General features: G+C 43.7%; 1 protein-coding gene and 1 long non-coding RNA gene across 17 annotated transcripts in view; one reads left to right on the top strand and one right to left on the bottom strand.

Moving 5' to 3' along the window:
- TENM4 (teneurin transmembrane protein 4) overlaps positions 1 to 13,015 on the top strand; it is a 1,547,070-nt gene extending 1,534,055 nt beyond the window's left edge. For all 16 annotated transcript variants that reach the window (XM_085592903.1, XM_085592878.1, XM_085592882.1 and 13 more), the window contains one exon: positions 6,322 to 13,015. In XM_085592903.1, coding sequence (XP_085449029.1) covers positions 6,322 to 7,080 — 759 coding nt within the window. In that variant the 3' untranslated portion in view covers positions 7,081 to 13,015. The remainder of the gene's footprint in view (positions 1 to 6,321) is intronic.
- A 27,650-nt stretch (positions 13,016 to 40,665) lies between these two features.
- LOC146768637 (uncharacterized) lies at positions 40,666 to 48,325 on the bottom strand. The gene is made up of 2 exons (XR_014958637.1): positions 45,452 to 48,325; positions 40,666 to 44,547 (listed from the first exon to the last, which is right to left on the bottom strand). It is a non-coding gene; the product is annotated as an uncharacterized LOC146768637 (long non-coding RNA).
- Positions 48,326 to 72,089: the final 23,764 nt, after the last annotated feature.

The raw sequence follows: 72,089 nt of genomic DNA, 5'->3' as shown, positions 1-72,089 counted from the left end.
TTGTTATGTGACATAGATAATAACTCTCACAGAACCACCACAGAAGTTATTATTATTATTATTGATAGTATTATATTATTATTTTATCATTAGTTCATTGTGCATATTATAGTGTGTAATATATATATAACTCTTTAATGTATATTATAATATCATTATTTGACTTATTGAATAGCCAAGTAACTTGAGTGACAGCTTGCAGTGATGATGACCTTTGTTCCTACAGGGAGATGAGCTGGAAATAAAATCAGGGAGAACCCTCCCTTCTCTCCACCCATTTTAGGTGAATCTGCCTGAATGAATAATAAGAACATAAGGAAATCTCCGTGTCCCTCACAGGTTTTTAAAGCCAGAAGCTGCAGTGAGGGCTGTGCAGGGACCTGCTCATTAAGTGGGCTTTATACAGCTATCATGCTTCCAGATGAGTCCCTTTGCACTCAGATGTTGAAAGTGGAATTGAACCACTGCAGACTGTTTCATATTCTTCCCATGTGTTATGACAGCAACAAAACATGAACATTATTATGTCAGTCCACAGTTGTAAGATTGTGCTGTGATAGCAAGTGGCTATTAAATGCTGTAGAGCAGGATTCCCTTGCTTTTTGTCACACTCAGCATATTGTAGGCACATATTTGCATATAACCAAATTCATTCACATATGATACCTGAACAAATGATCCATCTTTTCCTACACCTATCCATGCATCCAACACTGATATTTCCATAAAGTTCTGTTCACTCCCAACCCTTCCAGGCATCAATACACACCCCCAGACACAGTCCAGTCCTCCTTCCCACTGGTTGTCTCTGTATTTATTGATGAAGCATGAGGAAGAAAATAGAAACTTTTGAAAATTTTACATAGGAAATGACAAAATTAAACCAAGGTAAATGGAAGGACAGGAAACATTTTCAGTTAATAAGACTGATCAAATTGTAAAATGGTGTTGCAGAGCATATGTAGTAAGCTCTAGATCTTTTGTCATTTAAAAGTAGCTTGGACAAGGCATTGATCACTGAATGATGTACCACAACTTTCTCATCTCCATGTCGTCTGATCCCTAATTTCTCTTGGTCACATATCTCCTTGTGATAGACAAAAGTGTATTTGAGCTACTCCACTGGCTTTGCTGATCAAAGTTGGCCCAGCAGATTGAGTCTGTTCTTTTATGAGAGAGGTACACCTAACAGGAGCACAATAACAAAGCAACTAATACCCAAAAATGGCTGCTTCATCTCTCTTCAGAGTGCATAACCAGAGGGCCCTAGCATCTCCTTCCAAAACATTTTTGGTACTCGTCTTGCTGGTCTGGAAGACAGGAGAGATAATTCTGACTTTGAGCAGGCACAACCTCAAAAACAACCAGCATGTCATAAGCCTTGCACTAACCCCCTAAAGCTCTGAAGTGACATTTAAAATCCAATACTTCATTGTGCAGTGCTTCCCCCCCTCCTCCCCACGACTGTGAGGCTGTCACTAAATTGTTTGTTGAACAAGTTCAGTGTTATTGGCCACTGGGGGACTCTGGGTGACCTCTGGCATATTGTGCAACTGCAGCACCTGAATCCAATTTCTCTTCTAGTTTTTTGTTGGGTTTTTTTTTCTTCCCTTCCTATTTTGTCTTGTTGAGCTGTCAGGTAATTGTCGGAGCCAGAACAACTCTATTTCCAGAGAGGGGTGTTTTGGAGTCAGCACTTGTATCATTATCTACATGCTGTTATAACTACCATTCTCTCCATCCCATGGGCACTGTCTCCAGGAAGGGTCCTGTTTTCTGCAGTGCCTGTTACAGGTTTTGCTGGAGAAGTAGTTTTTTGGCATCCCCTCTGGAGCAGCCGTTTGGAGGCAAGAGTTGCTCTGGGATGCTTAGCCAGGAAGTGAGCTATAGGGCTGTGCTTTCTGGCAGAGTTTCTTCCAAGGACAATCTATTTGAGAGACTGGCCAGTGTTCATCGTTCAGGGAAGGCATCCTGACATTGCAGGTGCTTTGTCCTGGGCTTGTACTGTCACACTGTCTGCATATCTGTCCATCAGCCCCCAGTTATATTTTACAAATTTAGTGGTCAGTTTTCAAATGATCTAATGCAGGGAAAGGAGTTGAAGTTTAAAAGACATTAGGCTCTTGAGGCTTTATGAAATTATATGAGAAATCTGTAACGTGATGAGCAAGAGGAGGAGGCAAATCCTCTTACTTCTCCACACTTGAGATCTGCTTAATGAACTCAACCTCGTTATCCCCCTACAGTCATGTACAGTGGTTGGGTGGAGGAGAGACCTGCCCTGAGTTAGTGCTCCTGTTTGGTGCATTCCAGAGCACTGGCCTTGCTGGCCCTTGGCTCACCTCTGCTGCCATGTCACCTCTCAGACAACCAAGAGCCTGCAGTGCAGCCGTGCTGGTGGACACATCCAAACAGAGACTTATCTCCAGGTGGTGGCCACATGGAATATAGGGAGGAGGCTGATGGCTGAACAATGGTTTTGTTAACAGAGAGCTACAGGGTAAATAAAAACGGGGCTTATAAAAAAGAGGGAGAGGAACTTTTTATACTTTATAGGTCAAAGGGGGACAGTTTTAAATTAAAACAGTAGAGGTATAGATTAGATGTTAGGAAGAAATTCTGTACCCAGGGATCAGTGAGGCAGTGGCACAGGTTGCCCAGACAAGATTTGGATACCCCATCCCTGAAATTTTTCAAGGCCAGGTTGGATGGGGCTTTGGGCAGCTTGGTCTAGTGGGGACATCCTGGGCCATGGTGGAGGGATTAGAAAAAGATCATCTTTTAGGTCCCTTACAGACCAAGCCTCTCTATGATTCTGTGATAAATAGGAAAGAGTTAAAAATGAATCATATATCAGAGAAATCATAACTTCCAAACCTTTTGGAAAAAGTAGCTTTTTGCATTGTAAGCCATATGGTGGTAAGAGAAACACCTATCTGTCCATAATGGCACAAGGATAGAAAGCAACTTGGAAACATGTTCACGTATTTCACATCTTGGATCCTTGATGGGAAATTAAAGCTTTCAGTCTCACACTGGAAGGCGGTATTTAAAAACAACAGATGATAGGATCTGGCGATGGTATTTCAAATCCTCAAGAGGTGACGGCAAAATGCAAGAGGCTATTCAGAGATCCTGGTAATGTGCTGCTCTCCTGAGCTTTGTGCAGCAGAGAACAAATGATGAAGGTCGTTCTCTTCTCTCCAAAGGGTTGTTACTAGATAAAGTGAAATGTCACCTAAGGACATCTGATTAGAAAAGACTGTGAAGAAAAACAAACCCAGCATATTTGTCACTCACGTCGAGCAACAAATATTGAAATAAAATAGCAATGAATTCTCTTCTTTCTTCTGTAAAACTGGTTTATAGATGCCTTGGTTTACAGTTGCTAAAAGCAGCAGCAATTTTTAGATAATAGCACATGCCACTGCAGCTTTGGATGGAAATTTTCTGTTTCTTCTCCTTTCCAGTTCATTGAAATGAGTTCTAAGATTGAACAGAAATGGTAATTTCAAAGTCAGAGATACACTGCCTCTTTGAAATACATGTAATCTGTTTGCCTCCACCCTCTTTATATTCACACCACAGCATACATGCTGGCTGTGCTCTGGTTTGTTTGAATTTGTTGGTTGGAGGTTTTTTTCTCTTGGATGTGTTTGCTTTTCCTTTTAACAGAATGCTGTTCCCAAATACAATCTTTTATCAACGAAATGCACTCACAACGTCATTTCACAGTCATCCTGGGCTTGTTTTCAAGGTAACAGAGACGCATTTAGTTTTTAAATAGTTGATAGCTAATAGTTAAGTTTGAGCAACCTGGTCTAGTGGAAGGTCTCCCTGCCTGTGGCAGAAGGTTTGGAACTAGATGATCTTTAAGGTTCCTTCCAGCTCAAACCAGTCTGTGATTCTGAGTGATGGTGAATGTTCAGTGTTACAGCTTTGCACATCTCATTTCCTACTTCCCTGTGTGAAAAAAGGTGGGGAGAACCCAGAAGTAACCAGTCCTCAATAGAATAATCTTTTTTGATTGTGCTTTTGTTCTTGATTATGACACCTGAAGGTAGGTCTCTGCCTCTGAATTTTGATATTACGGTGGTGTCCAGATCCACTGGTTTGTTGGGGCAACCTAATTTGGAGGCATCCATAGCAGACCTTTACCTATTATTTGCTCATAATTAAAAACATACTAGAGTTCCTGCAGCTCATCAAGAATAAGGTTATGAAGACAAAATTGAAGGGGAACGGGGGCAATTTCTGATAGGAATTACTCATCCATGCCCAGTACTGCCTGACCTCCCCGAGCTCCCTTCCCCAAGGTGATAATCAGTAGATGGTGTAATTCATTCCAGGGAGTCTTTATCACTCACCTGCTGGTAAACAAGGTGATGTATATATAGATGGTGATACATAAGTGATCACAGGACATAGCAGTGTAGCACAGAAGACCTGATTTACATCCTTGAGTGAGCAGTGATTTGGTATGAGTGCTGAGAGATGCATTTTCCCATCACTGGTAAATGTTACTGAGGCAAGCTGGAACTATGAAGTGGTTAAGGGATCACCTAGAGTCAACCCCTATGAGATACACCTGAGAAGAACTCTCCATTTAAACTTCTTTGAAGAGGAAGTAGCTAATTACCAAGGCTGTGCAGTGTGCACTTGCTTAGAACCATGTTTCATGGAGCCTAGAAGCCTAATTGTTCCATGTCCATTATCACTGACATCTACATTAATTATGTCCATTTTTTTTCATAATTAGAGCACTTGTGCAATTGGCAGAGAAGCTGGGCTCAGCTCCCTGTCAGTCTGTTAATTATATTGCTCTCTAGGGGATGTGTGAGATGCCCCACAGGCGGGATAGAGAAAACCAGAAAGAGCTCCTTTTACATAGGAAACTGGTTCCTGCTCCACCTGCTATGCTGTCAATCAAAAAGGGGAAAGGAGAAGGTACACCAGCCTCCTCAGCACTTTGAACAAAAGTAATTTCTGGGAATTTTAATGTTCTACAACCTAAAATGGGCTTTTGAAATTGTATTCCTCTATTCCCTTATAGTTTTCCCTTTTAACAGTCAAAATTGCCCATAGCTTCTGAGTAAGTTGCAATGCTCAATCTTTTTTTTTTTTTTTAATACTTTATGACTTTTCCCTGGAAATGGCCACCATGGAAATGAGGGTTTATTTCACTTCCCTTGTCATGTTACAAGTCTTGTGTGAGAGGTCCACACTGAAATGCCTGCATCATCTGAATTGTCTTCTTGCACCCAGAATGTGAATCTCTAGTTCATGGACAGTTTAAGGCAATATCCTTTGTGAGTGTTTCATTTCCTCAAAATAATTGGAATGGAGTAAACTTTGTAGCCTATTTTTAATCTTGGGTGTCATTACATTATTGAACTGAGCCGCTGGCAGTGCCAGAGGAGTTTTGTCATAGAATCCTCTTCTTTTGTGAAATTTTTCAAATTTCAAATAATTGTTTGTGAACAAGAGTCTGTAAGAAGCCAGTGCTGCCATGAATTGATGGGAGCATTTCCAGAACATTTTACAGTAATGATGAGCTGCTGACTCGCTGTGTGCTTGCTCCATTATACCCTAACAGCAAAAGTGACTTTGTATTGCAGCAGACTGCAAATTATCTGGGCTGTTGTCTCTCAGTTTTGCTTCAATGTAAGCTAAAACTTGAGCATCAGGTGTGGTTGGCCTTAACTCTGGGAGCCTGGCAAATTGTAGAGAGTTTCCAGGAAATAAGTTTTGGATTTAATGCCTTCCTTGAGTTTTGAGCAACCTGCTTTGGCCAGGCTGAAATGGAATACAGAGAGGTTATGGCCACTCTGAGGATCATACAGGTCATGCAGGGCCTTTGAAGGCAGCACAAAGAGTTGCAACATGGAGTTATAAAATAGAAGAAACTTTTACAAATACTTCCACACTTCACAGAAAATCTGAAAGCATTTGGTAAAGCATCATGGCCACAAATTGTTTCCTATATGCAGAAGAACACTGAAACACAACCTAATTATGTGTCTAAGCTCAACCCCCATACCACTGAGGCAAAAAAAAAATTTCTACCTCTACATCCTTCAATCTATGAAATTAAATATAGTTCAGTTTACAGAAACAATGAACATTAGGAGGGGACAACATGTCTCTTCCATGATAAGGAATTAAAATTTTGAAAATATGTGATTAAGGGGGAAAAAATAATGAAACTCCTCATTACATGTTTCCAGTATGCTCTTTGGCTCTCCAGCATCCTAATAGTGCTTTCGGGTCATCAGGTTTCTCCTTCTCATATATTGTTCTCTTCTTTCTCTCCCTGCTCAGTCCATTTTGGGGGTCCAGTGTGAAGTGCAGAAGCAGCTGAAGGCCTTTGTCACCCTGGAGCGATTCGAACAAATCTACAGCTCCAGCATCGCTGGGTGCCGGCACGTCAAGAAGAACAAGAACTTTGCTTCTGGAGGCTCCATCTTTGGCAAGGGCGTCAAGTTCGCCATGAAGGATGGGCGTGTGGCCACTGACATCATCAGCGTGGCCAACGAGGATGGGCGGAGGATCGCAGCCATCCTGAACAACGCCCACTACCTGGAGAACTTACACTTCACCATCGACGGGGTGGACACACACTATTTCATTAAGCAGGGGCCGTCGGAGGGAGACCTGTCCATCCTGGGCCTCAGTGGCGGGCGGAGGACCCTGGAGAACGGCGTGAATGTGACAGTGTCCCAGATCAACACAGTGCTGAGTGGGAGGACTAGACGCTACACGGACATCCAGCTCCAGTACGGTGCACTGTGTCTAAACACGCGCTACGGGACCACCTTGGACGAGGAGAAGGCACGCGTCCTGGAGCTGGCCCGACAGCGCGCCGTCACCCAAGCTTGGTCCCGGGAACAGCAGAGACTGCGGGATGGGGAGGAGGGTATTCGCTCATGGACAGAAGGGGAGAAGCAACAAGTGCTAAACACAGGCCGGGTACAGGGCTACGATGGCTATTTTGTGATCTCAGTGGAGCAGTACCCCGAACTCTCAGACAGCGCCAACAACATCCACTTCATGAGACAGAGCGAAATGGGCAGAAGGTGACAGAGAGGGTCAATGCGGTGACTTCTTGCCAAAGACAGCTACTCTTTTGTGGCCACTTACCTGACTGTGTTGTACTCAATCCTTTTTCTAAACTGAACAAGTTGGAGGGGAGGAAAATAGAAAGAGAAGGAATAATACAGTTGCACTGTAACTCATGCAACATACTTTTTTCCTGCTTTAATTTGGCCTTCATGCATTTTTTGCAATGAACAGAAGGTATATTTTGCCGTAGAGCGATCACAGTGAAATTTACTGTCACTTGTCCTTTTTTTTGTTTGTTTGTTTTGGGTTTTTTTGTTTCTTTTCCCCTCTCTTTGTGAGGAATTTGAAGTGGGGAGTCGTCGACGTACGTCCTTCGGTGTAAGTGCGAAATGGGTGTCTGTGCTAACTTGTGTCATCCTAACCCTTTCTGATTTGGAGCAGGGGCATAGCCTTCCACCTGGAACAGGAGGAGCCCATGGCGTGCCAGAGAGCTCCTCCCAGAAAGAAAGGAGATGGAAGACAACGCTGATTCTGATACTCTGAAAGTGACCGTCCAAATCATGTGCCTCAAAAGGGACCTTACAAGTAGTTTTCACGTTTCCCTTGGGACATAAAGTGTTTCTTTGGGGGCTCCTGCTGAGCAGAAGTAGATTATAGAGGCAAAGGAGCTGATTATATTACCTTACAAGATGATTCTCTTCCTTCCTGAACTGGAATAAAAAAGAAAAAAAATCGGTCTTTTTTAATTATGAGAGTAGATACTTTTGGGGTTTTTTTTGTGTGTGCACAAATCCTGGTTTTAGTTAAATAACCTAGCAAAAGCCAAGAAAAGGGACTCCTGCTCTATTGAGAAAAGCTAAAATAAATCCTCTCTCATACATAGAGCTGTTCTATAGGTGGATTTAATGCACCCATGTTGTACATTTGCTAATGGCATAACTTCATTAAATGTATAGTGTTTCAGTACATGAGGCTACGTGTTTAACAGTCCACTGTGCTGTATCTGATAAAACCAGTTAATTTTTAGGAAGCTGATTTGAATTTAAAAGTAGTTATAGTATCCCAGTGACATACCACTGAAAATTAGAGCCAAACCCTGCTTTTCCTGATTCTGGAGCTTGTATTTATTGGCTGGGAAATGCAGTTTGGAGTAGCATGCTGGCAAGTCGTTTATGACTATGGCAGATAAATGTCTCCTGGGGACTTTGGCAGCAGGGATTTTAAAATGTTTAATAAGTAGCAACAGCTTGTGCGTGGTGGGACAAGAAGGAGGATATTGAAATCAACCCTCTCACTGTTTCTTACACAAGCTCAAATTTAATGGAGAGCCCACTTGACTGTTAGCAGTGATGAGGGGGAGGTTGAATGGAAATGCCCACTACAGAGAGGACCAAGTGCTTTAATAAGAAATTGCTGACAAAGTTGCTCAGCATGGTAATGTAATTTTTATTCACATAACCTGTGTGCTCTGGTATTTGCAAGAGTCCTTGAAATTCAAGGGAGCAAGGAGATGAGCTCAGCATCCTCTTTCCTGCCTGAAACAGTCCTGTGCTGTTCCTGCAGGCAGAAGTGTTACCCCACCTCTCAATGGAGCTCTGGCTGGAGGTGGCCAACCCTGGTCGTTGATAGGTGTCTCTGTCACACTGATACCTGCATGTGTCCTGACTCTAAGAGCTCTCTTGTGTCTCTCTGGGAACAGCTCAGTCTGATTTATTTTTTTTTGTTTGTTTGATTCCATCCACTTTGGCTTTTCCCAGTTCCGCAGAGAGATAACCCAAGACGTGCAAGACCATGCCAAGGCTGTTTTCTTACTCGGAGTCCTACAGTGCACCTGTGTACTCAAAGGCAGCTCTGCTGCACTCATGCCACCAACCACTGCCATCCTCCAGCACTGACTGACACCCCTCTGCAGGATCTCACCCCCAGATACAGCGGGGGTGTGTGTTGGCCATGCAGTCCTTGAGCAGCGAAACATTGGCAGCCCCGGTGCTCTCACGGTTTTTCTGTAGATGCCAGCTGCCAGCTCCGTCTGCCTTGCCTGTCTGTTCCCAGGTGCTTGCCAGGAGGAAGGTGATGGGATGGAAATTCCCCTAACAGACTGTTCCTCCTCCAGTTCTGAATCCCTAATACCTTTGGCTGCGTGGCCATGACCAACAGTATGGGTTTGATTTTCTGGTCATCTCTCCTACTTGCAGCAAGGGTGATGATGCTGGTGATGTGTCCCAGCGCTGTGCTCTGAACCACCCTTTGCAGCACACAACCTTTATTACTTTGGCAGGAGTGAACCACAGGCAGCTGGAAAGGGTATCCAGTTCTGGCAGAGGATAGAGAAGACATGTTGGCCAGACCTGCTCCAGGCTTTGGCAAGGGAGCAGTTGCTTTGGCAGCTGCCTGCCAGGGATGGTTAAAAGGCCATGGCATTGCCACATGTATGGCTGGTATGAAGCCTGGGTTGCCCTGAGGATGCACAGGTGGGGGTCAGGGGCAGTGTTAGCCAAACCAGCAGTAACCACCTACTCAAAGGAAGCAGCACCTTCTTGCCAGTGCTGTCCAGCTCCCTGCTTCCCCCTCTCCAAGTCACACCAGGGACAAATCCCTCTTAAAACCTCAAACTTGTGATGGCTGTGAATGTTTCAAGCAGCACGAATGGAATGAAATGAGACCTGCAGGAGGCAGGGTCAAAAGGTATGAACCCTTGGTAAAAGACCCACAGAGCAGAGAGAGCTCATTGTGCCTCCCATTTACACTGCCCCATTCCAAGCAGCTCCAAAGAAAAGTGGTGCTTCTGTATCCATCTGCATCCATGTGTTACAATGCTAAGAGGTGCAGTGCAAGAATAAATGGGCCATTTTTCCACGGAGTCAAGAAAAGGGATTAGAGTGTAAAATATTCCTACTGGAACCCTGCCAGCCTGAGATGGCACCTCCAGAGCCTTACACAGACTCTTCAGGTTATTACATGAGCTAATGACTTTGAGGAGTTCACCCGTTTTTCAAGAGTCTCCCAGTCCCTCCATGCTTGTCCAGCATGCCCAGAGCCAGGAGCCCAGAGCTCTGTGCCATGGCCAAGGCATTTTTCTGCATCCTCAAGCAGCACTGGGATGTGACTGTGCCTGTCTGCCTGCCAAGTCCATGACGGTCTTCTCCTGGGCCTGCACCCAGTATGGAAACTATGGACATTTTGTCAAAAAGGGAGAAAAAATATATATGTAAAAGTATATATATGTATATGTTGCTCCTTTCTATCAAAGCAAATTTTTAAAGGGATAGCTGTCTAATACTGGGGACAAGCCTGTCCAAAGACAGCTACTACATTCCTGAATCCTCAGCCTCTGTGAAAGCTTTCCACCTCACCTAGATGGCAAAACAATGTTTTCAGTCCTGAAGCACTAAATTTACCCATTCATTAGTGAAAAATGTTTTTCTACAGGATCTCAAGTGCATTTCCTCTTTACTGATGGTCGTATAGCTCCTTCCTAGCCTTTTTGTTGTCCCGTTTTCCTCCCCATGGGACCATAATGGCTGCCTGACCCTTCTTGTGTGCAGGCGTGAAGTAGTTTATTGCTTCCATAAGAATGGAAGGCCCTTGGTGCAAATCCCACAGCACTAACCCCTATCATAAGATCAGAGACTTGTTTGGGCTGGAAAGAACCTTAAAGATCATCCAGTTCCAACCCCCTGTCATGGGCAGGAACACCTTTCACTAGACCAAGTTGCTCAAAACCCCATCCAAGCTGGGGTTTGAACACTTGAACACTTCCAGGGATGGAATATGCACAGTTTCTCTGGGCAACCTGTGCCAGTGCCTCACCACCCTCACAGGAAAAAATTTCTTCCCAATATCTAATCTATTCTTTCTGTTTGAAACCATAGCCTATTGTCCTCCATGCCCTTGTCAAAGTCCCTCTTCAGTTCTCTTGTAGCCCCTTAGGCACTGGAATGGTCTCTAGGGGCTTCCCAGAGTCTTCTCCAGGCTGAGCAACCCCAACTCTCTCAATCTGTCTCTATAGCAGAGGTGCTCCAGCCCTCTGAGCATCTTAGTGGCCTCTTCTGCACTTGCTCCAACAGCTCAACATCGTTCTTGTGTTGGGGCCCCAGAGCTGGATGCAGCACTCCAGGTGAGATCTGGTTAGGGCAGAGCAAGGGGGCAGAATCTCCTCCCTAGCCCTGCTGGTGATCCAGCCCAGGCTTTCTGAGCTGTGAGTGCTCATGGATGGGTCATGTTGAGCTTCTCACCCAACAACACCTCCAGATTTTTCTCCCTAGGTATGCACTCCACCCATTCTCTGTCCAGCCTGTATTTGTGCTTGGGATTGCCCCAGCTGAACTTCATCTGGCTCACTCTGGCCCACCACTCAGGCTTGTCAAGGTCTCTGTGGGCGGCACCCCTTGCCTCCAGCATGTCGACAGTTGGTCTAGATGCTGTTTCAAAGGCCTATTGAAAGACATGGCAGACCATCTCCTGGGGAAATTTTCACTGTGCTTTAAGTCTCACGTGCGTTAAGATTTGATTTTGAGAAGTCATTTTCTTTATTGACTCCCAAAACGAGGACTCAGCTCTCACCAAAAAGAGTTCCCCATCAAAATAGAGAGGTGTAGCTTCACTTACTTTCAACTCTGGTCTTGTCTCTAGTCCAAAGAGTGGTGAGAAGGATCCTGACCAAATCTCATAGCTCAGAGGAGAAAATCCAGTGTTTTGGAGCAGAGGCTGCATCTCTCAGTGAGAGCAGTCAGGAGCAACAGCTCAAGTCTTCAGTTGCTGGAGCTGGTACTGAAACATGCTCCACTTGAAGGGACAACAGTGATGGGACCTACTTGGTGTGGCATCCAAACATAAGCAGTGCCATGAGGAGACTCTGCAGCTGAAAAACATCCTGTGAACCCAGCCTGGGGGGAGAGGAGCAAGACTAATTAGGCATCACAAGAAATGCCACATTTGTTTCCTCTGAGATCTTTATTTTATTTTTTCCCTTTCAACTGGAGATTGGCACTTGGAAAAATCATTAAGCAGTGGTGACCGGAGGGAGTCACGCAGCTCATCATATCTTTGTCATCACAGCTATTGATCAGAGCCGCAGTGAAAATGGGCCAACAATGCTAAACAACACCAGGCAAGAGCTGATGAGATGAAGGTCATTAAGAGCTTGGTGCTTGATTCAGGTTTAGAAGACACAGATGACTGGGAGCAATCCCTGAGACACCATTTGGCTGTAACTTAGGAACAGTGAGGGATTTCTGTAATATATCTGTAGTTGCTTTATTGAGCATAGGGACTGGCATGAAATTCTGCTCAGTCTATTATACAGACAGTGTAACCAGAATAAATCAAAATTGTTCAAAAAAAAAAAAATCTAATAAAGTACTTTTTCAGCTGTGACTTGTAAGTGTCACCATGATGGATGGCAACGCAATCCATTATGCAAAGACAAGGCTCTTAACATGAAATTTTAGAATTCAATTTTACAATTTACAGAGAGGGCCCCCCTCATATTTACGGCACAGCAGTCTGTTTTGATTCAATCTCGGCATAATTGAAAACAGGGCCAGGGATCATGGTTAGTCCTGTGGCTGCTTTTTAAAAGGGAAGGAGAAATGACAGCCTATAACATTAATAATGGAGCTGGGGAGATCGCTTTGCTTGTTAAATTTTACTCACTTTATCTCCTTGCCTTGGTGGCACTGCCAAACCTGGTGAAGATGAACACTGTGCCTCCATGCCAGGGATGCATTTGATGGGACGAAATCTGGCTGCCATGTGGCCAGCAGCATCGTCCATCCCATGGTGAGCATGGCCTGGGGCATTTTTGCTCCTGTTGTTACAGTCCTCCACAGGACAAGCTAGTTTTTCAGTACCTCTTTTTATTATAAACACTCATTTTATTACGATCACTAAATAGTCCCCGTTACACCAAAGAATTTTCATGAGTTTTGTAAAAATAAAAAAATAACCCAAAGCCTTCTTGTGTTTGCTTTTTTTTTATTTTTTGTTTGTTTGTTTTGATTCTTTTTTTCATCGCTTGAATATATTTAAGTAAAATTAGTTGTGACTGTAGAGCAAACTTCAAACAGACACCTCAGGGGCATGGAGGGCCCTGTCCAGGACCCCCCTTCTTGCTCCTGGATGAAGGGCCATTGCATGTCCTGGGGGCCATATCCTGTGGCAGTTTTCCATCCTCTACCACCCTGATCAAAAACAACTCAGCCCACCCTAGGGAAACCTTTTGTGTTTCTTTCATACTCTCCTTTAATTACCATAAAACTTTGTGTTCCTGACCAAGTGTTACATAGCTCAGCTGTTAACTCCCATTCCAGAGGTCAATGCTTTCTGGGGAGCATAGAAAATGACAAATGAAAATTAACTAAATATATATATATATATATACATATATATATATAATTTTTTTCCTTAGAGATGGAAACTGTTCAAGCAAAAAATAAAAATAAAACTTTCAAAAAAGAAAAATAAAGTGTTTGGACAGTTCATAGATATTGTTGAAATAACCAATCAAAGAATCACACTTTTCTATTAAAAAGTAAAACGTTTATTTTGTGAGAGGACTTCTAATGCAGCTCCAGCCGAGACGAGGACTTTGTATCAAAGCTGCATCTGTAAGCCCAGCACTGAAGACTCTTGTCATTACCCTGTGTAATAATTTTCCTGAAGTCTGGAACTAATTTTTTGAGAAATTTTTTTTTCTCAATACTTTGTGTTTCTAATACTGTATTCTTGACTGTGTAAATACAAACAGGCTGTAAATAAGTGCAGATGTAGATACCTTCTAGAAAAAGAAAAGCAAACAGACAGAAATGACCATGTGTAGCCTTCAGTGACAAATAAAAGAATATTTTGTGTTTAAATAGTGGTTTTTTTTTTCAGTGAAAATGTTGAATTTCTTCACCCCACCTGTTTACATGGGAGATGCACCTGGCAAAAGAGTTGACCAAAATGTCCCCCCACTCCTCAAATTTGCACTTAAAGGTGTATTTCCCATCTGTACATAGGGAATGGGATTGCAGGTGGCCCAAGGCTTTGCCAATCCAGGAGGTGATGCTTGGGATTCAGAGCCTCTCCCTCTACTGCAGGAGCCCCCATTCCAGTAGAAAGGTAAGCTAACTGAGAAACTACACTATGAACTCCAAAAAAAATGCTTAACAAATCAAGATAGCATTAGGTTTAGTGATACGTCCAACAGAAACCTGTGCACCTGATCCTCATTCATGCAGAGGGAGAAGCTGCTCTAGCACGTTCCACAATGACCCAGGGAAACCCTCTTGTGATTCTTGATACCACCTGGCCCAGCCCCACTTGCAGCTTGCTCTGATGCTTCAGGAAAAAATCCAGAATAACTTCAGGAAACAGGAGCCAAAAACATGTGTTTTCAAAAAATGTGTGTTGAGGGAATTATCCTTGTGTGCTCCTTGGGGATAACCTAATGGGAAAATGAAGCACAGGACTGAGTAGTGATCACTGAAGGAGGAGCAGGGAGTTGCTATCCGGTTTCACTGCCTGAACATTGTTCTGCTCTCCAAAACCAGGTGAAATTGGGTCTTTTAAAGTCCAGTTCTGTGTGGAATCCCTCTCCTCTGGAGGTAGATGACTGTGATATGGGAAATAAATAGCATTTCTCTTTCTCCCTTGACACCAGGCAGAGCCACAGGAGCCACTTGAGGCCTCTTTGCATGCAGGTCTTGAGTGAAGTGAGAGGAGTCCAGCTGCTGGTGGATATTGATGCCTGCAATGTGTCCCTAAGGTTCCTACCCTTACTTGGCCCTTCTTTGTGGAATGTTATCTTCTCCACCAACGTGTGTTTTCTTTTGGGGCCCAGTTCCACAGCCTTCATTTTCCAGCGACCAGATCTGGTCCAGCTCCTTGAGCCATCCTGCAAAGCAAACATCCCCATGACACCAACCAAGTTCCCCTTTTGCTCTCTCTGCTACACTGAGCAGGATGGACCCCTGCAGCCTCATGGCACAAAGTCCACTTTCCAGCTGCTGGATAGTTTTCGTTTTTCCATCCTCTGGCATGTTTGGTCACCTTACCTTCAGCAAGACAGCTTCACTTACCTTGTGCACAAGGCAGGGTCTCCTCCTATGATCATCAGAGATTTTTATCTTCAAGGTAGTGTTGGCTTCTTTTTGCCCTAGAAAGTGGCTACTGAGTAATTACACAGCAACCCTGACATCCTCCCCTGAGCCTCTGGTTTCGCACGGGTCTGGTCTGGTCTCTTTTCTCCAAACCAGAAGCCTTAGTTTGCATCAGGCTGTTAGTCATGTGCCTATTCCTAAGCTGTGCTTAGCCAGGGAATTCAGATCCCCCTGCGACGGTGACCTGCCACCCCCAGTACCCGCCATCCCTCACTTCCTGTGCCACCTGCGGTTTATCATCAAAAAAGGCCCTGCCTTAAATCATTGATAATTGTATTGAAATGCACTGGACCAAGGACTAATCCCCAAGGGTAGCCAAGGAAACAGCAACATTTCAAGTTTTCGGTGAACAAGGTTTGTCTCTGCCTCATGTGGCTGTGCCAGATAAGACCAATGTTTTAATCAAAATATTGTGAGTAGTAAATCAAGTGCTTTTGGGACAGCCACCCTGCCATGCCAGTCTGATAGACCAGGGCAGACTTATCACATCATGTCTTTAATAGGGGCCATAGCCTGAGGACTCTGGCTTATCTTTCAGAACACTACAAGGAGTCTCTCCGTGCTTTCAAGGTGGGAGCACAGAAAAAAATTGTCCTGCATTCCCACAGGGAAGCAACTAAAGCCTCAACCACGGGCCACATCTCATATATAGTTGAAAAGTACTAAAACCAAAGAATGGTGATTATATTTGTCTGGGAGAAATGAACACAGGTAGAACACAAGCAATATGCCTTCAGATTGGCCATCCCTCCAGCAGTAAGTGCTCCAGCCTCATGACCCTTCTCAGGGCCAAAACTGTGCTGCTGGCTGGCTGGCACAGCACATCACACTTCACATCACACAGCTCACCTGAGTGTGTGTCCCTCCAGGACTGCTCAGCTCTGCAGGTGTGTGTTGTGAGATGCTGCGTGTGCCCATGCAGCAATGAGACAGCACGGGCAGGTAAGTCCGGGTTGCAGCACTCTCCCTTCCCTGCCCTGCACAGCATGGACAGGGCACTGCTGCAGCCCCACACTGGGCCAAGGCCAGGGCTGCAATCCAGTGCTCCAAATGCTTTTGGCCCTCCTCCACAAAGGTGTCGATTCGAGATGCAGAAAAGCTGAGCTGCTTCTGAGAGCAGGGACAGAGACTCTTCAGCAAAGAGATTGGGTTTAAAAAATTACCTGGTCGTTAATTCATCCCTTTGAAACAACTGAGCTCTGCCTTTGCCAAATCATGACAGTTCCAGTTTGAAACAGTCATTTTTAGGTGGTGATCCTTTGCAGAGAATTTTCCAGGGCAAAGGAGCTTCTTTGAATACAGCCTGCTGAAACAACAACAGTCCAGGCAAGAGAACCTCATGAATTATTGTGAGTTGGATGCTTTAAAACCATTTCTTGAGTTCTTTCTGAAAAACAACTCCAATCACCAACCCACTACATAAACCACGAACTTCAACACCTCCTTCTCCTCCAGGATAGTGTTTGCAAAACGACAAGCCTTCCTAAGCCCAGCCAGCACATCCTTGTCAGGATTTACTCAGAGAAGGATGGGAAGGAATATAGGAACAGAGTAAGCACCACATCCTTACTGTTAACAGTACAGCAGGCTTGGGCTTAAAACCAGCTCATCTCCCAGTCTCTGAATTAAATGAAATAGAACCACAGGCAAAACACAGCTCTGAGCTTGGACTTCAACCTACTGCATTACTCAGTCTGCTTGAGCATATCCAAGCCTCTCTCTCATGGAACACTGGGGTTTTTTATCCCAAAGCCCAGAAAACATTTTCTTAGCCCAGGGTTTCTCAGGCTGGAGCCAGTGGGCAGATAATTGCTGCAAGTTTATTCAGCAGAGCCACACCACCAGCGAGATGCTGCAAACCAGTGAGACCACAAGGTGGTTTTGATTTCTGCCTTCAAGAGCAAGAGATGAGAGGGCTCTGCTAATTCATTGCTATGCTGTTATTTTCCATCTAGAAGACATTCATTTCCTCCAGGAGTTTTATGAAGCCAGACCTCGTCATAGAATCACAGCATCTTTTAGGCTGGAAAAGCCCTCTAAGACCATTGAGTCCAACCATTAATTGCCAAGTCCACCACTAAACCATGTCCCCAAGTGCCACACCTTCACATCTTTTGAATCCTTTCAGGGATGGTGACTCCACCACTTCCCTGGGCAGCTGGTTTCATTGCCTGACAAGCCTTTTGATGAAGAATTTTTGGTCAACTGCCTTGCAGCAATGAAGCTTTTGGGCCATTTCAGGAGTGGTGTTCATATTCCTCAAGCTCTGGTGGTGGCTCAGGAAAAGGAGCCATCAGCCAGCCAGCAGCAGCAAGGAGGAAAGTTCCAGAAGCAAGGTGGATAAGGAGGATCACGAAGAAAAATCCAGTGTTGCACTGGACACGTGTGGAATGTTATCTGGAGGTCCTCAGCATGCCTGGGTTTTTGTCAAGGAGCCTGAAATGGCAGCTGTAAGAAGTTAGAGTGTTCTGTCTGTCATTTTGCATGTGCTGCATTTGATCTAGGACTCTCTTCTGTACATTCTTGCTTGGGTCAGCTCTGCATCAGGGCAAATAGTTGGGGCAAGAGGATTCTGTGGCTGGTGTTGCTCTGCCTCTCCTCCAGACCCTCCCCAGTGCTCACTTGCCTCTGGATGTCACACCAGAAAAACCCACCTCCAGTCTTTGATAAGGCAGCACCAAGGGAGGTGTCCTGCATGCCCATGGCCTTGGGAAGCTTAGGGTTCCACACCTACACAGCACACAGGCACACCGAAGCATGCTGCTCACAGCCTGCAGCTGAACTGGGGCTGTATATTCACACAGAGATATCTGTGCAAGTAGAAATAAGTGCAGCCTTTTCAGAGGAGCAGCCTCAAAATAGATTTTTATGTATTTATATGCATCTAGCAGATTCACCATCCCTTCCTGTGCTCCCTGCCTTTGTCACAAAGACACACTCCCATCCCTGCTCTCCTCCCTGCAGGTGCACTTTGAGCAAGCAAAGCACCGTGTGATTGCTCCATGCCCTACATCCCCAGGTCTTGTCATCTGGCAGCTTTTCTAAACATGGCTTTCTTCCTCTCAGCAATTCTGTGGGGACCTTGAGAAATGAGTGCAGCAAACATGCCCTGTCACTTCAAAGTTGGAGGGCTGACGACTCTTGAAATGCACTTCCCTACTTGTCTTTTTTTTTCTTTCCTACATTCTCCTCACATGTCTAACAACGCCATCTGAGCTGGCACAAGCTCTGGCTCTGGCCTTGAACCTCTGCAAGAGAGTGATCTGGGTCCAAGGATGTTTTCAATGTTTTCTGTGATCAAGCAGGGAAAGGCGGAGACCTCTGTGAAAACCCTTGGGAAGACATAAAAAAGCAGTCCTATTTTTACACATTTCAACTTAGAGATGGCCAAATTCTTCCTCCTAAATTTAATTTTCTAGCTCAAACATGAAGAAGAACCCACTGCCACACACTCCTGTACAAACAACAAGGAACAAGTAATTGAGGTCTTAGGTGGGCTGGTTGTGTTTTCTGGCCATCTCCCTGTCCATGGGACCAGCATCCTCAGGAAAGTGGATGAACTGGCTCTACGGTAAAATAAATTCAGCTGAATTTCATGGAGAAAACCCAACCCAACCTTTTGAACTCAGCCTTTTCCTCTTCATCATTTATTTTCCACTTCTGGAATAAGAAATTAAATGCTCACCAGCATCCTGTCAGGAAATATGCTGTGAGGAACTCAGGTCCTAAACCAGTCAACAGGATTAAATTGCAAAGACAAAAACGTCTTTCAGAAAGGTCCTCATTTAGGAATGGGCTGGGACTGCAATGAGCATCAGAGCCCCACTTGTACTTGCTCAGACACTTGTATCTCACTTCTTCCTTTTGCTTTCTCCAGCTCTGGCTACTGCCTACTTCCTTCCCCTCATCCCAGTGTCTGTGACCTTCCAGAGCCCCATTAACCCTAATTTTACACTCATCTGTGGATTCCCAAAGACAAGAGCCCACAAAACAGCATGCTAACCCCGTATTTGAAACTATTTGTTTCCTTTCTTTCCTTACAAGACCTCCTCCCTTGTGTGTTCAGACATCATTCCTGCTTGTTTTCCTTCTTTTTGCACTCTGCAGTGGATTTATGGCTCCCTGGGCACACAGGGACTGGAGTCCAGCTGTGACATTAGCGGGCTGGTCAGGCTACACGGCCTTAGAGTCACAACCAGCACTTGACTTCACCACAGCAGCTGCACCTGAAACACCCCCAGGAAAGCTGGGCTGCAGCACAGCCCGTGCTGCTCTTAGGCAGCTCCTCTGCCAGCTGCCATCCAAATCCCTGGACTGATGAAATGTTAATGGCTGGTAATTTCCAAGGCTTACAGCAGAAGAAAGAGGCTGGACTAGGCAACCTCCTGTGTCTAGGCTGATGAGCTGAATTTTAGCCTCCTGTTTTCAGTGCTTTCCTGGTGCAGTTTCTGCTCTGCAACAGCGGAGAAGGAATGAGGTCAGGTAGAATTGGAAGGGAGAGTTTAGACCTTTTGGCCAAATTATGATAAAAAGCTCACACAAAACCTTTAGCTCTGTGCAGAATGATTTGGGTATGTTTTAAAAATTTTTATTCTTTTATCACAAGCCAATCTTTGTAAAAGGCTGTTATACAATCAGGATTTCTTTCAATATCACTTAAATATGTAAAAACACTCACTTTCATTAATCCATAAAAGAAAAAAATCATATTTTGATAATCCTAGAGTTTTCCTGGAAATTCTTACTGGATCTATTCAAACATAACTCAAACTCACAAAGCATTTTGGTTGTCCTACATGTCACTTTGACAAACATGTTCATGCTCCAAACACTGTGGTTGTTACCTGTCAGCTTGTGAGTAAGGGTGATAAAATAAGAGGTTTAAAGCAATCATTTCCCCTTTAACATCTTCTTCTCTTAAAAGAAAATCTTAAGGTGTTTATAAGCCTAACTTTCGATATTTGCTCTGCCAATGGATCAAACTGCTCTGGTAATAAAAAGGAAATAAAATCAAAATTTATGACAGCTATGGATAAATCTCCTTTTTTGAAAATAATTTAAATATAAAAAAATAACATAGCTGAAGCCTGCAGAAAATGTCCAGTACTCCAATTACTGGAGATAAATTCTACATAGCCGGTATTTTTTTTTTTTTATACGAGTTTATTTTGACATGATCTATGCATTTTCAGCTGCTGGAAAGGAGAAAAAAAAAATAATTCCCAAGGCTATTCAAGATAAGCCATAGTTTCCTATCTCTTTTGACTGAAAATACCAATGAAACTTCTTCCAGTTATTCCCCATCTTCCTCTGGTCTCTTCTTATTAGTCTTATCATTTTAGTGCCTTCTTTGATATATAATCCCTTTATGTTGCACAATGATAAATCAAAATAAAGTGCACCGCTGAATGATTTTATTGTTATTAAAAGGTCAGCGGTAAGAGGGTCGCATCCTATCATATCCTAGAGAATTAATGGGAGGTGCATTAAAAAAAAGAAGGCACCATGCTTCTTGAATATGTTTAAAAGCTACAGCATCCCTACAGCTGGGCTGTGTGATGGAGCTTGCAACACATCGTGGCCCAGGCTGCAAAGGCTGCAAGAAACACGTCCCTGTCCTTTGGAGGGGGCTGCAAATGTCATCCCTGGCTAATGGGAACGCTGAATTAGTAACGAGGTCTGCTCGTGTAAAAGGTGATGTTTCCAACAACCTCCCAAGTGATCAGGGCCCATTATGCACAACCAGAGTCTGCTTTATCCCCAGCACAGCACCCTGCTGCCTTGGCAGCCAGGAGATGCTGGGGATGCCTCGGGAAGGGCTGTTTTGGAACATTTAAACCTTCTTTAGAAGGTTTATCATCTCCTCTCTCACACGGCAATGACATCTGGAAGATGCATTTATTTAGCATTTATTAAGGACCTGTCAATAAGCTCTTCCCAAAAGTGTATTTAAAATACATCACTGCGCCTTTTCCCATCACTTGCATGAATGCAACAGTCAGATCCTGCAAGAGCTTAGCATGATGTGCAGGAGAACATCTCCCAGAGTATCAGATTTTATTCCTCTCTGTATTTCAGGAGCAGCAATCTGAGCACTGCCAGGTGAGGGCAGGAGGTGTCCAGCAGCATCTGAAGACAAAAAAAGGGAAGGTAAGGAAATGCATAAGAGGCAACATAGAAGGGAATATGAAAAATGTGTGGTTCCTGACAACCTAAGAAAAAAAAGTTGATGAAAAACTCCCTCATAGTGGGGATTGGGAAAAAAAAAAAAAAAAAAAAAAAAAAAGGGGTTGGATTTCCCCCCATGCAGTTGCAACCTGCTCATTTTGGAAAAATTAAAAAAAAAAGCAATGAAAAATTAAACTGATCATGATTGTACATTTTCAGTTTTTTACCCAGGTCGTTTAAAAATATATATATTTTTCTTCTTGTTTGGCTGGAAGAACTGACCAGAAATCAATAGCCAGACAGAAACACTGACAGAATTAACTGCTAAAGCACAGGCAGCAACAAGCACGTCAAAATCCCCAAATCCCTGAGTGCACCGGGGAGCGTGGCATAGGCTCAGACCTCCTGTCCTACCAATTTTGGCAGCAAGTGGTCATCGACCAGCCCTGCCTCTCCCCCTGCTCTGCCTGATTTAAGGAGCAAACCAGCTGCCAGGTGTGCACACATCCAGCACATCTCCTGCCTAGGACCAGCCTCCAGAAACTGCCCAATTTTCAGTGACTTTGCCTCATTCTCCTGTCCTCTGCCTCCAGATGTGGTGCACAGAGCTTCAGGAGTTCAGTTTTGTGCAGAGGGGTCCACGCTGGGCTCGGAAGGGCGGGGATGTCGCCTGGGAGCAAAGCAAGCAGAGGCAGAAGGGATTATCAGGGAGGTGGCAGATGCCTGGTCCCCACCGGCCGTGTATTAGCAAAACACACGGGCTGTTTGCACAACACAAACACATCGCATGGTGTTTGCTCAAAAGTGGCTTGGGTGAGCTATTAACACTTCATTAATACGTGATGAAAGGCAAATTTAGAGAGCTCCCCAAAGTGGCTGAGATCTCCGAGGGGCCCATAAATGAAATGATAATGTAATGTAAATAAGGCTGCGGAATACAAAGATTGGGAATTAGCGGGTGATCTAACAGAAGCAGCTGGATATTACCAGAAATGCATTCTCATCTTCCCTCCACTTTCCCCACTTTCACACAAAGGGGATACTACAAGATTATAAAATGCAAGAACAAAATTTCCATCTCCAGAAAAAAAAAAAAAAAAGAGTTGAAATATAAAAAATACAGGTTTATATATATACAGCAAATACGCATTTGCCTTTAGTGTTTTTTTTTCCTTTCCCCACCTCCCCCCACCCCCTCCACCCTGCCCTGCTCTCTGGCTATTCATGTAAAAAAAGCAAGGACAGAAAATACAGCAGTATGCAGAAGACATAGTCCTAACATTTCAAAAATTAGATTTGATGTGTTTCTTTGGACTATTTTGAAACAGCATCAGTCCTTATCTCACTAAATATTTTACAGCTGTGCCACCTGAAATCCCTAGAGGAGTGCCTGAGTTGCTCATTAACCCACTCAGACAGAATTAGCTTGGGTGATATTGTCTGACTTTGGCCAATGACACCAAACACATTTTAGGCACAGAGTGGATAGCAAGGAGAGAAGTCCATTAACATTAATGTCTTTCTAACCATTAAAGAGGCCATTAGTATTTGTGCTTATTTTTAGTATATTCAAAAAGTACTGAGTGAATACACTTTCAGCCTCATAAATGCATCTCTGCCCATTTTTAGGTATGCATTTTGCATCAGGATTATGTTCCAGTCTTGAGGTCACTGTGCCACCAGCCATCCAGGAGAACAGATAGATTTTCATGCACACTTAAAGCCAACACTGTCAGTGATCCTTTTCAGACCTGTTACTTATAGTAGAAGCAGCTTCTCCTCCAGCACAAGTGATCAAAAGAGGTGTCCATCCTGTCCACCATCAGGCTCCAAAGTATTGCTATCCATCCCACTAAATGTGATATTCTCCCATCACAGTCAATCCACAGCAATAGGGCTGTGATCCATCTCATCCCAAGACAGATGGCTACATTAGGGCAGGTGCTTCACGCTCCAGAATTCACTGTTTCCCTTCACTGGCCATGCAGGAGGTGAAGCTGAGCTCAGAGGGTGGTTGCCTTTGGCTGCCATGAGTCTTTCCCTCACCAACACCTCCTTGGCCACGTGCACTTATCCCACCCAAGGGAACAGACTGGGAACGTGGCCTCAGAAGATGCCTGCATGGAAAGGAAAAGCTTGAGATATTCTTCAGCAGTACATCTATTCCCTAAAAACAGTTTTTTAGCAAGTAGCTGGGAGAGATTTTCTTGGAGGCTCTGTGATGAGTCAAGGAAGCATGGAAAGTTACGTGTCTTTTGGGGAAAAGAAATTCCTGGCTTTCCAAGGGGATATTAATTACTACCAGATGGTTACGAGACTAGGAAAAACAGACAGTTCACAAAGCCCATAAAATAGAAGGACTCCTACATCAGACTGCCCATTATATCAAAATATGAGTTATTCCTCCTTTTGTGAATGGAATCCACCAGCACTGAACTGCTCAGGCCAAGACAAGAAGGTTTCTATCCCTGCCCCAGCCAAGCCCCTGGCTGCTACTCATGTGAGCCTTCTGTGGTCAGGTCAGTGGGCCCATTTTTCTCACCACCATGCTCCTGGAAGCAATTTTTCATAGAAATGCAATGTGAAGTATGTTTTTCATTGCTGCTGGCCCTTTACACTCTCATTCTACATCCCTCTGTGTGTTGGCTAATATGAGAAGGGTAGATACTGCCCATTTCCAAACCTGGGATGAAAATCTAGGCATTTTTTTCATCTTTCCATGAGCCAGTTTGGTTAGCCTTATTATTGCTATTGGCACATGGATCAACAGTCATCAATAGCCAAATGCACAGCACTTGCCACAGCTTCTCTGAGTGGCAGGTCCTAACAACAACAGCCTGCTACTTATTAAGTCAAATACATCCAGTTTTATATCAATTGACAGATGTCTGGTTATTTGGCACAAAAACAGAAATTGAATTCCCACGGATGCACAATTATTTTGAAATACATGTTATTCAGAAATCTAGTTGCCTTCACAAAAAATGCAAACATCTACTTCCATGATGAACAGCAGCTCTTCGCATCCTCGGCTGAATTAAAGTAATTTATTTCCCTGTCTCTGAGGGAAAAAAGAGAAAAATAAAAGGTCCAGAATCACGTCCAAAGCTTAGCAAGGCCAATTGCTGACTAGCAAACATCTGTCCTGTACCCGTGCAAACCCCACCAGGGAAGTGCAGTCTTCCCAAGTTCTGGGAAGGAGGACAGCAGTGCTGCTGGATTCCCAGCTGGAAGCGATCCACGCTGTACACATGGCTTGGATGCAGAGAGCTGCAGGAATGCCACTGCAGTTTAACGCCAACCAGCGGCTCATGTTTTCATCCATTTTCTCTACACACACTGTAGGGTTCATAAGTCTCCACTTTGTATCCAGAATATTCCTGGGAAACAGATTGCTTATGACAAGTATTTCTTTTTTATTATTTTATTTTTTTTAAACGTAGGGTGTTGGGTTTTTTTTAATACAACATGCTTCCATTGTATTATATATTGCAGAAGACAAATTTCCCAGCTGGTAATTTCCAATCATTTATAACACTGTCGTGAGACTCCATATTTTTATGTCATGCCATATATCTGAAATGCATTGGAAAATATAAAATTATATGAAAGTGATAATAAATACATCTCAACAGACAGACACACACATGAGAAAAAATTCTGATTTTCTTCTCTGCCATATTATGTCTTTATGTATCCTCCACGTATCACTCTCCAAGGCTTTTACTGGGAGTTTACCACTAGGAAACCAGCAAAAGTGAACAGCCAAACAGCATCCATTTAATTGCAGAAGCTGTTGTCTCTTAGGCTCAGAAAATCTCAGGTTTTCTTCATGTAATGAGTCATAAGAAAAAAACCCTCTATGTCCATTACTTGACACTGTCCATGGCAGAGCAACAGACCAAACCAGCCCTGGTTAGAGGGGCAGCAGGTGGGAGAATTGGAGCACCAGGCAGCACTGGCAGCTGGGGTGAATTAACCATGCCCTCGCAGATGGCATTTGTGACCCTCTGCTGAGCCTGCAGTCAAAGCTATGTGTCTTCTGATGGCTATCTCGGTCTGGAAAATGGACAGCATTAGAAGCCCACATCTACCAGCTCTTAGAAACACACTGCAAGCAGAACTGGATACACAGGAGGCCCCACCTGTGAGGAACAGAGAAGAAAGGGAGAGGCGTCTTGCTGAGAGCTGTTTATAGCACACATACGTGCAAAGCTTTGTAGCATCCATCCCTCCTGTTATCTCCTAGCCCTTCCCTGACAGTAAGGAATACAACCTCAAGGTAAGGGAAGTTTTAATATTCTCATAGGAAACTGAAACACTGAGATCTCAAATAACTGGCCAAGATCATGTAGGAAATACGTGTCAGATCATGTCAACTGAAAAAAAATATTTGCAGTTTCACACTGGCTATAAAGCCTTCCCCCCGTTTAAAATGAGAGGGTTTGATGAGAGATTAGTACCACCTGGTCTCCCTGGGAGAGGCAGTGCAGCCCCAGGACATATCACTGCATCTTCAGCTCAAAGGGGCACTTGCTTGTAGCAGAGGTGGTTTGGATATAGAAGGGAGTGGGTGACTCCATGTACCAGACCCCTGAAAGTGATCCTCACCTTTGCTTCAGGATGTTTACATTGTGAAATGGCCACAGACAGGTATTGCCAACAAAAGAGCATCACAGAAATGTGCCCCAGCCATTGGACTCAACAGTAACTATGAGCCCAGGGGGTCCCCCACTGCAAATCAGGGCACTGCCACCCAGGTGGGAATCAGGGCATTCCACAGACCAAGCTTTACTCTTAAACATGTTGTTGCCATTGGGAAAGGCACCAGGACAGCTGGACACAAGCCCAGTGTGACCAGTCACAGAGTCAAGCAGCTGCCCAGGACCAGTGGCACTGCATTCACAGCAGCACACACTGGTGTCACCACAGGGTACCAGCTGCTGACCCACATCCAGCCCTTGTTTCTTCCACCTGCTGCCCCCACACCCCTGAAAATGTCCTAGCTGGGTTTTCTTTCACCCACTTTTTTTTTTTAATTTTCTCTTTTTTTTGTGGGGAGATGCTGCAAAGCATTCACAGCAGGCATCACTAATCTCTGCTTGGAGTGGGAAATATTTCCAGATGCTCTTGGAAGCACCTTTCATTCACAGCATGCTTTTTGTTACAGTTAAACAGAAAGAAAAGCATCTCCCTTCCATGAGTGTTCTTGTGGGATGGAAAAACTATTCAGAATTCAGGGTGGGAAGAAAATCTAACAGAGTTCACTGTTTTCTTGGATTTTACTCTCTTCCAGATGCTCAAATTCCTCTTCCATCAGTTGTCACTGCCTATTCCTCTCCTGTTACCATAGGGGGAAAAAAAATATTTAAGTATGAAACTCCAAAGAGACGGTGTTGTGTGTGGCTTGTTTTAGTTCCATCCTGAAAGACCCAAAACAGAAGGTGGGACGTTTTATAATCATGTATGATGCATTTCATTACAAACTCTTTTTACAAAGAGAAGAAGGCAGCAAGATCTTCCTATAACTGGAAAGTTTTAGGGGTCTTCATGTGAGCAACCTGACATGTGTCAACAGGATCACAGCACATCTGTTAGATGCCAGAGGACCACACCAAGTCAGGATCCCAAAAAGAGAAATTTTCCAAACAAGTTACAGTTCTGGTGCTTTATTTGACTTGACTGTGAAGAGGCCCTCAAAATGTGTGAGTGAGCATTTTATGTCAAGAAGGTGACATTCTAAGGATGCAGAAGATGACATCCTAGGGATGCAGAAGCCATTTGGGATGGCTTTTCTAAAGCAGCCAAATTTTGCACCCATTTTTTGTAGCTGGCTCAGGGCTTAGGGAGGGTTTCCAGCAGCCATTGACTCTGGGCAGGTGCAGGAGCAGGAGGTGCCTTTAGACACTACAGCATACATGGGACACCACACCCTATTAACAGCTTGTGGTCACATTGAGCCATATAGAGCCTGGTTTTCCCTGGCTTTCTAATTTACTGGTCAAATTCTTCTGCAGAGCAATCCAAGCTAATTAGGAAAGGCTGCATAGGTGGTTTGCCCTCTTTTTTGGTACAGCAGATACCACACTGGTCAGGATCTGCAGTGGAAGGTGCCACTGGTACCTCGAGGATTGACCATGGTAGCCTGGATTTGCTGAGCTCCTTTTAGGACACAATGTGCCAGTGGCACAGGCACAGGCACAGGTGGCATGAACTTGTTTAAGGAGCAGCAGCCTAAGACTGGTGAGGTTCAGAGGAGACAGCATGCTTGCAAGATTCCTAATCCCCAGTCTGTGATGTGCCAGGATTTTCCTCCAGCCTCTGCAGTCACGCTGCCAAGTGGCCATGATAACTTGATGTTTGGACAAAAATAATAGTTTCTTAATCTTAAAGCAGAATTAAACACACCATAAAGATGTCAGCAAAAGGTTTTAAGCCACATCCACATAAAAACCAATACTGCTTGTGAATGCCAAGCAAGCCTACGTGGCTGGAGATAGCAGGGTCAGAGCTGCTTCCATGAAATCCCAGTGCTGTAGCTGCTCATTGCCTAGAAAAAGGCCTCCACATACCCTTTCTAATTAGTGCATTAACCTACAAAGTTCACCTACTCTGTGTCCATGAGCATCCACAGGAACTGGGAGGTTGGCTTATCATAACTTCCCATACTGCTTTGACTCCAGCCACTTGGGGATTTCCAAAAAATGCCACCATGGATCATGTGCTTTTACTGTAATGCAGTTAAGAATGAAAGTATGCTCCTATAAGACATTATTGTTTGCAACTAAAGCACACATTATGGTTATAATTAGCACACAGAAAAAAAATCTGGTCTTTGACAAGTGCAGGTGATCATGGTAATAATACCTGCACAGATGTAGTCCCTGGACCATAGCCCAGTCTCAACTCCATTGGAAATAAACCAAAGGAACTTAATGAATTTGATTGAATTTGTTCAATGTAACAGAAAAAAAATGCCCCACTGGATATTTTTAAACATATGTACATGTGTATATGCATTTTAGATGTCTTGATAAATGCACAGCTATCTGGATTTGGAAGTAATCTTACCTGGCCTGTAGCCAACATGCTTGAAAAATTACTTTATGGGCAGTAAGAATAATTCCTCTTTGCCATAAATCAAAGCTTTTCAGGAGGGAAAGAAAGATGCATCATAGAATTTTTTTAATTCCTCTTCCCAGAAGTTCTTACATGCAAGGCCATATTAAAAGACATTTTCAAATGAAAACTGAAAATAGTTCAGAAAATAAGACAGCAGAAAGCACATGGGGCTTAGTTTGATGCTAAGGCAATATAGGCTGAAGGAGAATATTACCAGCTGTGATTCATCTGATGCGAGAGACTTTGCTTTCAAAAATAAAGCTGCACAGCAGAAGGGTCAAAATTTTACCTGGGATTTAGGATTATGTTATCTGCAGTTCTGCAACATGGTGGCAGAGAGAAAAGTCTTCTTGATAATGCTGATAGCGGGAATTGGAGACTGAGGATTAAGCAGCGGCACAGATAGCAACCAGCTTTCTTCTGTTAGCCTTTCATATTTTGCAAAAAAATTGGAAAAGGATGCCTGCCCACATGAGACAGACGTAAGCTCTGTGCCCTGTTGATGAGGTGTTGGGCAGGAGACAGATAACTACCAAAAAAAGTTGCACTATTATTTAAACCAGGGGTGAAGGAATGTCTGAGAGCTTCCAAGAGGGCTGTGGTTTGGAGGAAAGTTCCAAAACCCAGGAAACACAGATGTGAAGAGAAGGGTTAAGCCCTGCCCTGCCCTCTCAAACCAAGGGCACTCTTCAGCAGCTCCTGTTGCGAGTTAAGGCTTGCAGTTGTGCTGGAGACGTGGTGAACAGACTTCTGGTTATTGATATTTCCTCCTCCAGCTGCTCACTCCTGCTCTCCTTCTGGGACAGTGGAGCTGCTCAGCATATATGTGTTCAACCAAGGGCTGCTGACAGCCCAGAGTCTTGTGGCAAAGCCAACTGGGTGGCATCAGCTTCAGCTGTGGAACAGGCACTCATATCACTCAAACATTTCTGTGCATGCAGTGCAATCTCTCTTATGCACCAGAGTCCTCAGAAATAAACAGAGGATCTGTCTGGGGATCCACAGGCCTGAAATCTGCTGTGAATCAGACTCTTTCCAGACATTTGTCCATGGAGCAGAGGGTATGCAGAAGAAATGTTCCACTCCACATTCTGGCACCATTCAGCCCAAAAAGCTCTTTCAAATGAAGATATGCAGACCTGTTGGAACTCAAAATGTCCCTCAGACAATTTTGGAGGTTCCAGGCCTTGGTCAGAAGCATTTTAGACCCTGGCAGGCAGCTGGAAACAGCTGTGGTTTTGATTTTGAGCCATGGAATGAGTTACCAACTTTGAAGGTGGAACAAGCAGTCACAAAGGGTTAGCTAGTATAGTAGAAGTAGTTACAAAACAGAGGGTAAAATTTTTTAGTATTGTACAGGGGGGTTTTAACACTTGTACAGGGGGGTTTTTACTTTGTACATGGGGGTCAGAAGGTTTAGGATGGAGGAAAGTGGGCTGATCCTGTTCTTCCTTCTTCTTCTTCCTTGCCTCCATGTTCTTGGTGATGTTGGCACTCACAGATTGGTTTAGAGTAGAAAAGCACCTTGTAACATAGGTAGTAGGTATTGGGAGAAAACTGTAAACATGTAACACGCAATATATCATATAAAAGATAGCAGCAGCCCTGGGCGGGGGGAGAGAAGAAGAGGACAGCAGACAGAGAGGGTGTCAGGGTGTGTGTTCCTCTGCCCAGGCCGCTGACCAAGCAGCCGCAGCCCAAGAAGACAATATTTTAGATAACTCACAATAAACTGCCTTGAGACCGAACAACAAGAGCCTGCAGAGTTTTTCTTTGGAAGCACGGGTTGGAGGAGAGACTTTACCACCACACGGAACCCCTGAACCAGGCCGGGGGTTCCGGCACAGACCAGACAAACAATGGAAGGAATTTTGCAAGGAAACGGTATTTAAAAATTCAAAATTCACTTAACCTTGCACAATCAGTAAAGAAGTGCTTATACCAGCAGTACAAGAAGCACTACCCTGCTTTGAATGTGAGGGGTTGGACAGATGACTGCCAGAGGTCCCTTCCAACCTCGCTACTCCATGAATGAGGGTCAGAACAATGCTTTGAATATTCTAAGGCTCCTTTCACCAATAAACTGGCCTCACTCTTCTTTCCAAATGCTAAACTGCACCACACCCCATCAAGACCATTTTTTGTGCATTTTAACAACTGCGGAAGAGCTTAAATCTCTGCTGGGTTGAAAAAACAGATCCAAATTTCACAAGTGAGTGACACAGGCCCAGCAGAAGCGCCCAGATCTTGCAACACCCAAACTAATGCCATAACCTTCCTTATTAAAGGCTGCTCCCTCCCCAGCTGCAATCCCAGGCACAACTGTGTGCTGCGGGTGCACGTGCTCCTCACTCGCTAAGATTTGCTCTTCCCGCAGCCAGACCAAAAATCCCAGCCAGACCCCATGATGGGAGACAGATGCGGAGCCACTCCCAACATCCTGCTCTGCCTCACGCACTGTCTACCACATCACCACCTAAATTGGTTCCAGCATCATCCTCGCTGCTGATGAGGTGCAAAGCAGACAAAACGCAGCCAGACCTCTCTGTGCCAGCTGGAAGAGGTGAGCTTTGGTGTACTGCAACACACTCAGCTCAAACGGGCGCCATCAGTCAGATCTAGTGCCAGAAGTTCAAAGTGCCTCTTTACAACACTGAAATCACTTGAGTCTTGAATTTATCCTCGGTGCTGCATAACATTACCCACTAGTGTTACAGAAGTAGATAGGAATGTCCAGGTTGAGCAAGAATTTGCTTGAACAGGTGCCAATACATCCCAGACTAACAGGGTAAGAAAGCCAATGTCCATCCACCCTGTTTGCTGCATTCCAGGTCTAAATTCATCCCCCATTTAATTGCTCTGCTGCACCAAGGCCAACATGAAGGTGTGCTCTGGCCACCAAAGCAAAAAAAAAATATAGATTGGGCCACCCAATCAAAAAGTCAAGTAGAAGAAAGAAGGCTGAAGGACTCTTCTAAGGAATGGCAACAGGAGGTACATTGTGACCAGTGTGAGTTGGAGCACTGGGCTGGCACTGGCTCCTGGTTCGGTGGTGGGATTGTACAGAGGCAGCCTGTAAAGCTTTGCTCTGAGGGAAGAACATCACACAAAAAGAGTAGATAGGAAACAGGGATGGGAGACAGCAGGGAGCCTGATAGGCAGATTGTGGCTGCTTGCAACAGGATTGCAGTGCAGAGAAGAGGCTGGGCTTGGGCCAGAGCTCTCAGCAACCTTTGTTCCCTGAGGTAAATGTGGTTGACAATCTCCCTGGTTAAGCTGTGCAACAGGGTACTGTTAGATTGATGGCTGGACTCAATGAACTTAGGGATTTTTTCCAACCTTAATGGTGCTGTAATTCTGTCACTAAATTTCCTAATTCTTTTGGCACTGAGCTGCGACAAGAGGAAGCTGAGCTGCAGGAAAACACCACAGCCCAGCACCTGCTCATAGCCAATAGTGAGAAGGAGTCAGAGGTGGCTCAGTGCAGTGATGGACTCTGCAGGTCCAGCCCTGGGCACAGGACCTTATGGGAGAGCATCTGTCACACTGAGGTCAGCCAACAGGCATTCAAAGGCAGAAAGTGCAGCAACTGCACTGGATTGGACAACTGGATGAAGTAGGATGAGGTTTTCCAAAAGGAGATTGAAGAGCAGAGGTCACAGGACATGATTCCAGTGATGTTTGTCAGGAATTGGCCGCTTGTGCGGAGGCTGGATTTCTGTTCCTGCCCTGTCCCATTATGTCATGTGTCTTCTCCAAACTATTCATTGTACATCACCTGCTCAAACATCAGCTTCTTCAGCTGCTGCCCCTCTGGATCCATCTGTGCTGGGTGCAAGGGTGCACACCTTCAGAAATGGGACTTGGCTGACCAAGGCTGTGCAGATGCAGAAAGGGATGTATAAATAGGGAAGTGAACATGGAAGTTCTGGTATGCTCAGGAACAGGACAATAGCCTGAGTGGCATTTGAGCACTGTACTGAGAGCCAGCATGTACTTCTGGACGGTTTCTCCTGTGCCATTCTCATGGCCAGTCACCCAATGCTGTACCAAAAACCATAAAGTTTTACCTCTGGCTTAGCTGGATGCCAATGCATAACGAAATAAATACCCACATGCCTACCTATTTATTGTGTTTTCTGATTTCCTGAACAGCTCCCCTCCTTCTCCTAAGCAGTAATGCAAGGCACAAATTATCTACCATCCCCTGACAGCTATTGATTCACGATGCTATCAACAAACCAGAACGACACATACGTCTTATTCAATGAGCAAACACTCACACATGATAGCATTGGCAGCAAGGAAACCCAGATAAATTTTGTGAATAACAAAAATTCATGAGTACTAGAGAATTAATAAGAGTTCTAAAGTACGTAGAGTATATAAATTACTAAAGAAGACATCCAGATTCTTTCTATACATCCTTAAACTGAATTACTGAAAAACAAGGTATTTTCTCTGTAAATTACTTGTTGTTCTAAGTCATGGATAAAGAAAAAAATAAATCCAATGTTTGAGAGCAATAATGGATCAGTTCTTTCCTATGACATGTCCCCAGATAAAGTCCTCCAGAGGATCAGCAGAACAGTTCTGCTGCTAAGCAACAGGCAGATGCCCAGACAGCTGATGATTTTACCAAATAGATGAGTGCCAAAGGTAAAACATGGGCAAAAACAGCAGTAGATTTCTTCTCCCCACTTTTTTTTCTAACCACCCCCAGCAACTTCATTCAGATTTGACAGTCAGCAGGTGTTGTTTCAGATTTTCACCCACATCTCCAGACAAATGGAAACAGAAATCCTATGTGTTCTGACTTGTGCCACTGACATCTAGACCTAAAGAGAGCTTCTTTACTTGCCTAGAATGTGTCATTGCATGCCAAGGTCCAAAATTAGAGGTCAGCCTTCGACAGCTTCCTTGGTATGCTCCAAGGAAGCATCTAAGTCTTCATGTTGGGTTAGATTTCCCTTCCCTTGCCAGGTGATTTTTCCTACACTCAGATAGTCTCATGTGTGAAAGCAGAATGAACTGTGGTGAGACAGCAACAAAATGAGTTGGCAGAGAGTGTGCATTCCCACGTGCCCTGTGTGTCCCTGTGCAGCCAGCTCTCAGGCCAAGGAAGAAGGCTTTCATCCAGGAGATAAAGCATGGCCATAATCTGTACAAGTCCACATACATGAGCTGCATGACTGAATTTTATTTCAGCAGCTTTAATCCAGGGCTTTTCCTCTCCATAGTGCACAAGTTCAACTTGGTGGAGCGTGGTATAAAATCAATATTCACCCAGAGCTGTATCACAGAAAACTCACACTCCATGAATATAAAATGTCTGTGAGGAGTTTAAAACATTCCTAGAGTATAAAATCAGGTATAGGACTAAGCACCCAGAGCTTCCCTCAGTACTTTTGGAAAACAGGAACTTTCCAGAATCTTTTTGGAAGTGAAGGTGCACATCTTCTTGTGTAATTCAGAGAAAAGTAATTCCCACTCTCTGGGAAACCAGTTCCACTAAATGGGTAGTCTAGAGGTTTAAACTGAATCTGATTCCTTCATGACAGCTCAAGCCATATCTCCCCACTTCATCTGCTGCTTGGCTTGAAGACTCTTATGCAATGCAAAAGAACTCCATTTTTCTGAGGTCAGCAAATATTTTTTAACAACTTTAGAATCCGCCTGAAACACAAAAGCCGTCTCTTTTCTGTTTTCTTCAAGTTAGACAAATATCCTTTTGCATGATGGCTTAAACAAATGCTCAGGTACAGTGCAAAATAAGTGCTTCATTATCCTGTTGCCCAAAGAGTTTGGTACTACCTTAGTAGAGTCTTCCTGATCATGGAAATGGTACAGATGCAGTTACTGTGAGACAGAATGGACATGAGAGAAAAGGACTGGACCTTCTAAGAGCCTCAACCAGAATTTCTCTTGAAATAGCAAACCAGGCAATGTCATTGCATGTTGGTTTTCAGTGTTATGCTATACCCAACACAAGGCTGGTTTGGTGACTGTCATCACTTGAGGAGAAGGAAATACATCACAATACAGATTTTTGTCATGTGGCCTTAATTTGTATGAAGTGAAAGTTCATCATCATATATAAAAGAGAACATCAAGATCTTTAAATTATTTTTTGCTGGTCTCAGAGCTCCTACACTCAAGAAGGAAAGAGAAAATTGTACATTTACTATCCACCTCTGAACAATTAAGAAGCACAATGCAACCATCAAACACCTTATGAACCAGGACAGAAATCGTCCTCTAACCATAGGGCTCATCACACTCCCAACTTTGCATCCTCTTCTTTTGCTAAAGAAAGAAGTGTTAGCTCTTGAGAATGAAGGTGTGGGGATAATACTCCCATCTCAGACTGTGATAACTCACATTAAAAGCCTGAAGAAACAGTTAATGAAATTTTGGCATAACTGAAGTCACAGCCAATAGCGAGAAGATTTGAATTTTGCCATTTAAAGAATCTGACAGGGAGGCCATTAGGTATTCTGGATTACTCAAGCTTCAGATCTCAAACAACTCAAATCAAACTTCCTGCCTGACAGCACAGGTCTGGAAAAAGTGCCACTTGCTGATGAAATTTCTCTTTGTTCAAAGTTATTAGCATAAATGAACAGCAATCCATAGGGCTACTCAGACACACTGTTGATATCTTTGCTTTCAGCAGCAATTTCTTCTTTCTTGGAAAGAAACACTGTGCTTGATCCCCTCCACTCAAGGCTTCTGGCTAGGAACAGTTTCTCTACAGTACATGGGATGTTTTCTTCCTATTAAGTCTCTGTTTCACCTACCCCAGAATATTACTGAGATTTTCTAACTGGGATTTGCAAAACTTCCGCACAAACATGCCCTGAATTCTTTCCTCCTGTTTAACTGCTTAGCTCCTACAGTCTGTATTTTTTATTTTCCTGGAGGTAAGTTTGATGTAATCTCTACCAAGCTCTCACAGCTTTTCAGAAAGCAGCACTTGGAATGCCTTGGATCTTGCAGAATCTCCCTTGTAAGCTCAAACCATTGTGCAGTCCATCTCTTAAAGGTAAGTAGGACATGGTGAAAATTAGTTATCCAAAATCTTGCTGTCCTGAGCTGAAATTTTGCCTGAATGAGGGACTTGATGTGATTAAAAAAAAATGGTCAGTCAGCCTGGAAAAATGCCCCTCTATTTCTCAATCTGCAATGTCCCATCCTTACCAAACCCACAGCCACCTTGTCCCATGAGATGTAGGCAGAGGACAGAGGGTGCTTCGCAGTTATATCTCCTGCTGGACCACTGGGAAACAGAAAGATGACAGAGAAAGAGCAAAGTGAAGGACCCAGACACCGATGTTCTTTGTGTGGCATCAAAAGCCATTTATATCCCAGGGCAGGAAACCTTCCCCATCTGCAATGCTGCAGAAAAGAAAGCAACTGAGAAGGTGTCAAGCTGCAGTGTGGAAATCAGGGGCAAGAAGAGGTTTTGCTTTGCAAAGGAATGGCTACATCTCAGCTAGAGACCCATGTATGGTATCCATGACCTTGTCTCAGATATTCTGCAGTTACCCAGAGGAACAAAGCTTTGGAGAAATCACAAAACATTTGGAAATTCCTGGGTATTGGTATGAGGGAAAGTAAAAGAAATGGGAGTTTATTTTCACTGCAAGAGGCAGAGGGAAGGCAGTGATCTAATTGCTAACTTTGGAAATTACGGAAAACCTTGAAATTCCTCCTAACAAACCACTGCACAATAGGAAAGCATGGCAGTGTAGAAGTGTGCAATGTGAATGCTGGTGTTGCTTTCCCTGGAAGGAGAAGAAACATATGCACCATATTACCAGGGAGATCTAAGGATGGAAAAAAAATAAAAGAAAGAAAAAAAAAATAAAAGAAAGAACAAAAAAAGGTATTAACAAGATCAAGAGGGAATAGGTGAAAAAAAAAAAAAAACAATCATGGTGGGACATCAGCAGTTCTCTTTCTCCCTTCTCCAGGGATAGGTTACACAGCCATATATAAATGTTTTGCTCAGTCTTTTAAAGGCATTTCAAAGCTTTTCTGCCCAGCTTGAATTTTAAGCATGATTTGCAACAGTACTTCCCCCACGTGCATCTAAGGGAAGAAAATCTCTTGCCAGTGGATTTTGTGCCTAGTGCCAGATGAAAAGAGCAGCTCTTTGCAGGCTAAGGCTGGAGCTGTCCAGAAGAAGATCTGAAGACCAGGTTAGACCCTGCTAACTCTGACTTAGCACTGAAAATTTGGCTCAAGAGATGAAAGGGTAGCCAATTCTTTAGATGTTTGCTTCACAGAGGAGAGCGCCATCCAACACCACACACAGGGCTACAGACAGCTCTCTGGGGAACTAAGCAATCAAGAAAAGTTTATTCTGAATCAAGACAGCCAGGAATTTGGAGAGCAGGGAAGAGATGAAGAGTAGCTGGTGGAGAAACGTTTTCCAAGGAGCCTGGGTCGACAGCAGAGTCTGGCATGGAAGTTCTGGGACCACCAACTACAAAACTTCATTCAAGAGGGATCCCTTGAGAGAAGAACTGGGGCCAGTGCCATGGGATGCATGCAAAATGCATCTCTCCAGCTGCAGCAGAGCCTGCTGGGGGGACTGAGCCTGTGCTGCTGCAGGTTGGCTCCTCTCCAGAAATCGGCTGGCCAATTCAGAGCCTGCTAACAGCCTGCTGACACGGGAATAAGAAACTAATGAGGCCTTAACTCCTGTATGACTGCAGGCCAGGGTTTGGCTCAGAGCACAGCTTGGAGCCTGGCCAGGCTACACGGGAAATCATTGCCCACATTCAGAGGAGGATGAGGAGGAGCAGGAGGAGGGTGGCAGTGACCATGTGCCATGGTGACACTGCTCTGTTTATCAGGGCCCCATCACCAGCTCCAGCCGTGGGGCACCAGTGTCACCCCCTTGAGCACCTTTTCACTGCATAAAAGCTGCAAGCCCAGTAGTGACATTTCCTATGTTTTCTCTTCATTTCTTTCTGGTGTTCCCAATTTGCAACATGGTAATGAAGTATGAAAGAGACAAAGGAAAAGCAGCTACCATAGAGAGACCAGAAAATTCCAACTTTTGCACAGAAAGCAGAGCAAAAGGCCCAATTTTGCTCATGAAGCAGCTTTTGGGTTTTTCTGCTGAGTGCAAAGAAAGAGCTGTGCAGTGTGACTGTTATGTGCTGTATCTTTACCATCAATCACATTTTAATGAGAGTAAATTGAAATTCCAGGCACACATTAATAATGAATGGATGAATTAACTCTGAGGAACCATCTGATGATGCTTTCACTGGGCTGTGATGTCTATAGGCTAACGTCACATTAGGTTACTTTCTGTACATTTATAGGGGAAACATTAAACTAAAACATTTGCTCCAGGGCCCAGATCTGCAAAGAGACTTACATTCCTGCGTTTCAGTTTAACTGGAATTTTGGAAGTCACAAAATGTGGTGACTCACAAGCCACAGATAGTCACCCAGGCATTTCAGCATTCACAGGCACCAGAGTCATTGGATTAGGCTGCCCAGGGCAGTGGTGGAGTCACCATCCCTGGAGGTATGCAAAAGGCATGTAAATGTTCCACCTGGGATCATGTTTCTGGCATTTCTGGGTTAAAGGTTAGACTCAATCATCATGGAGTCTTTTCCAGCCTCAAAAAATCTGTGATTCTATGATTGCCATAAATGTTCCTTCAATGCCTCAATTTTCACCAGCAATTTGCACCAGACGCATTGCCCCTTAGGTGACACTGCTCAGGTTGTAGCTATTGGACTTGCAATAGCATCCCAAAACTTTTGCCTGAAGTGTCAGAAAGGCCTCTTATGGCCCAGGTGGGGAAGTAAGTCCCAACCCAAATCCCAGAAAAGATGCTCTGTCACCTTTGCAAGATAGACCGATGTCTTTAGTGGTCACTTGGGTAACAGAAGAGTTTGATTTTCAGAGAAAGCAATTCAGGGACTCTAATGTTTCCTTTCTGTTGTGAATGATGCCAGGATCAGTAAGTCAGAGCAGACATCAGGACTTTGTTGTCAGGATAAGCATTAGAAATCCCCTAAAACCCATAAGCTGCATTCCCTGGAAGTGCAACCCACCATTAACATCATTTAAAATTCCAGGTTATCAAGCCTTGGCTTCTCACTCTGGAGATTCCCAGCTCATTTTCCACCATGGCAGCCAAAAAAAAGCGGCTACTATAGCAGGTAAAATAAATTTGGCTGGATCTGCAAGTACCACAGCACAGGATGTTTACTCTGTTTGGCCAGGGGATACTTGTCCATGTGAAGATTTTGGAAACATCTACCTTTGCAAAGCTGAGGACACATTTCCTGTTTAAGTGCTGGGATTTTCCAGCACAGAGTTATTAAAGAGGTCTATTACACAGAAAATAAAAGGTTACATAAAACCTTGGAGATGGATGGCTTTGGTGGACTTGGGTCATATTTTAGTTCCTAAAGAGCTGCTTGGCCAAGGCAACCAAGAATCATCCACTACACCCAAGTAGTTTACTTGAATTCACCACTCCTTGCTCTGATATCTGTTGATGGCATCGAGAAATTAATGTTGCTGGAGGCTGAGGCAGGAGTAGGTGCTGATCTTTCTCACAGCACTGTTGGACCTCCATGTCTCCACCAGCCCCACTGCAGTGCATCTCCTCTCTCTCCATCACAACATGACCTCTTCATGCTTCAGTGCAGAGGAGGCTTTACAGAGGGGTCTCTGCACCTTGCCGCTGCTCCTTGATGAGGTGCTCTGCAGAGCTGACGTCCTTCCCCCAAACCCTCACCCTTTCCTCTCTCAGCAAGAACTGTCTGGAGACATCTCCCCTCCAGATGTATTTCTGATCAATACAAGCCTCCAAACCCACACATCCACCCTTTAGAGCAGCTTCAAAGCCAGAGGTAACACCCAATTTCCTACACCATGCTGCCAATTCTCTTCGACGCTCTCCAGTTTTATGGGCAAAACCTTCCTTATGCAGAACAGACCAATCACTGCTGGTTCAGACATGTGGGTCAGAAACAGCTCTTCCCTCCAACTCACAGCACAGCTGGAAGAAGAAGAGACCAGACTGCTTCTCCATCTTATTTTCCCGTTATCATAAGCTCACCTTTTCGTCCCTTCACCCCCATCCTAATATCTGCAATCCCTTCCTCCCTACCATGCTTTATTTCCCAGCAGTCTGTCGACGTGCCTCCTGAACTTATTTATGGCATGGCTTCAGCCACCTCACACGTTAACCTATTCCATATGTTTATTCTCCTTTGTGTGGAAAGGGGCTCTGCCAACTCTCCTTTATCCTTGTGGCCTTTTATTTTCAGGTGGTGGCCCCAGCTGCTCAGCCCCTCACGTGAGACCTGATTTTTTGCTCCAGTGAACAAAAGAGCAGCTCAGAAAGGGTCCAGGGTGATGACAGACATGCCAGCTCTATACCAGCCCTAACAAAGACAGATACCCAGCAGAAGGCTGGCACACTCTCCACAAGCTGCATAGCCAGTTTTGCATCCCAGTGGGATGAAAGTGGACTAAGTCACCTGTATCACTCTGTATCCAGAGGTATAGAGACTGGGAAGCAGTTCTCAATGAGGATTTATCCTTGGATTTTCCTTCACTGAATTCCCAGCACTGTTTGCAAACTCTACTATTAATTTTTCTCATCCGTGTGGCTACTGTGATCCAACCCCCCAAACTGCTTTGAAACCATGCTTATTTCTAGTGTCTCACAGCTGGCCAGTGTCCCCAGCACACTTTCTCCCACCCCAAATCTCAGGGACCAAAAGCAATCTTTCTGCACGTCCTGCAGCTGCGGCTGCAAGTCCCTGAACTTTCATACCCATCCAAAGTGAAACATGAGCAACACCCAGGCACCACCACTCAAATGACTGGAAGCAAATTATATGATTAGTTGAGTCACTATTTTAAGGAAGAAATTTTCTATTGTGTGGGTGATACAACATTGGCATAGGTCACCAAGAGATGTGGTGGGTGCCCCATCCCTGGAAGTGTTCAACACTAGGCTGGACAGGGCTTTGAGAAACTTGATCTAGTGGAAGCTGTCTCTGCTCATTGCAGGGCAGTTAGGCTAGCTGACCTTTAAAGGTCTTTTCCAATCCAAACCATTCTATAATTTGCCCAGCTCCCCATTTCACTTAACTTGCCAGCAGAGATGGTTGCTAAGCTTCTCACATTTATTCCTCAGAGCTGCAGCGGCTGTGTGGCAGGTGTAATTTGCACACAGGGCCCCATAAAAAAGCCACTGTAGCAGCACATCTGCCCTTCTCACCTTGTCTGCAAGCCCAGCTGCAGCCAGCCAGAGCTCTGCTCCGCAGAGCAGCCCCCAGCATGTCATAAATGTGTGGAATAATGACTGTCCTGGGGGACCATCAGAGATTGCAGCTGGCTGTGAGAGCCCAAGGGGCAACATCAGAGACACAACAGGTCCATGTTCATCATCAGGGCAGTTTTAGGGCTGCTAAAAGCAAGCTGAAACAGCAATGGATCTCTCCTTACTGACTCACTTTCTTTCTTAGCAGCTTTTTCCAGCCCTCTGCATGTGGCACTCTGGTTTTCCTCCTCCTGACTTGCATGGAACATGTTGGTGGAACTCCTTGGCATTCGTGTTCCTCATGCCCTAAAGCCAGCCTGTTGTAAACCCCACATCTCATTCTCCTCCCCTGACTGCTCCAGCAGCTGCTCTCTCTTTTTTTTACTGTAACAGCTTTTGATCCTTTCAATGGACAGCAGTGAAACATCCTGTGTTTTTTCAGCCTCGTAGCATCCCTTCCCCATCGATTGCAGAGACCTTGAGAGCACACTGTGACCAATACTCTCTTCTTCTCATTTTCCAAAGAGAAATGTTTTCAGTAGTGAACTCTGTAACCTTGGTGTTTCTTACGAAAAATGAATCAACAAATAACTCCCCACAAAAAAAAAAAAAAAAAAGATATAAAAGTAATTTTTGACCACCAGAAAGCATCAAAACAGGCTTATGTTCCCCCTGCTTTCTTCTTTACTCCTTTTTTCAGGTCAGCTTTAGACAGAAAAAACCTCAGGCTGACAGTGATATCTCCAAGGCAATTCAAGGGTCTCCCCTAGGAAGCAGCAGGAGTCTCATTATTTTATATTCTCCCGGACAGAATATTAAATTTGGGGGAAAGCCTGCCCCAGCCATAGCAATAAGAAAAGAAACTTTCCAAATTGCTCTCCAGAGCCCTAGGATTCCTGTTTCATTACCTCGGCATGAATAGTCCCAGGTGTCATTTTTAATCCCTGTTGATCAACAGGGGCAAGGCTCGGCACGTCTCTGGCCAAAGGCTCATTCAATATTATGAGCCAGCTTTAATATGAGCACAGGGAAGGGAAAAATATGCACTCTGCAATTTCACTTCACCTTTTCTGTTGTAAAACATGCTGAATTTTAATGATTTCTATGTACCAGAAACCTCAGATTAGTTTTAAAGCCTTTAATTGTAATTTTATTTTTTTCCACTGTGAAAGAAAAAATAAACAAAACCCCCTATAACCAAACAAAAACTCCCAAACAAACAAACAAACCAAAACCCCCACACAACCCTGCTTAAGCCGGAACACAGACAAGATTGCAAAGTCTGATTTTTCTGGAAAACTGCCGTGCCAGCAAGGGTAGAAAGAGATCGTTCAAATACAAAGAGGTGGTGGTGGGGAATCAGATCCAAATACATCTGCAGATAAATGTTTTATGCCCTTTCGGAGTGGCTGGGTGGGATCAGGAGAGCACATGAGAACCAGCACTGTGTGAGGCTGCCACCTCCTGGAGCCAGGGCTGCCACCAGAGGTTGTGCTGGATTTGGTGTTTGAACCCAGAAACAATCATCTCACGGGGACCACGAACTGATGTCACCATCTGCAGCCTTTATGCAGAGCGGAGGAGAGGTTTTCTAAGAAGTTGGAGTTTAAACAGGCAGGTGTGGAGCAGAGAGGGTGGATGTGCCTGTTAGCACCTGGAAAATGGTCCAGGGAACTGTGGAAGGCAGCATTTAATCGGGAAAGGCACATGTTTGCCCATTTATTACAACAATGTTCCCTCCCATTCTGGCTGCACCAGTCCACAAACAGTGACATCCGCTCTGTCCCTTCTCCTGGAGCCACCCAAGGGCACCACAGGGGTGGATACAGAGCATGCAACAGATTTGGCTGGGTGAGCAGTGGTCTGTGAGAGGGGAGAGATGAGAGAGCTGCCCCACTACCTGCTGTGACTACGCAGCTCTGGGTGCTCTGACTCCATCTATATGATCAGAAGAGCTCTTTGTGGAAGTAGGGATTGCTTGCAGCCATTTTTTATGGGGACAGGACCAGTCTAGGTTCACCTGCCATGGTTTTATGCCATGGACAAGGTTTGGGTCTGGGCATGGCGGTGTTACCCTTGGCAGAGGGCAGGGTGGATGCTGATGTGTTTTAGGAGCATAAAAGTGTTGGGTTACTGCAGGAAAACAGTCCCCTGCTCTGCACATGAACAAATATTAAGGCGAACCAACCCAAGTTCAAGACCAGAAGAGGAAGGTTTTGTCAAGTAGACTCCCTCCCATTTGTCACAGGCACATTGCCTTACCACATAAGGGATATAAAGGTGACAAAAGCCTATGTTAGGACATAAAAGCTACCAGATCCCTTTTTGCTAAGGATATAAAAATTCAGAGGCCCAAAAGTGTCCTAATAAAGTAGGGAAAAGTCTGAGCTACTTACTTGTAGGCTGTTTGATGTTGCCAGGCTCTCTTGCACATGGAGAACCTGAATGGGATGCTGCAAGGAGTCAACCTGGAAGTGATAGCATGAAACCACATCCTGCAAAGTTTTTGCCTTCTTTGGAGGAGTTTTATTCACCAGGAGCAAACCACCATAATCACTCTGAAACTGCTAGCAGCTCTCTGGGTTTCCAAGACAAATTAGAGGTAATGATCTCTTAAATTGCTTCCGAATCTGCTCTGTGGCTGAGAGTTTTGGTAGATTTGGACAATCAAGTCAAGCTGGGCCCAGGGCATGCAGAAGGGTGACATGGAGTTTAGGAATATTTTCAAGCTTCCCATTAAATATTAGATGTCATGCAACTGCTCCTTCTTATGGAAAACAGTGGTAAGAAACTCAGTGAAAGCCAAAGCCAAGGACCTGACTCATCCTGGAGAAAGGCTCAATGTTCCTGTGACAGCGGAGTATTAATTGACTTCTCTTGTTAGTTACTTCTTCTGTCCTTCTAGAACAGCTACATACAGTTATTCTTCTATTTTTAGTTACTCCAGGCCTAAATGGGTGCACAGGATCTGCAGCTAGAGAGACAGAGCAGTGGGAACTTAGGGTCTCTTCAGTGCTCTCCATCTTTTTCTACACTGTAATGCCATGTTGGCTGTCAAGGCCCAAAAGAATGAGTACTTACAGGACTTAGGACTGATTGTCAGAAGAGGTAAATGTGCCACATGCTCTCATAGCATGGACATCCTGCATCAAAATGCCACGAGTTCAGTTCTGAATGTCAAAGACAAGGTGGTAGGGCACATCTTGCTGTTAACAAATGGCTGAAGCTTATCTGTAGAAATTCATTTACTAATCATAATCAACAGCTTATGTGTTTTGGAAGGTGAAAGCAGCAAAAGTCAGTATTTAGAAGCAGGACAGGATGAACCCTAAGCCACTTAGCACAAACTTGTTTGCAATGTCCTACTAATCCCCTGCCATCCTGTCTTCATTACCCTCATGTACACTGCACCTGTACAACTGATAACAGAGCGGTGTTTGGGAAGCAGATTTCAGACAATCCCCCTTCCCCACCGAGGGACCACATCCAGAACTGTTTTAAAGCAGATTTTGTATCTCACTGGAAGGTTTTTTCTCCAACCTTTTAGGGAAATAAAGCAAGCCAACTCCCTGGGGAATGTGGTTTTTGCCAGTATCTCCAGCGGTCACCTCTGCTCAGAGTCTGGAATGTCCTGCTTTCAGTCAAGCACTGTCCTCATGCACAGAAGTCATCAGCTTTCCAGGTCATCCCTGATGGCAGCTCTTCTGGACACTTCTTTGAGTGGATTTACCCTCCTGAAAATCAGACCATGAGCAGAGAAGTTAGGACAGGGCTGGGATCTTCATGTGCTAAAGTTTCCTACAGATGTTCCCCTCAGTGTTTAAGAGGCCTGTGAACTATGCCCTTAATATGCTTTAGCTGGGTCAGCCTAAAGCAGTCAGACAGATGGACTTAGAGGAGTCCTGTAGGTCCCTTCCAACTGAAATATTCTATTTTATTCTGTGTCAGCCTACAGCACCCAGGGATGCCTGGAGAATACAGCTCCAGGATTGTGCCCATAAATGCCTTGTGAAGCCCATGGCCACCTTGAACCTAATATTGCCACACACCTGTTAAATTCAGATGTGTTTCTGTGCAGGGTAAGAACCGAGGATGAGCCCCAGGGTAGTAAAGAGGACCAATGTTCCCACATTGCTCCTTGCTTTGCTGGTCCCATTTGCCCAGTGAAGGTGGGAACAAAGACCCCTAAGAGTTTCTTAAACGAAAAGGAAGGCTGCAGCATCCTGTTACAATCTCACCAGTCTCCCTTTTTTTCATTAACAAAAGTTGTGATTTTAAGGCTTGCTTTTAATGGAGAATCAGTAAGAGACGTAAAATCATGCTACTTCCTTTTACATGGCAAACAACATGGGAAAAACACCACTTGACTTAAGCCCCTCCAAACTGCCTTGTTAAGCATTCAGACCTGATTTAAGATATCTTGTTTTAACAAAGAAGAGCAAGATTATTTAGCTATGAGACTACTTGTCTCCCAGGCACATCTTGAGGCATTGTTGGACCAAATGCTGCACCAGACTTTGCTCCAGACAGGTGTGAGTCAATTCCTGCTGCAGCCCACAAGGTGTAGGTTGCTATCTAAAGGAAATTGCACATAAGACTGCCATGTAAGCAATGCCAGAGTAAGGAAAAGCAGATTACCTCCAGGAGTTAATCTTCCTATTTTCCTCTAGGAAAATTAATCTTTCCACTCAATGGAACTGGAGCATTAGGCCTCTATGCTCCCCACAGTCTGGGCAAAGGTTTTGTGCACCCCATCCTCTGGCAGGAGTGTGGCACTTTCCCCGGGCAGGCCAGGATTAATATAAAGTGGTTAACTTAACTAACAACATATGTCTGTCTCTTTTTTCCCACTGCCATTTAATCTCTCTTATCCACTGACCATGCAAGCCTCCTGTAATCACTGCAGAGTAATTATGTGATTATTCCAGCCCTCTAAATTACAGCTGCAGCTTGGACCCCAGCAATTGTGGGTGATGCAGCAAGGCTGACTTTCTCAACTGTTAGTTAATTACAATTAGACAGAACAAAAAAAGCAAAAAACAACCCCCAAAAATGAATCACACAAGAATAAAAACAAACCACACAATAATAAAAACTAACCTACACAATAGTAATAATAAAGCAACCTGCTAGAAAACGCAACTTCTGCTTAGACTTTTCACCCCAATCTCTCTCATCACAAGGAAGATTAGAGTGAGAGCCATTAATAAGATGGCAATTTATGCTAATTTATCAGCACCTAAGCCCAAAAGCCTTAATAAAAGTAGCTAAAAGGAACTTTATGATAAACAAAGGCAATTATGTTGTTGCTGTTGTTACAGTGGCATTTCAAATCCTGTTATGCTGGGGTTTATTGTCAAACTGGCTTGGGCGAGTTCTGGTCTTTTGGAAGGTGCCCCTTCCTGTGGTAGTGGGGCTGGAACGAGATGGTCTTTAAGGTCCCTTCCAATCCAAAGCATTCTACGATCCTCTGAAATTAGGCTTTTACAAAAGAAGAGATAACTGTATAAAGATCAAGCTGCAGTCCCTCTTCTTGCCTTTATGACCCTTTCCTGAGTATGACTTTCCTCAGGTGTCAAGGTTTTCCAACTGGTTAGAAAATATTAAAATTGAAGAAATCTGAGGGGATTTTTAATCATTTCACTGATTGTGGCTTGAGTGAGAAATATCCATGAATGTTCTTTCTGAATCTGACAAGTTCCAGTCACATTCAGCTGAAGTGTCCCAAACTGCCCTTCTCCTGCACAGTGACATTCCCAGCCTGGGGAAAAGGCATTGGGCAGGAAGCCAGAAAGGGCATGAATGAAAAGAGAAAGGGAAGGAAGACACTTTCCCCAGGGAGCACCTTAAGAGTTTACAGGTGAACTCTATCAGAAAAGATGAAGTTTTAAATCCATGATAATCTAAACCCCACTGAAATGAGTGGGGAAACACACAATGAGCACAGATGATATCCTGACTCTGATGCAGAACCACACACTGCACCTGGGTTGAGCTGTGCCCACAGTGGATGTGAATGCTCTGGGGGGTGTAAATCCTCATCACGTGTAGGATTTGATCTATTTGATCCATCTCTGTCTCGACTTTGCTTTCCTCCTTTCCATTCAAGCTTATCCCTCTGTGCCACAATATAACTTGAATGCAGATCTTCCATCACACATAAATTTATCTACCAGACAACATCACACTGTCCAGCTACTCCTGGGTTCATTCGGGGCTTGCAAAGGTACAATGAACTGGAAGTGTGACCCAATCTGTAATTGATACCACTGGCAAATTCAGAGCCATGTTGGGGACTGAATTACTATAAGAGGTTATTTTCAGAAATAAATCATGTTGGGTCAAATGCATCATGGTGGTAATGAGCAGAGCCTTGAAGAACAGCAAACAAGTTTATGTGTACAAATACCCATGGGCCACTGAGATTTTCCCCACCATGCCTCAAAGAGACAATGTTATTTTTTTTGCAGTGTGACATCACAGGGTGATAAAAATAAAAAGAAGAGCAAAAAACCTCAAACTGGTGATAAATTGCAAAATAAACTGGTTTTCCAGCAAGCCAATAGAAGGAGAATAATATCTTCCATCTCCGGAGGGAAGATGGAGAATGGTAAAGATGCACTTTACAACCTATTCTGCTGGTGGAGACTAGGGGTCTTGCTGACATTAATTTTACACATTCCCTTCTCTTCCCTCAAAAGAAAATTGAGCAAACCACTATGATTTAAGAAATGATAGCCCAGCAGACTTGCACTGCAGGCAACCTTCATCAAACATTAGCCTCTTGGCTGCACTGCAGAGCAGTCAGTTTTCAGTCTGGTTTAGAAGATCCTTATTTTATCACTTGCTGTTTATGAACAGAATATTTCATCTATTTTCATAAAAACCTTCTGTAAAACTCCCTATTCAACTGAAAATAGCAGGAGTTTCCCAGTCATATTTGGGAAATAGTCATTAAAGTTCAGAAGGACTTTGCTACTGGCATCATTTTTTAAAAGAGATTAGAATTGATTTTGCTAAACCACACTTCAAAAAATAAGACAGGAAAAGCCTCAGCAATTCTTCTAATCTGGCTTTGTTTGCTCTGTACTAATTTGTGAAGTGTTAGTGTCTGAATTCGTGTGAAGGAGAAGCAACCACAGCAGTTAATAATTTCATGTATCTACCACATTTGGGCTACAGAGTTCAAGGACCTGAGGAAATGGAGGAACATCAATGAACCAGCCAGCCAAAGACAATATGAATCACTAGTACAAATGATAATGAAAAGCAAATCTTCTGGTTTGCCAAGACTCCTGTGAGCCATTGGCAGTGCCTCCACTGGAGGTTACAGCCAAAGGAAAGTCTTATATATTCATGAGATGAGCAAATGGTTCAAAAATGCTTCTGGCCTTATAACAGGATGAGAAGGGAGTAAAAAACCACCAAACACCTTTAATAGATTACCTACACCAGGGACCTAAGCATTCTCAGGACCACTGCCAAGCCCTGCTTGTATTTACAGTCTGGGCTGCTGCTGTGTCCCTCTCACAGCTGTGACACAGCTGTGATAGTATTCATCCAAGCTGTGGGCAGCCCAGCTTCTGCCCTGCCTCAGTCCAAATCTGCATGTCCCTGTGGCTATCCCAGACACCTGTGTTTTGGATGATATCTAGCTGAGGATAATCCCACCTCTCCTGATTTTACCTGGTGGAAAAAATGACTGCAACAGCTGAAACACAGAAGCCAAAAGTTACAAAGAATTCAGAATCATCTCAAGAGGGATGACCTGGTTGGGGTCTTGGCTGTGAAGACCAAGATGCCAAAGAGAAATGTTTGCTTAAACAGACCTCAGAGCTCTGAGCTCCTTCTCTCATTGGGAACTCCCTCAGAGCAGGGCTGCAGAATAAACATTTTTGCTCAGGCCATATGATACAATGCCCCTCATCAAACAAGCTCAGCAAGACACCTGGGGCAATGGATGATGACAGCCATGAATCTAAATGCAAAACCTGCTGCAAGAGGAATCAAATGAGTCTCTCTCCTGGAGAGGTGCTCCAAGCACCACATGGTGGAGGTAGGGATCCTCTTCAGCCCTGTGTGGAGTTCAGGGTGGAGCAAATCCAGCACAAGCCAGATATACAACGTCCGCATCATCATTCAGCCTCATTTCAAAGTCATTACTCATAATACTGGAGACCTTTAGGCCAGGGACAGATTTGAGGTGTTAGAGAAGGTTAAGTGGCAAAAAATAAGTTTGTGAAGAACACAGCTACCTGCAGAAAGAGAAGCAGCCAAGCAGGACAGGAGGGGGATCTCCATTTTCAATTCAGTACCTACAGGGCAGTTATGTCCTTCAGTGAACATAGCCTGTGATATTTAAGGCACCTCCAGAGAATACCATCTCCACCTAAATGAGTTTTTAGTCAGGCCCAAGCACTACTACCCTTGTCCTAAGGGCCAAGGATGCTGTTGGGAGCTCCATTATCTTTTTTTGTGCTCAGCTCACACTGCTCTGTTTAAAAGATTAATGAGACACATATTCCCAATCAAGAAGCAATTTCAGAAACTCTTGCTTCCAATCATCTGTACAGTCCAGCTAGGAGCATCATGTGCCCTTCTTTTGGTTGGGAGTCCCAGCAAACCATTTTATGAATATTTATTTCCCAGAGTAGGATTTGCACACTGATGGACTTAATATTGATGGTGCTGAAGCCAGTGCAGATCTAATGGTACACAGAGTGTGCTGAACTGTGCAACAGTAATTTGGGGTAGGAAGGTGCAGAGATGAGGATACTCAGGCTTTTCCCTTGAATGATGTGTTTTGCATTTGAAGAACACATTGTCCAGGGGTGAATAGCAAGGAGATGAATAACACCTGGCTGTAGATAGATGAAGATTCACAGATGAAGGTCCACAGATGGTGGATCTCAGACAGGCTGAGCTCCCCCAGCTGAGCACAAGAGGACTTCTCCCACTAAAAAATGTATTACCCTATTTCAAGAATTCGTAATTTGCGTCTTGTAAGCCTCACATTGTCCATATAAATCTGCCATTTTATGTCTACCTCCAACATGAATTCTTGGGAAGTTTTCTAGTCTCCATGTAGCTCAGCATCAAGCCATGGCAGAAAGATGCAAGGGGATACCACATGAGCAGCCTACTTCTGTTTTAAAGATAAAACACCTGGCAACACTTCAATTTGAAACATTCAAAGTCTGGTTACATGACTTGCAAACAGAAGACAGGAAGCCGGAGGTCATGTCCTGCTCTGTCACCAGCCTGGGGTGCTCAGAGGGAAAGGCTTTGGCCATGGTTTTCATGGAGGAAGAATCAAGGCACTGGCTCAGGCTCCCATCAGGACAACAGCCTGAACTGCACGTACAGTAGAAAAGTCAAGTTATAGCAATGACGTTTAACTGACTCCAGAAGCCTGCTGGTTCCTTTTTGGGCATCTCTGGTCAGTATCACCTTGTTTCTTATCCTGGAAATCAATATCCTCATAACACAACTCCCTGTTTTTCAGCCGTAAATTAGCTCACATTGCAATTTATATTATGGCACTTAGAAAAAAAAATACACATTCAGCTCCACTTTAACTGTTTTAACAGCACTCAGTCAGTCTCTCAGGAGCTCCCAGAAGCACTGTGTGTGCTGGCTGCTCTTCTAAGAGGCCCATCCATCTCTGTCCCTCTGCTCATTCTTTTACAGCTCTGCAATGTTCTCATTTTTTCCTTTACTTTTAGGGCTATTTTGACAGGTTTCATAACCCTATTCCTCTTACTCAGAATAGCTTGCAAGTGCACACTGATTCTAACACAAATCTTCCTCCAGAGTTTGTATCTCCCTGATCCTCTGTGGTAACAGTGTGTACATCAGCTGCAGGGTCTTGAACCCCTAGGTCCTCGTCACCCATCCTCAGATTTTGGGGTCCACTGTGTAGACATCTACCTTTGCTGATATCCTCCACCACGTTTTTTGTATGGCTTGAGGCAGGGAGAAACTGAAAGTCATGAACAACTACAAATTGTTTGAAGTCTTGTCTATTGAACCAGAGGGTTACTTTTGCTTCTAATTACTGCTGCTTCTAATTACTGGATCCTACATCTGGCAAATATCAGACTAACATGGCTGATGATGGATTTGGTGCTAGTTTTTCCACTAAAGCAATTAGTGTTGGGATGAGTATGCTAAAGCTGAAAAATAGTCACTCTTGTGTCATGTACATGTGGTCCACAGCTTCAAGTCCTGATTTATTAGCACAACTTTTTGTTTCATTGCAGTTTTCAGCACATTTCACACATTTCAAGTTCTTGTCTGTGTCCACTTTACATTTTTTTGCTCTTTTTATATCCTTCTTTAGGCTCTTCAAGGTACATCCACTTATACTTTCTGTATTTTCCTGAAGCATTTGAAATAATACAGCACCTCTGGAGCCAGTGGGGTTGTCTTCAGATAGCTTGTCATGAATTGCCACTTCTGCACTTCAGGTGGAACTGGAAGTATTGGTTACATGTATGATTCCCTGTCCAATGCACAAAGAAAACCATGGTGCTTTCCAGTGATGTGTCACACTCAGCTGCAGCTTCTGTAAATTTACTCCACATTGGTTTTGAAACTGGGTAATTCTTTTTGGCCAAACATGCATGTATTATACTGTTCCTTGTATCATTTTCAAGTACAGCCTCATGAAATACTCTCAGGAGTGTATCTTCTGTCAGTAGTGGTTTTCTTGGTTTATTCTCTCCTTCAAATCCTACAACTGACATTGGAATTGCATCCTCTATTACAGAATTTACAACAGTCAGTCCTTTTAGTGCTGTGGATATATGCTAACCAAAGTCAGGTTTTTGCCACAAGAGTTGAATCAATACATAAAATTTCTCATCAAATACCCCAGTACCAAATACTCTTCCACAGATAAATTCAAGGTCTATAAGTCCAAAACATAAGCATTTTCCACCAGATGCCAAGTTCACATAAGAAATGCCTTTTCAGAGCAGACTAAATGTCTAGCTGGACCATACCCTTTGAACTCCAACTTTTTGCACCAGCAGTATTCTGTCACAAGCACTTCAGCACTTCACTTCCTTTCTGTGAAAAGAAATAAGGCCTTGTACATCTTGGGAATATGGTTCCTTTTAATTTCATTTTAAGCAATAAAATAGTCCCATCATTCCTATGTAATGATTCTTGCATTGGAAACCACAATTAGCTGCTCCCAGTTTAGCTTTTCCTTGTCACTCATGATTTTATATATTCTTGTCTCTTCAGTTGTATGTATAGAAACCAAGCCATATCTTTCATTATCCTTGCTATTCTCTTTTCTGCCATTCCCACTTCTAGAAGATTGGTTTTGAGACGGGAAGCAGAACTGCACAAGGTCTCTTTGAGGGTTTTGTACAACAGCACGATGCTATCTTGTGGTTTGATCTGCATTGTTTTCATAGCAGTCCCTAAGATGTAACCTGGAGATTTTTTGACAGCTCCTGTGCATCAAGATGCTGCTTTCTTTAGAAATTTTTATTACCATCTCAGCCATGGAGGTGACAGTCAGCTCAGAGCCTCTCTGTATGGGTACAATTAGGACTGGCGTTTTTTCTGAGTGCATCACTTTACAATCCTACACTTTTACAACAATTTTGTACCAAACAAACCAGAGAGAACTCGAGACACACAAGACACTGTACAAGAGGAGCTGCAAAAACTCCTCTGCTCTGTATCCATAAGTTAATGCAATGACATTCTGCAATATTAAAACTCTTTCCTGGTAATACTGATGTTCAGGTGAATCTGCCACCAGTGGAATCTGAAGGAAGAGGCTGGCATTCCACAGAATCCTCAAGTTTTTCCTTTGAGAAAAATTGTTGGGTGAGATTAGGCCCTGAAAGGTAAAGTCTCAGCAGCTGCAAAGAGAGATCTAGCCATGGGCATCACCAAATTTCTCCTGTTGTTTGTGTCTTCTGCACCTTCCGTTTGATTCTTTTGCAGCCCAGCACAGTTTGCATTTTAGTCCTTTCTCTAAAGCCCCTTTTTTCTCTTAGCTATAACCTATACTTACCTTCTGGTGCTTTCCATCACCTTGTGGTGAATTGCTGCTCAGTTTTTTAGCCTTTGCAGCAGGAAATTTGATTTCAATAAGGTAAGTAACAGCACAGATCCATTTATCTGAAATTTCAATGGAATGTTTAAGAAATAGATTAATGGATATCTGGAATTTAAAATCTTTTTCAATCTTTTTTAATATCTAATAAACAATATATTCTTTATCATTATATGCCACCAAAACATTTTGGTGGTGCTATTAAATTCTTTACTTCCTTATAGTGACAAATACACTCCACACATACAATAGTGCTGCATACAAAAGTGCCTGCATATGTTTTATCGTTATAAATACTGATAAAATAGGTAGGGAAATTACGGACTTGAAAATAAAAAGCATCAATATTGTTGACTTGCAAGAAAAAAGAAAGGTTACATCCTCTTATATTGTCTTGCAGACAGGGAAGAAAATCTTCATCATTCAGGAGGAAAGATCGGGGAAAAGGCATTGTTATATATTTATTCACTATAATTCAGCATAACAAAGCACTGTGAAGTACAAGTAGTAAAGTCTAAAAACTGTGGAAATCATTGCTATTAATATTATACATTTTGATATATGTTGATATCATTTGGAATATTTATTAGTAAAAGGTAGAAGTGCAGTAGCAATAATAAAATACTTACTCTAAAAATGTCCAGGATTTATTCCGAATGCCATATTTCACATAAAGTGCATTCTCTGCATTTCCCCAGATTTTTAAGTTTTCTACATTGGGCCTCAGAATGAGGAAAAAAAAAAACGCAGGCAGAGGAGAAACTCAAAATTCAGGGTTTTTTTGCAAGCTCACCCACCTCTACTGGAAACACAGAACAGAGTTGGGACACCAAGCCAGGCTCCTGGGCTTTTTCAGTCCTGGCTTTCCAAGGACAAACTGACTCATACAAGTTTTGCAGGTTCTATGTGTAGATTGCCAGTTTGACTTTGTCCACCTTGAATTTTCTTTCAGTAAGCTTGGTCAAGCTGGTTCTATGTGTAGATTGCCAGTTTGACTTTGTCCACCTTGAATTTTCTTTCAGTAAGCTTGGTCAAGAGTATCCTGATGAGGGCATCCGGTGCAGCTTCCCGCAGCACAGCAGAGATGTCCTTTGAGCACAGAAGCAAATCCAGGAGAGCCAAGGTGTGCAGCATTTCAAGCTTTGCAATAACATCACCTGCGGTTTGGCACTGGCTTCACAGAGCCCAGGGCACTGCAGAGGGATGAAGCATGCACTGTGCCTTCACACAGACACAAAAGACTTGCTGACCCAAAATGGTGACCAGCAGATAAAGCCCCTCCCCAATACTGTATAAAAATCCCCACTCATCTCCATGCAATAAAGATATATTTAAAGCAGTCTTACTTTTACAGCGCAGTTAATTTATCATCTTGAGCCAACTGTGCAAAGCTTCATGGCAAGTCAGCAAATTTAACCTTATTTGAAGCAATTCCTCAGAATAATTTACCAAGTTGACTGATTTTTGATTGCATATCCTTTAGGCCTCAGTTATTTTTTTTATTAACACATCTTAATTTAAATATATAATTAATTACAGATAAAACTATCTTGTTTTGTAATTGGTTTATTGCAAATCAAATTTAAATGTCATCCTTAGATTGTTTCAAAAAATAATTTGAAAAGCTTTTAATTAACTTTATGCTTCCCTAAAACTCATTTAATAAGTATTCCCTCCACTGTCCAATGTGTAGCATCCTTTCTTGATTTTCTTCTACCAAGATTAACTGTCTTTCAGGGAAATATGCTGTGGTGGACTCAATGGTTTGTGCTCAAAAGAGGAAAAATGGGGTCGAGTTCACCTGTCTGTTATACAGCTGGTCACATTTAATGGTCCTTTTGGCCTTCAAATCTACAAAGGTAAAATTACCCCTTCCCTTTCCCCTCCCTTCTCAAAACCAGTAGTTAAAAGATGGCAATCCACATGAGTTAAGTCTTGTACTTTAATTACTAGCTTTGTGTTTACATAGGAACCAAACAGTTCAAAGTTGAATGTGCAGTAATTAAAGTATTTCCAGATGTGTTCAGTGATCCTACCCTGTTTTTACAGCCTCTGGCTGTCATATGTTTTCCTTCAGTAGCTGTATTAGGCACAAAAGTGAACAATTTTATTTTAAACTGTGTTTTTGAACAAGAAATATTCCCGGATGTCAGAGATAGTGTGACCAGTATCTTGATAATGAAACATCTGATCTAGCAAAACATTTCAAGATGATCCTAACTTTCAATATTTGACTCACTCCCTATTGACTGAAATCTCTGAAAACACAAAAAACAGAGCAAAGAATTCCAGAGATAATATGAACCATATAGTGGAATTACAAATAGGTGGAAAAGACCTTTTCCACTAAAATCTGCTGAAGAAAATATTTTCATTTAAGATTGTGCTGGTTTCCCCCTTTTTCCCTAGTCAGCTATATAATATGGTTGTTAATCATGCTTATATTTTACATCACTAAGTGAACACTGAGGATCCTTGAGTTCCAAACTTACTTTGCAGATGAAATAGAAATAATGGCATTATCAACACACAAGGAAAATGTTTTTAGCAACAGGGAAGAAAGATTCCAAATTGCAAAGTGAAAATCTAATCTCTACCTTGGCAATGCCTGAGTGCTCCTGCCCATCCCAGCAGGAAAATTACCAATGGAGCTAGCGGCAAAGATGATAGAAGAGGTTTCTCATGCAGAGAGATGTGCTGTAAGCAAGGGAGCAGAGCTGTAAAATTGTTAGGATGAATAAATCTCTGCACAAGAAAAAAAAAACCCATCCTACAAAGTCTAAAAAGCTTAGTGGCTGCTAACAACTTGACAAACCACCCTCTTTTCCTGATTGGTTTTGATAGATCCTAATTAAAATGCTATCCGGCAACTTTCCGTGAAATCAGAAAAGCTTAAAAGAGTCATCTCTCATGTTTTCAGGCTCTGAGCTGTTCCTCTCTACACAAACCAACCCCACCCACTCAGGAGATTAAATATAACAGTTCAGACAAGATGAAATGCAGTGCTCCTACAGTTTTATTTGATTTATTAAAAGGAGAGAAGTAACCAAGTGGGAGGATAAGCTGGTTTCGGCTGGGGTAGAGTTAATTTACTTCATAGTATCTGGTACGGGGCTGAGTTTTGGATTTGTGCTGGAAACAGTGTTGGTAATACAGAGGTGGTTTCGTTATCACTGAGCAGTACTCACACAGAGCCAAGGCCTTTGCTGCTCCTCACTGACCCCAACAGTGAGTGTACAAGGAGTTGGGAGGGGACACACCTGGGACAGCTGACCCCAAATGACCCAAGGGATATCCCACCCTCCCATTTTCCTCCTGGGGAAAGGAGGATGTGGGGGGCATTCATAGTGATGGATTTGTCTTCACCATTACACAGGATGTAGCCCTGCTTTCCTGGGGATTCCTGAAGGCTTGCCTGCCCATGGGAAGTGCTGAATGATCCCTTGTTTTGTTCTGTTTGCATGCACAGATTTTGCTTTTGCTATGAAGCTGTCTTTATCTCAACCCATGAGTTTTCTCACTTTCACCCTTCTGATTCTTTCTCCTTTCCCACCTCGGGGGAGTGAACAAGCAGCTGAGTTGCTGGCTGGGTTAAACAGAGGAAAATAGGCCAAACATTCTAGATCCTTATGAAAAGGCAAAAGCATCACTCTCAATTTTCAATATTACTTTCAAATTGCTGCTGTGTGTTTTCAAGCATGTTAAGGTACAGGAGGGGCTGGAGTGACAAAGGAAGCCTGGGTCACCTAAGGATGCTGATGAGTGGAAGAAAAAGGAAAAAAGATAACTTTTCAATTACCAAGTCAGCATTCCACAACCCAAAGCCACAGCAATGGTACCACACTCTTGGACAAGACATGGGACAGGACAGTGAGGCATTTCGAGCATCAGCCATGCCCACACCTATGAACCAAAGCTCTGGCCATCTCAGGCTCATCCATGAAGTTGTGTAAAATATTTTTCCATGAGGAACCTATTCTCTAAAGGAAGTAGGGAACTACTAAGCAAGAAAAAGTTATCTCACCTCTAATCTCCCTCTCTGATTTCTGGGATTCTCAGCCCCACCTATCTGATAAATCACCATATCATTTAATTCCACTTTTCTCCATAAAAACATCCAGCTGTCTCATAACCTTCTCATCTGTCTTTGCTTCAATGCCTGTATTGGTTTTATTGCTCCACCTTTTATGGCATGCAGGTCCTCAAAGGAGTGTATCCTTTCTATTCCAAATAAAATTGGAATTTTATTGCTGTTATCACTGCTGGGATGTCCTGCAGGTAATATTGTCTTCCAGTTGACTACTAGTGGAAAATAGGTGGGGATCATGAATAGAGTATCTGTGTAAGCAGATACTCTGTGTAACCTGTGTAAGCAGATTGTCCCTGTTGGACCACGTTCATGCCTTGGAAAAAGGAACAATAATATATGGTGGTCAGACACTGCAAAAAGCCAGGTGTTCATTCTTACTGAATAATCCAGTTAGTCACCAGTGACATCACAGGTGGCTCTGAAAGACAGCAGTGGTTCTGCCCTGTCACCTAATCAGTTACCTGTGAGCCAGCCATCCCAGCCAGTTTTTCAGCCAGTGAAGAACACACCATCCAAGCTCTGCACTGGGTCCATCACTGGCCCCTTCCTGATCCAAATAAATATTTGTGAGGCTTTTTCCCCAGTGCTGCTGTGTGCCAGGTCCAACTATGCACAAAGTGTCCTTGTCTGTCTCCTCAGTAGGGAAACAACACAATTTAATATGCTCTGGCTGGCCTGTACTGTCCTGAGCCCTCATGGTTTCATGCCTACAAAGGCCAGAGTCACCACAGCATGGCAGATGAATTCATTCACCCACATCTTGTCACGAGTACAAAACACTTATGGACTGGCTAAGACTTGTGACTGCAATAACTCCCAGAATAAACTTCTCCATTATTTTACCAGGCACAGAAGAGACACTATTATCCTTCTTGAAAAGAGGCCACCTTCCCATGGCCTGGGACCTCCCCAAGTCCCACAGAACAGTTCAGGCAGGCACTGTTCACATAATGAAGCAGATAAAGAGAACATGAAACTTGGGGTCTTTAAGGTACATCTACACTTTTCCACTGGCTCTGTTTGGCTACAGTCTGTCACCTCTCTCCTCAGCCAGGATCAGCCAGATGCTCTTTGCATGAGTCAGGGAGAGCCACAGCTCCCTGCCTTGAAGAGATGATGGAGAAGCAACCTGAGTGCAGGGAATCTAAGCAATTCCCTATCAGCACCAAGAGAGAGCACTCATAGGAGCTCTTTTTGGCTAGTGATGATCCTGCTGTGCATGGTATTTGGGTGACGTCAGGAAGGTCACCAGAAGTAAACACAAAAATTATATCCAGCAAAAAAGTGTTAGTAAGTCACCTCACATCTGTTTTGGTCTGGATTCAAGCTGGCCCTCCTGGCTGCAGTTCCCTGGTCAGATACTTCAGCACAGCTCTTTCATCTCAGTCTTCCTTCCAGGCATAACACTCTGCATTCAGACTCCACATCTTCTCCCTGGCTGCCACTCTCTAAGCCTATCTGCTCTCAGTTTCACTCTCTAGAGGACACTATGATCAGCAGGTGAGAGAAGAAACACAAACATTTGGCATTGGAATTTTTTAATTGTGTCATGTCACTTTTAGAAAGAACAAGAGATCTACAGCTTTCATAAACTGAAGACTTCAGAGGATGCTGTGTCCCTGGGCCAGACCTTCTTGGCATTTTAGAGGTTGACCAGCACCTCTGTCTTCAGATTAGCTTACTTGCATATGACAAAAGATAACCTTTTCTTCTGAGCCCTAAATCTTCTCACAGCTAGTTAGAGGTTCATTTTCTCAATGTATCCCACCAGGAAGCACATCCCTTCCTCCCATGACGAGTAGAGGAGCAAAATGTCCTCAAATTTATTACGGTGATCCCACATTCAACAGCATAAGAAAAATAACTTAGTCTGCGCTAGCTCTTGCTAGGCAATGCTTTTGCAAGAGCAAAATCCTGTGGTGGGAGATAATAGACTCAGTACTGCCTGTCATATCACCAAACAACAAAACTGAACCTCCTTTGAAATACAGCAGGTTAAACTGATTTCTCAAAATAATTAGTTTCTTCACCATATGAAAACTATTTTAATTTAAGATAATTTAATTCACCTCTTTCACCAAGTGTATTCTTGTGTTTGTTAAACTGGACTCATGGGCATGTGGGCATACCTCTTCTATAAATTTCAATTTGATCCATCCTTATACATGCCTACAAAGAGGAAAAATGCAAATTAAAACCTTTGTCCTTTGTAACTTGGTACATGAACATAAAGCAAATGATCAATTAGAAGGGCTAAACACATAGACCCACCCAGCTGCAAAGAGTAATAGTTCCTTCTGCCATTCACAACCCAAGGAAGATAATTTTCTGCTATATCATTCAACTGGTGAAAGGAACATACATGGATTTATACACAATTTCTCAGTGATGGCCTCTCAGGGATGTGGCAGATTCTTTCTTTGATCAGGGCACTTAGCAGGATGACATCTTTGCAATCTTGCAGTGAATGGGGGGTAAGTATAAAATCAACAAATAGCACAAAACGGAGACTCTACTCCCAAGCTGGATTTATAAATAGAATATACAATGCTGTGTGTAAGTTAGCATAGAAAATGGGGTTCATAACTTGGTACACATACTTTCAGATTGGTTACATGAATGTCTTTCTAAAAAATGTGCTACAAACTCAAAATTATGAGCTTGACACAGACATTCATGGCTGATGTGCTTTGAGCTTTGTTATGCTGGAGGCGGGACTACAAAATCATAGCAGTGTCTTTAAAATCTATAAATACAGAGCTCGCCTTGTGATTAAATCATCACACACCTCCACAAGGAAAGGGAGCTATTGTCTCCTCTTTACGGAGTGGGAAATTAGGCACAGTTTTACACCAGTCATAATTATCTTCTCCACCTATGGGTTCATAATGGCTCACTGTGTGGAAAAATTCTGCTGCGCAAGTCATTCGTGAAAAAGACCATGACTCATTTTTAACCTATCCCCATGACAAAATAGCCTGAAATGTGTAGTTGTACACATGCCCTTTCCGATGTCAGCAGGAAGGCTCCAGAGATGAGGATGGAAGGACAAGTGTAGTCCTGCTGTGTTTTTAGGGGGCTAGAGAAAGCAAGAGGGTGGTTCTGTCTGTGGACCCTCCACTGTGCTTGAAGGATGTAGGAGATGTTCTCTCCCCTAAGCTGGGATGACCCTAGGAAGGGCAGGTAGCTCCTGGGCTACAAGCCTTGCAGGCCTTCAGCCCAAGGCATGCTGAGAGGAGCAGTCTGAACATAAGGAGCTGCCTCTCATCAAGAGTGTGAATTGCAAAGGGATTTTGTGCTTCACACAGTCACTTCTAAAGAGGGGAATGCTAGCTATATAATTTGTATTTCACTTGCCAGGCCTCTGCAGAGACCCTGGATTCTCATCAGAAATGCCTCATAGAAAGAAAGCCTGCAGGGAAGGGCTATTTTGCTTTTGAATTTTAATAGCTGACTATTTTGTACTGTTACCAGGCTCCTTGAAAGCATCTGGATTCTCTAGAGAAAAAGGTCCCCAGGAGACATGTTTCATTTGTTTCTTGTGCAATGCTCTGTGGGGGGATGTTGGTCTATAAACATCAATGCATTCTAATCCAGGACTGACCAAAAATAATTTAAACTGGGTTTCACTTTACCCATGTTAAATGACATTGATGACTGTAGTCCATTTATTGTAGGACAGGCACAATGAACAGTGCACTATGGCAAGAAAGAGTGAAGAGTTGGTATGGAACAAGAGGTTTGGTATATTTGATAGAGGCTTTGAGTTTCTGAATTAGATTTGTGATGGAGAGAACTTCAGGCAGGAAGAGATCTAGCAAATTACAGTATAAAGGGCTCTGGGCAGGAAATATTAGGCCTTCCCTAATTCTCCTAACCTGGATAGTCTCAAATGAGAACCCATCTTGGGGCAAGAACAAATCCCCTGAGAACACCACTCCTACCCCCTTTTGATACAGGAGGTATGGTCACCCTCCAGAGTGGATCCCTCCTTTCTGCTGTGGAGGATCTCAGCATTACTCCTGGAGGATCTGATTTAGGAGGAACCCAGATATTGGTTTAATCCCTACATGTCTGTGTCTATGTGCAATGTTTACATGAGCCACACGTGAGTTTTGGCTGAAGTGAAGAGCTCATCAGGGCACTTGTGGAGTTGGGAGAGCAACTGAGCCATGCAGGTGTAGGTGTTTGCTTCCCTGCAGGCTGAACCATTCCCTGTTATCCATGGGGTGTATTGACTTGCAGTTCTACTTGCCTGCTCACACATATCTGGTCAGTGCATTTGAATTGTTCTGGTGCTCTGCCCAATCTCTAGGACTGTATAGGTGTCTCATTGACTCTGTGTTGGACTTACCAGCCTTCTTTCAGGTGTTCCAGGAGATCCATAACTTCTGTACTGCATTAAATGCTGCCACCTGGGCAATGCAATGAGCCTTAGACTGAATTGACTGAATGCAAATCATGTCATAGTGGGCATCCAGTCTAAGCCAGCCCCTGGGCCTCGATCATCAATGCAGGCAGCGGTGACATGTTCACCCCATCACTTAGCCACACCAACTTCTCCACTGCATTTTCTCCACCACAGGCACCCCAGCATCCTCTCCCCTACAGCCTCACCCTCTACCCAGCCTTCAAGTAGTCTGTCCACCCTTGTCACCCGTCAGACCCAAATGAGTGACCTGTTCCAGGGATTTCTCCCTCAGTGTGTGCTGCAAAATGACAGCTCTTGTGTTGGAACGTGGCCCCAGGGAGTGAGAACAGCTGCTGAGCTTGTGAAGTCATTTCCTTTTTCTACCAATGCCTGCAGAGCAGCAAAAGGCATCAGTTCTTGTATGATCAGGAGTACAAATAAAGGATATTAAGAGTAACATTGTACACAAATTCTGCACAAATACTGACACCAGGAACTCCAACAAACTGGCTTAGCAAAAGGTAAACCTGAATCTTTAACAAGTGCAAAGCCTTTTCATCTTTACTAAAAAGCCTTATCCTCGTGGAAGATGGGGGATAAAATATGGAGCCAGAAATAGAAACACAAAAAGGTTAATTCAATCCACATGGAAAATTTAATCAAATTCAGGACTAGAACTCTGGACCACTTGACTCCAGGACAGTCCCTAATCCAGCCTCAGCTGCAAGCTGTTTGCCTGGTGGTGCAAGAAAAACTGCACTGCTTCTGGGCTTATGTGAGTTTTGCTGCTAGCTAGAGGACTGCAGCCCCCAGGGCTGTCTAAGCACCTTTTGCCAAAACTGAATGTAGAGTGGCTTATGCAGTTTTGCTTGATTTATTTGTTCCTTTGATGTGCAAGGATTTAGTGCCATGCTTAGTAATAGGGTAGCATGAGAGTAGTTGCATAAAATCAAATCACTGCTGGGGCAGATGCTTCCAGATTTAAAAGCTCAATTGGTACCACAGACACGTAGCTGACTAACTGCAGGCTGTTTCTCCTGAGGGCCAGCCTGTGGGGACTTTTCAGGACCCCTTTTAGTCCCAAACCTGCAGTAACAAGGCTTAGAAGTCATCCTTTAAACCTCAAGGTGAATGTTTTAGGTCATTAGTAGCTGATCTATAACACTCAGTCTGTACCAGTGTCTCTAAAGGGCTGCTTTCAACTCTGATTCATCAGTAAGTGCCACCCTTCTCCCCTCCCTTCTCCACCCTGCCAGCTGTGGACATGGCCAGGATGACCTAGATATTTGTCACCTCCAGGCTGGATTTTACCTTGATTCACAGTTTTTAAAACAGGACATGAAACAGATGGACAGATCCTAACTGGCTCACATAGGAACTGCTTTGTGCTCTGGGACACGTCAAGTGATGTTCAAGGTCCTCTGCTGGTGATGGGCATGCTCCCAAACACAGTTAGACTCTCACGGTGACCCATCAGCCACCACCTGAGCCTGGGGACAGGGCAGCTCCCAAATCTGTGGATGAAGCATTTGACATCAGTAATATCAGTGGAAATTAGGTATTTGCATGATTGTTTATGAATATTTCACTTACAGCTGCCGAAGCTTAAATATCTTTCTCAGATTACCCATGCTATCCCTCTCCCCACCCTCCCCCTCCTCTCCTCCCCTCCCTTCACCGTTAAAATGAACTGGGAAGTCTCATCCCCTAAAAAGTTCCATCTACTAGGAACAATTAGAGCATGACACCAAAGAAACAATATCCTCTTCTATCCTTCATCCAGCTGTGGGACGGAGACCGAGTGATCAGAAATGAAAATGCCAGCTGTTTTAGTTTTTCCATCATGATGCACTACAACAGCTCCTTAGGGCTGTGATCCTGCATGCCTCAAGCCAATAGGAGCACAGGGCACAGGACTGCTTATGAAGGACTCCCATATCTGCAGGTTACCACTGCCTTTGAGATTATAAATTACAGTGCAGGTAGAACAAAGGCAATGGCAACAGCCTCTGTAAGAATCAATGTGTAAGCTTCTAGTCACTGACAAGAAGCTTGAGATACATTTTCTAGTTTTGCAATATCTGAAAGATTCAAATGGTCTCGGTATCTCCTCTGCTCTCATTTTGACAAGAACAAAATCCTGGACCATGCCCAAGAGCTGCAGGCACTGAAGATTGCTGTTGGGGATGTAGGTTTGAGAATTTTGTAATGAAAATCCTCCTCGTGAAATATTGTCGCAGAATCTCCTATGAAACTATGAATAAATCAACCAGAATGTCTCCTAAAGTGTACTGGCCTTTGCTAGGAACATAGATCATACCTTCCCCACAGAATACCTTTGTAGAGATCAGAGACCTGGCTCAGTTAATCATCAGACAAGGCCCATGTGCTCATGCAGAGCTCTCTGCTAGACCACAGTCTGAATCAGCCTCTTTCATGGCACCCCAGGCACAGAAATCACCCATTTGGTAGACTCGTGTGTCAAAAATCCATACCTTTTCTTTCTTGTTATCTGGTAAGGGTATTCCTGATAACAGAATTATTTATAATTAATTATTTTTTTAAATCACCCATTTCACCTTTTAGCTAACTATATTAGTTATCTGACCCATATTCCACCAATAAATAATTACTGTGCATTCTAAAACCCATCCATCCATCCATGCATTTATCCATCCTATCTAAAGTATTTATGCTCATATTTAGGTGCCAATTTCCAGTTATCAAAGAAATCCTGCTTCCAGGAACCACCTATCTCTTGGGAGCTCAGCTCTATGTCTGACAGCATTGTACAGAAGCAAGTTGTTGCAGTGTGCTCCAGTTGCTTATATCTGTGAGAACTCCTGTTGGATTAAATAAGATGGATTTGGAGATCACAAGCCAAGTATAAAATAAAAGGCATCAAGTAAATGTGAGAGAAAAAGTCTTAAAAATAGGATGGGGATGATGGAAGCGATGGAGCATGAAAATGCACTCAAGTAGCTTCACACGAAAAGTCTAAGATTTGACTTAATACAGCATTTGTACATAATCTGCCAGATAAATAAGTAGGTAAATAGTTATTAAAAGTCATCGGGATGCCTTGGGGCACCCAGCCATGAACTTCCTGGTACAGAAGTGGTGCCTGCCCTGGATTCAGAGCAGTCCCTGATGTGTGTCCTCTGCTGTCATCTAGTGACAAAAGGGAAGAAGTAACTGAAAAAGAAGGAAAATCGAGGTGAAAGAGATGCCAATGTAAATTGTGCCTTGGAAGAAAAAAACTGAGCATTTTGAACACCTGAAGCTCACTATCAGCAGTAAGGTCTCACCTGTACATGCAAAGCCACTAGAGATATTTTTAAGATCTCTCCCTCACATTGCAGGGTGGATCCGACTCCTCAAGGATCGCCTGCAGCAAAAAAAGCTCTAATGGGTACATCCAACCACGGAGACTTCACCATCCAAGGGTGCCATCACAACCACTCCTGTGGCATGCACCTAGGCTATTAGAGATGTTTAGTTCAGAATGGGGCACCTAGAGGGGCTTATTTATTGCCAATAGCTGTGAAGAGAGTGGGAACATCTCCAATGCAGACACCTGCATGGCAGCACTCTAGAGTTAAACAAGATGACTGCTGTCCCTTAACTGGGAGGTGGCTTTCACCTGGAGAGCATGTCAAAACTTCTCCTGAAACCTTGTTGTTCCTATCCTCATTTTTGTTGATTTTGCAGGGGAAAAACTCCAACTAGCTAGCCCACAAAGCAACTGACTTTGAGAAGAGACCATGACCTGGTCTCTTCCTTCACACATAGTGATGAGTTCCTCCAGCCTTCCAGAAAAATGTCCTGCATGGGGACATGTCCCCTGTAGGGACACACTGGAGTCAGCAAAGAGCATCATTGGCAGCTGGGAGAGCTTGAAGGCAGGAGAAACTATCTGGAGTGAAATGAGGCATGAGAAAAACAAGAGCTGATGGTGCATACACAGAAGGAGACATCAGAAGGTCAGAGTTCAAATCACATGTGTGACCTTGACCTTTTTTGTGATTTAGGACAAGTTGTTTCACCACTGCAGATCAGTAAAACAACAGGAAGGATCTGGTTTCCCATGGGAACACTCCAAAGGCATTAAAGTTGGCTGGTACAGAACACCACAGTGATGCTGGGCACAATATCCGGCAGACACTCCAATTTGAAAGAAAATTAATGTTTTACCAACAAAGAGCTGATTTTCTCTCTCTGCTTTTTAAACATTATGGATGTACAGTCATTAGAAAACCCTAGGTTTTCTCTTGTCAGCAGGCCTGAAGCAACTGAACCTGAATTTTGCCTTTGTTTGTCTTTCCCCTACAGTATTTTCCAGCTGTGTTGCAGAAGTGTGTAGGAAACACAACCAACACTGTCCCACTTTGCTGGTAACAAGCCCTCTGTTCCTTCTATAGCTCTATGAATGACTCCATTAGGTTCACAGGCCTGCCAAAGGATATTTCAGAGATTTCCTTTCAAATCTTGAAAATAAAACATTAAGTACAATCAATCATTCTTCATGACAGCTTCTTTGTCCACAAACTATTTCCATTTATTAGGAACCATTTATTTAAAGGCCACAGTGTGTGGGAGAGAATACATGTTAAGGAAAAAAAAAAAAAAAAAGAACAAAAAACACTTCTTAATCCTAACACCAAAACATGGTGTATTTTTCTTTGTTTTCCTGTTAGAATCACATATTTGAGCCACAGCCATGCCTTGAACAAGGCAAGAGCTTTACTGATTCTCAAAAAGGTTCCAGCATTAAGGGCACCACACTAAGGGCAGAGACCCAGCTCTCACAGTGGGCAATTTTTCACACACACGATTGACAAGAAGCCCTGAAATGATTGAGAATTGTCTTTCTGTGCCAGATGAGGTCCCAGTGTGAACTCTGAAAGGATGAGCTCATTCCAGGAGCTCAAACCTCAGGGCTTCTGAAGAGCATGAAGCTCTTTGAGACCGGGCAACACTGGAGACTGTACTGGGCATCAGGAGGGACACAGGTTCATGCATACAAATTCCTCCTGCTAGCCCATAAAGAAGAAGAAAATCAGCTGCCATTTTTGTCTTTTCAGGGTAAGTGAAATATTTCTGAGCAGGATTAAGGGCTTTTATGCTGTCCCACTGTTAGAAGCAGGATGAGGGTGAGGGCAGGGCCAAGGTCCCATTGAGGGATTCAATTATAAGTGACAAAAAAAAAAAAGTCTAAGTTTCTTGGGAAGCATCAGAATTCAGAGATTAAACACACCTAGCAGGGCTGAACTTTAGGCTCAGGAACTCTTCAGCAGGTTGTGCCCATCCAGCCAGGACGTACTGCTATCTTTCAGTGTCTTTCCTGCAAACTGGAGTGGATTTTCCCCGCTAGACTTGTTGAAAGGGTGTAAGTCCTGCAGGACAATAAACATCTCTCTGTTTAGTACTTAGGCTACCATGGGAGAGATTCTTTGTAACCATGAAAAAGTGGCTGCTGTGGATATCCACCATGAGGTTTGGCAGCAGAACCTGAAGAAAAAGAGGTAGACGAGCTCTGTGTACTCTTTCTCCAAAATGTAATCAAGGTGGTCATGGCCACTGATGCACTCTCTCCAGACCAGTATCCTCCAGTGCTAAAGGCTCAGGGATACTCCATGCCTTCCATTTGATCTGAATTAACACTAATCATCTTTTTCTAAAGCTGGATTTATCCTTTTCTCACTGAAAATCAGGATGCTTGTTTTGCTCTGTTGGCTTACAGATATGCAAGCACCGTCCTCCTGGCACTCATTGATGAAGTTTATGACTTAACTGGCCTCCCCCAAACCACTCCAGCATGAGGACAGACAACCTGATAAATGTAAGAAACTGCCCTTCCTTTTCTAGCATGCTTCCCCTTCCAGACAGCCCGAGATGTTTTATCACCTTCTCCAAAGGAAAGCGCTGCCGAGTCCCCAAAGCTCACAGCAGCAGGGCTCTGTAGATAAGGCAGGGAAAATATTTCACTCGCAAGGAAACTCTGCTCATCTTGCACTAACGTCCCTGTCCTCTGGAATCCAAGGCAATAATTACAGCAATTTGTAGATAATTATTTGTTAATTAAAAACAGGCTTGCTGGGTACAGTTACCAATTTCCTCTGCTGGCTGCATCGGGCTGCACAAGGAGACACTGGGGGATTGTCGATCTTGTAAAATCATTTGCTTGTTCTGTTCAGAAAAAAAGTCCCCAGTGGGTCATCTCCCCCCTCTCCCCATATCCTGGCAGGTCTGATTCTTTCTCCTAAGACACCCTCAATACAGATTTGTGCCTAGCTTTCCCTTGGTGATTTCCAAGGAAGGTGACTGCCACATTCTCCCACTGCAGCCTGTTTTCTCAGCTAATTTAATGACCCTTTGCTCACACAGACTCATTTCCAGACACTTTTAAGTGAGTAGCTCCTAAAGGAATCGTGACTGCAAGCTGAGGTTGTGAACCTGAAAGAAGCTCGCCTCCATCCCACGTTTATGTGAGTAGTAATAAGTAAACAATGTGGAGATGGAGTTACAGCTGAGTACAAACTGAAGCTGCTGGTTTAAATAGTGATGTTGGGCCAATTATTCTGCCCTTGATTGAGCAATCCAGGATTCATGGTATTTTCCCAAGCACAGTTTTCAGTCCAGCTGTGAAAAGAAGCAATGACAGGATTTCAAATGTCCCCCACTAAATACTGTATCCACAAGGAGAGAATCTTGGGATGATGATCCTCATGCTTTGGGACGATGGCCCTCATGAGTATGAGGATTTTCAATCTTCTAAGTCCTCTGTCTCTGTTTCTGCTGTGGAGCACACCATCTCCTGGTTCCACCACATCCACCAGCCTGCTCAAGGGTCTCCCACAGCTCCAGAACCAGGAGAATTACTTAGCCCTGAAAGCAGGAAAATCACATTGCTTCTGATCTACTTCTGGATTGAGTTGGGAATTCATTTCAGATGCCGCTTCTTCTGTGGCACTGAGGAAACAGCTCATGGAGCTCTGTGAGAGTTGGCTCTGTGGGTTCTGCATGAAAATAGTACCAGTAGCATCAGTATAAACCCTCATGGAAAGGCAAGCCCATGGGGAAGTATTATGAGAGGTGAAAGCAAGCAAACCTCCTCCTGGTTGCAGCAGAACAGCTTGGAGCCAGAGTGACAAGGATGGAACAAAGGAATAACATGGACATTTTGTCATTATTTGCCCAGACGCAGATTGTTTCCACCTCCCTTAGCAAAACAGCAGCATCAAAGAGAATAAACCAGTGATAATGGGAAGGGGAAACAAATTAGGCTGTCAATATCCTCTTCATGGAAATAATCTCAAGGTTGTTAGTCACACAGGGCTGCTTCGCCCTCTAATTTTCTCCTGTACGTGGGCTTTCGTGTTCCTCTCATCACCTTAGCGGCTCAGTGCCTGCACCATGTGCAGAGAAATCACAATTAAGCAAAGTGGCTGGATGTCATGATATATGGGACTACATCTCTGCTTCAGCAGCACAGAAAGCTAACAAAGAGTTGAGATTAAACACTGGGTTAATTAGTACGCTTAATTAGTTCACAGTTATTAAATCCTTTCAGACCCTCAGATAAATCGTTCAAAGTACAAAACATTCCTTGGAATACTACTGTGTACTCCCCCCTTCTCTCTCTCCAGGTAGGTGCCAGGGCTGGGAAGCTGTAGCCTTCCTCTTGCTGCTTAACGCAGGAGTAGTCTCCATCCAAGCCTCAGTGGCCAGCATCAGTCCCTCAGACTACCCTTGAATCTGTAAGTCTGCCAATTTGCAAAGGCACAGTTCTTCTGAGAGGGGACAAGGCAACGACCTGCTAACATGGACAACATTTAGTAGGAAAGGAATAGTGTTGGGAAAAAAGCAGGGAGCAACAGGTTTTTTTAACTCTGAGAGACACACAGAGATTCAGAGGTTTGCTGCGGACTTAATCACCCAGCAGTGTGTCCCTTTCCATGTCAACTCCCTCTATGGCTGCAGTAGAAAAGCAGGACAGCCCTGCAGGAAGAAAGAGCAGGAGTGGGTGGAGGAATTTCTCACACAGGCTTTGAGCATTGCCAGTCACTGTGCCAGTGAGGCTGAGGGGCAGGAAAGGCTCCTTCAGGCTCCTTGTTAGCAGCCTCCCTTATTCACAGCCCTGAATGATTACCCTGTGATTTCCATGTTCATCCATGCTACTCCACAGCAGAGAGCTGCCAAGGTCCATGGGGTCAGCTGACCTTCAGAGAGCCATGGCAGCACTGCCAGAGGCTGTTCTCATAAAGGATTTATTCATAACAGAGGAATCTACTTTCTGAGATCACCTTGGAGACTTACCCAAAGCATTTGTCACTTGGATAATGCAGGGCTCTGAACAACACAGGTGCCATGAGCTCAGCCTCTGGGCAGGCTGGAAAACTGATACATATGGTGTATGCTTTTGTATGAACGTGTTTGCTTCCAGAGTTTACAAAATATGTCTGCATCAAAGCAATGTGGAGACATTTGGGAATAAGTAGCTAATTTGATACTCATAAGAAACCATAAGTAGGACTTTGTTTCAGAGAACTGGGCTGACCTTTCAGCAACTGATGATAGTTCTGAAATGACTTCTCATCAGTGAAAGCCCAATCTAACATCAGTTAAAATAAATTAAAAGCTATCACTGGCTTCTATGGATATCAGATTAGATGATATAAAATCCACTTGAATGCTGGGAACCCAGTGAAATTATCATGGTAAATCTAAATTCTAGTGAAGCTTTACAGGTCTTAAATACCTTTCTGCAGCCCCATTAAGAATGGGTTTCTACTTAGCTCATGAATAATTCACTTCTTTTTCTTCTGACAGTACCACCACGAACTAAGCTAGCACAAAGCCCAACATTCCAGCCTCTTTTTTGCTCACAGCAGATCCAGAGCATATTTCTTTTGAAAGAACAATCCAGAGAGTAAAGGTCTGAGCATGGAAACTGCTTCCCCTCAAAATATCTCTTCTGATTTTCTGCCATCCCCATAGAGATAGGAACAGCTCTTCCCAACACTTCTTCATCTCCCCATTTCCAGCCAATTACCCTGGGCCACAGTGATAGTGTGACTTCTGAAATGACCAGGATCTGGAAAAATTAACTTTCATTTAGGAGTTGGTCCTCATACACAACTTTGTCCATCTCCTCCTACTCATTTTTGAAGCACTTGATATTCATTTCAGAAGTATAAAACCTTGCTGCAGAACAAACCAGCTCACTGGGGTAGCATCACACTCTGTTTCAAAGGGAGAAATTTTTGCTGTTCAACTAAAAAAGAGAGAGATGAAGAGTGCTGGCGAGATCTCTTCAGGAACCACTCCTAGCAGCAGGAGGAATGGATATCATACATATTACTCCTTCAAACCATTTGTCATTGCATCCTTTGATCCAAATGCACTGCCTTTTACATGAACTCACATTACACATTTCCCAGCCACATTCACCTTCAATCCTCTGTCTTTCTTCCCTCAATGAAGGACCGTCTTAGAAGACAAATTTTGCTTCTACCAGAAACATCTACTAGGAACATTTTATGTCTCCTAAACCCAGATGCAAGCACAGAAGAACCATTATTTCTCCTTTTAAACCTCCCTCCCTGCAGACACCCTGACTACTGGTGCCCTGCTTCCCAGCCCAGACTGACATTACTACTCTGATCCAGAAAGAGCATCAATGCTCTCTGGAAAGCTTTTAGAAGGGCTCTACTCTGCATGGCAAGGAATTAAATCTACATTCATACACAGACATGTCTTTGCCAACACCTAAAACATCTCCAAAACACCCAGTCTGTGTACCAGAGAGGAGCAGTGATGTGAGTTATGCAGCACTGCATTGACCCATAAGGACCTACTCAAAGAACCTGAGATCTGGGGTCATCCCGGGGGCTATGTTTTGTGGCTCTGATGTTGCCAAACCACTGGCCAGTGGGGACAGCATCCAGCAGTGAAAAGAAGATGGGCAGCTATAGGAACTGAGGCCTACAACCCTGAGATTGTGCTGTGAGATGTGTGGCTAAGGGATTTCCATGAACTATTCCATGAGATGTGTGGCTATGAGATTCCTGGGGGGGATAGTTTATCAGATGAAGGCCAGGTGACCCCCACCACTCAAGAGGTGGAATAGGGAGTAATGCTAAGGTGTCATGGTTCTGTTCCACCCTATTGCAAGACCCACAGCCTTTGTGACCTCTCTCTTTGTTACTCTTGATATCCCTCATTTACAAAGTGGCTGCCCCACCACTTATGACAGCAGGAACAGAAGATTTGACTACGGTCTCACCTCCACTTCCCCCAAAATTATAGTGATAGCATTTGGTGTTTATAGAGAAGGATATTCAGCTGGATGAGAAAAGTTCAAGTCCAGTCCAAAACCATGTGAGGCCAGAGTTTCCTGTGTTATGTCCTTACCCACAGGTGGTCCTGGAGCACGATGAGTCTGAGAGGAAGGACCTTACCCCTTTCCTGGCGTGTTTAGACATTGCCACTGGTGCTACCCTCTATACTTCCTTAAATTAATTGCTTATTTGTCCTGAAGAGGGTTTAATGAGTCAAATAACCCTGGAAAAAATATTCTGGGCAGTATGGCAGAACAGGAGAAAAAAACCTATAGCTGACAGCAGTAATAAATGCACCATGTGTGACCAGGCACAGAGAACACATAACATGCAGTGAGCAGTCATTGCAT

Source organism: Lonchura striata, chromosome 1 (assembly GCF_050655825.1).
Source record: "Lonchura striata isolate lonStrDom1 chromosome 1, ASM5065582v1, whole genome shotgun sequence".
NCBI lineage: Eukaryota > Metazoa > Chordata > Aves > Passeriformes > Estrildidae > Lonchura > Lonchura striata.
The sequence above is the reverse complement of the archived record's forward strand: the minus strand, read 5'-3'. Positions and strand labels throughout refer to the sequence as shown.